The 71,186-nt window shown below is 39.7% G+C and overlaps 2 protein-coding genes and 1 pseudogene across 3 annotated transcripts; all 3 read right to left on the bottom strand.

The window, feature by feature from the left end:
* Window positions 1-24,795: 24,795 nt before the first annotated feature.
* LOC125220331 (putative RING-H2 finger protein ATL21B) lies at window positions 24,796-28,470 on the bottom strand. Of its 2 annotated transcripts, none has more exons than XM_089066739.1 (2): window positions 27,720-28,470; window positions 24,796-25,405 (listed from the first exon to the last, which is right to left on the bottom strand). In XM_089066739.1, the coding sequence occupies exons 1-2, from the start codon at window positions 28,432-28,434 to the stop codon at window positions 24,939-24,941; spliced, it is 1,182 nt and encodes a 393-aa protein (XP_088922865.1). In that variant the 5' UTR covers window positions 28,435-28,470; the 3' UTR covers window positions 24,796-24,938. The 2 variants fall into 2 exon arrangements, with proteins under 2 accessions (XP_088922865.1, XP_047978448.2); XM_048122491.2 differs by having other exon boundaries at window positions 24,796-25,402; window positions 27,720-28,465.
* An 8,269-nt stretch (window positions 28,471-36,739) lies between these two features.
* On the bottom strand, window positions 36,740-37,292 carry LOC125223955 (ubiquitin-ribosomal protein eL40 fusion protein pseudogene; annotated as a pseudogene).
* A 21,644-nt stretch (window positions 37,293-58,936) lies between these two features.
* Window positions 58,937-60,254, bottom strand: LOC125220333 (uncharacterized protein C594.04c-like). The gene is made up of 3 exons (XM_048122494.2): window positions 60,014-60,254; window positions 59,678-59,941; window positions 58,937-59,506 (listed from the first exon to the last, which is right to left on the bottom strand). Exons 1-3 carry the CDS (start codon window positions 60,233-60,235, stop codon window positions 59,039-59,041), a joined length of 954 nt encoding a protein of 317 aa, XP_047978451.1. The 5' UTR covers window positions 60,236-60,254; the 3' UTR covers window positions 58,937-59,038.
* Between the last annotated feature and the right edge of the window lie 10,932 nt (window positions 60,255-71,186).

Genomic DNA, 71,186 nt, shown 5'->3' with positions numbered 1-71,186 from the left:
GGGAGTATTATAATTATGACCAATTTTAACAAGTGATGGTGGATTATTTTATTCCCCTATGAGAGTGGAGCAGGAGTGGAGGAGGAAAAGTGGATAAAGATCCTTACTGGGATAGGCCCTAGATTAGGCCTGCTATCTAACTTATATCAATGCTTTGGTTGCCCTGATATACAACCCTACGAACCCGTTATATACTCCATGACCCGCTAGAAATTAAGATACTTACCACACAAATCTAGATGAGGCTACCTAGACTTTTTTCCCCGATAACTCAATATGTCATTCTTCCGGTTAGGGGACTTAGAGCACCATTGTCCATTACACCCCTCTCCTTCTTTCCCCTTTCATCGAAGTCAACTCCAATTGCATTCAAAGAGTGTTGACGGTCCTCAAAACCCACGGTCACCGTCGATTGTATGCCTAACAACTCCGCCGACGAATTTAGGTCCACCGATTTTGTCAGTACTTTGGTTGTATGATATTAGGTCGTTCAATTGAAATTCTTTAATTTGTTGCAGTGCGGATGACCTATCTGAAGCAATTATCGTCGGATAAGCTCGATTCTTATCGATTCTCCATGGCTGGTGAAGATGACATTCATAAGGTATGCATATTTCACCACTTATCCACATTGTTTTGTTTTAAATTTCATCGATTTGAAGGCAATTGCGAAAGTAGATTTAACTATTCTTGGGCATTAGCGGAATGGTTGGGTGTGGGTTTAATTATGGTGTTTTTAATATTCATAAGTTGAATTGTAATAATTTGTATTTGATCTCAAAAAATGAATGCTGATTTGATGTGAGGAATTTGTCCCCAGTTGGTTATTTCTAATTGTGTGCGACTAGTTTCAATTAATTGACATATTTTCAGTGGCTTTTGAATTCGAATGTAATTTGAGATTCAGTAATGAATAGATTGGCATTCAACCTTGATTATTTTTGAATTAGCTCTTGTCAATTTGCGTACAAGTTCTTGAGTTTATTGACATTTCTTACGTTCATTTGGATGTTATGCATGTGTTTGTTCCAAGAAGCATTTAGGGCACTGTTAAGTGAATGATCTGTCATTCACTTGCACATCTCTATGTAGATGCATAATGTAACTTCAGGGGCCATTGTAAATATGTTGTGTTAGAAAGTGTAGAAGTGCATGTGTTTATTAATATTTTTGTTGTTCAATTGGCTAATGTGTATGCGTTTCTGAATTTTATTATCTATCATTCCCTTGCAAATCACTATTCTCTGTGTTTTCTGTGTAGATGTATAATGCAAGAAATATTATCAATATGTTCCTTTCAGTATGTGTAGAAGTTTATGAGGTTTATTGATATTCCTTATGTTGCTGATGCACCACGCTATCGGAACAAGAAAGGTCAAATCACAATGAACACACTAGTTGTATGTGACCCACACCTTTGCTTCACTTACATCCTGCCCGACTGGAGGGGTCTGCAGGCGATTCAAGAATTTTACCCCATGCAGTAACTAGACTTCTAAGACTCAAAGTGCCTAAAGGTAATCAAGTTGTTTAATACTCCCTAAGATGCTTGTGGCGCGCAGTAACCAACCTTTTTTTTCCGTACTATTATGAAGTAGTTCTTCAATTGCTTTAATCCTGCCCATGACAGATTGCTACTACCTATGCGACAATGCGTACGCAAAAGCTGGAGGGTTTATGACGCATTTAAAGGAGTCCGCTATCATTTGAAGGAATGGGGCCTGGTAGGCAAGCACCGCAAACGCCGGAAGAGTTGTTCAACTTGAGACACACCAAGGCCAGAAATGTCATTGAATGTTTGTTTGTCGTGCTGAAGATGCGATGGGGTATACTCCAATCGGCAAGTTTCTATTCGATAGAGGTTCAAACCGGCCTGATTATCACATTTTTCTTATTGCACAACTACATACGAAGTGAAATGGCGGTGGATCCAGTCGAGGCGGAGTTGGGCAATGAAGACAACAATGAGGATGAAAGTGAGAATGAATCGGCAAATGGTGATCATATCAGCAGCGTTGAGCCTTCGGCATCGTGGACCAAGAAAAGGGATGATCTTGCAAGAGCTATGTGGGCGGAGAGAAATAATATGTAACCCCTGTATGTCGTGAGCTAGTTGTGTCCTTCTCAATTCACATTACACTTTTGGGTTGGATTTTATTCATTATGACCTCTGTTAGAAACATAATTGATAAATTGCACTTATTCATGTTGCTATCACTGGTTTCCTAATTGAAGTAGGTTATTCATTGATAGTTTATGTTGTATGATTTCTTTGGAAGTATTCTCCAAAATGTCCTTATATGCCGTGGTCTTGAGATTTTATAAGTTTGTTTGCAATTAGTGGAAGTACATGAGTGATAATATAGTTGAGATTGTAATTAGTAATTCTTCTGCACAGAAATTCAATATATGAGTGGAAATTAATTTTACATATATAGGATCCGTAATTACACCTCGGTCGGGAAAGTAATTACTAGATAAACTAATTAACATAGTCGCCCCTATACTTGATTGTTATGAATCACCACTATACTAGGGTACCATTTAAATAAAAATACGAATTACTAATTCATTATAATGATCTAATTGAGTGCTGGAGTATATGGCATAAAACAAATTAAAAATTACTCCCTCCGTCCCGCTTAAGATGACACGTTTTCCTTTTTAGTTTGTCCCAACTAAGATGACACATTTCCTTTTTTGGTAATTTTCTCTCTTCAATTAATACACTCAACCACTTTTTCTCACTCCTATTTAAATATCCATCCTTCTTTATCTCTCTACTTTAATACTTACATCCACCTTCTCTCTCTCCAATTAAACACTTTAACCAATAACCCCTAAAACCCCGTGCCGGCTAAGCAATGTGTCATCTTAGCCGGGACGGAGGGAGTAGTAAATATATAAAAATTAATTTCAATTGTATATATACATTAGCCCTATTTTTTAAACAGGCGTTTATTTATTTAGACCGTTGTTTTTTATTAAGTTATTTCTACTCTAATTTTCTCCTTTATTATGTATGTGTTCAAACAATACTAAATTACCATAATTATGTATGGTATGAAATTATAAATAACAATGACAAAAAAATTACCTAAATTTATTAAATTGAACACGTTTATTTTAAAAATTTCTAAAACTACCAAATATTGTCATTCTAAAGCGTACTGTTAAATTCCTGACATTTATTTATTTTGTAAATTTTATCATTTTTATTTAGTTTTATATAACAATCAATGTTTTATATAACAATTAATACATACAGTGATGAAGATATAATTTATCTTTTCCTAAAGTTATACTTGTAAAATTAATGTTATACTGAATGAATATTTAAGTGGAAATTGGTAATTTATTTAATTCATGTGGAGTATTATAACATCTACTAATATATCCTACATTGTTTAAACAACTGTTGTTGATTTATCAGTAGTCCAAAATAAATCCACATAAACACAATAGCAACGACTTTTATATGCATAGCTGCTTGCCTAATTTCCAAGGGATCTGACAACCAAAATGAGAGAGCTAACCGTAAAACAACACACATCAAACTATAATTCATAGCACTACATAACCATTAACGACTATCGTCGTCACAAACATCCAACTGATATACCTTGACCTAAACCATACCGACTGAAAATTTGGTTCACGCCATGCACAACAACAATAAAAACCCAGCTACGTACAACCAACAATACAAGACAACATAAGATAGTTGCTAAACGCATACGATGGCCCCCGACGAACTTAAGACCGATCAAACCACACATAAAATTGGACTTCATTAGTGTCAATTTTTTTAAAATTTAAATTCACCCCAGGGGTGGAGGGTTAAGGCGGACCCACACCTATGCATTACCAAAGACAGTAAAAACAAACACCGACTCGCCCAAAAGTGACGAGTCGCCAAGACCATTGAGAGTACAATGAGGGCTACTCTATCAACTAGAGTGGCCACCTATCTACTCTTAACGAACCCTATTACAGTTGGAATGATGCCGCCCGCATCACAAAACCAAGGTTTCCAGTGACCTCACAAATTGAGGTTGGTCGAACTTCCTCCTGGATCGATCACCTTAACATTGCCTATCCCAAAAGACACCGTCGCCATGTTGCTCCCCTTGTGGAGAGTCTCCAAATAGTTAGCTTTATGAGCACCCCCTTGTGGTTGGTGAAAGGTATATGTCGGTTTTCCTTTCCGTCGGTTTGACACCAATTGGAACCCATCTTCGTCAACTTGGATTTGCACCTTCATTGGTGCTTTAACTCTTGATGTCCCGTCCCCCCCCCCCCTTCTCTTTGCTTGTCCTCGGCTCGGTTGCCTCCCTGGACGAGGCCTCTCGGTCCGGGTTCGGGGTGTGGGCGTCGGACGAAGGCTTTTTTGGCCTCCAAGCCCGTCGGTTGGAATCTGACCTGAGGTTGGGACGGGTATGAGAGGGTCGACTAGGCTCCTTCGTGAGCTGCTCCGCCTTTTTCTTCCTCAATGTGAAGCATGCTTCCTTGACGTGCCCAACATGCTTGCATTCCACACAATACAAAGGGATACGCTCCCACACCACCTTGTACCTAGTGTCCTTGCCTAGGATGTTGAGGATGATCTCTTCCGGTGGAGGCATCGAGATATCAATCTCAATACAAATCCGGGCAAAGGTGAGTCGGTTTTGGTTCAGTGTTGCACGATCGGCTTGAATTGGCTTCCCCAAAAGCTTGCCAATCGCAATAAGGGCTGATTGGTCGTAGAGGTGGATTGGGAGACCAATCACCCTACACCACACCACGACAATCGGGGATTCAAAGAAAGTGTCAAAATCCGGTGTCCACTTGAACACCCGCATAGGATGTTACTCTATATACCACACCGGCGCTCCATTAGGGCCATTGAGCATCCGACATAGTCTCGGGCATCCCGGAATTGAATGAGGATGTGTTTGGCATTAACAAATTTCCACTTGAAGCCATCAATGAATTGGATGTGGGATAGGGATTTTTGGATTTGTTGTGGTGTCGGGATGGTGTGGGAGAACTTCCCGATGATGGCATGCCCAATCTTGTCCGCCAAAAGCTTTGTTTCGTCGTTTGAGAAAGTGAGCGATGGAACCCCCTCGCACCTCCCGGCTGTTCCCAGCTCCTTATCATGTCCGGCATCAAGAGTCACCGGGTCGGTATCGCTGCTCCTCCATTCTCTACCTCAGCACTTTGGTTCTCGAACTTGTCCCCAAGCGCCGGTTTGACACGGTGGTTCCAAGCCTTACCGAGTGGGTCATCATTGGAAACTATCGGCACCGTTGGACCCCCGAAGGGTGCAGCCGCGCTGCCTTCCTCAAATACCGGGTTTTCGGGTTGGGAATGACCATTATCATGCTGGGCCGTATTTTGCTCCGGCAAGGTTTCTGGCGCCGGCGCCGGCGGCTTCCCGTCAGCCTCAACCTCGCCATCCACCTTGGCTTCCTTGGGCAAGGTGGCTGTACTTGCATCAGATTTGAATTCAAAATTGCTTTCACTATGAGACAAGTCACATGTCTCACTATCTAGTGCACAACTAGACATTTACGGAAATGGTGCAGCAAGAATGGTTGACTCGGAAAGCATGTTGGCACCATCCCCGATCTGGATTTTGTCCTCATCCATTGTAGCTAGACTTGCAGCTACCTCCCCTTGTGCTGACCGAGACATGTCTAGTGCAACGGCACTATTCCCCTCCGGTCGGTCATCCTCCGACCGAGCTCCGGCCGCGCTCGTCTGGCCTGTTCCGGCAGCAACTTCCGACTGGCTCCAGACCGAGCCTTCCTTTCGGCCCATAGAGAAGCGCAGCTCCCTCGCGAGCAATGGGAGAGCTCCCGGCACCATTTCGGAAGCGCCATTGTTGGCCTCGAATGGACCAGGTCGCGCCTTCCTAATCCACCAGCCTCCCTTTCTATCACCGGTCGGTGAGCTCACCTTGACCTCTCCGGCAAGGGCATTAGTTCCACCATTACTTCCGGCAGCAAGCTCTTCGAGCTCAAACACAATCTTCTTCCTCACCCGCCCGGTCTCCATCAATGAGACAAGAGCATTTCGTTTTGTATTACCTTCAATTTTCCCGGGGTGAGGAGTGGCTGGCCTTTTCATTTTCCACCTCGCTTTGGGTGGCCGGAACTTCCATCTTGGCGAGGAGGACGAATTTGCGTCCTTGCCCTCTTTCGCCGGTGAGTCCCTTCCGGACTGAACCATGACCGGAGAGAACCGGTCACATATCCACCTCACCCAAGGTGAGGGAGGTGGACGCAATCTTAGAGAGATGTGAGAGGAAAAATTCTAGAGAGAGATTGTGTTGAATCCTTGTGAGATGTAAACTAATTCAATGACTTCATTAGTGTCAATGAGTTTGAAATGACGCCGATCCCCCACAACCAAATTATTGCCATATTTGAAACGACGCCATCCTCGCTTAACCCAAATTTTGGTCAAGCTATGACCGAGAGTGACTAACCATGTTTCGCCCATTGAAGTACACGGGCTCGTGAAGGGCCGCTATCCAAATGTAGCGTTGCCAAAATGGAAATGGTTTTTTGAGAGTGCGGTTCATGTTGGCCCGCGATAGGTTCACGATGAATGTCGGGCAACCGTCGTCATCTAACACACCTCGGTTCGGAAACATAGTCATCATCGTCTGAGGTATCAACTTCTGACTGCGAGGGCTCGTAATCGTCCGAGCTATCTACTTCAGGAGAGTAACTGTAACACCCCGAATTTCCGAACCCTAATTTTAGAGCCCTTTTAATTATTAGTGATGACGTGGAGTCGTGAATGCATTTATTGCATGTGATGCTATGGCCGAGTTGAGTCTAGGGTTTGCGTTGAAAGTTTGAAAAGTTAAACTTATTGATTTTATGATGTGGCATGTGATTTATTGAATTATGAGATTTATGTGATTAATTAATTTATAAGGTGAATTATTTGTTTAAGGGTGAGTGAGAATATTAGAGGAAATTCCCATAAATACTTGTCACCTAAATTTTTTGGTTTTGTAATTTTCGACCCCCTTGAATTTTTTGAAGAAAAAATTCTATTTTTTTTCCGGATTTAATTTAATTCTTGGGATATTTATCCAAATTAAATCCAAGACCCAATTATTCCTTATCTCTAGAGAAAATCGAAAAAAAACCCCCTTTTATTTAATAGTGATTTTCGAAAATCACCATGTTGGGAAGGAAATAATATTTTGCTTATTTTATTGATTCCTTATTTGATTTCCTTCCATACCTAGAATTTAATTATTCTACCAAATCTTTCCATACCTCAAGAGACCTTGTCATATCCTATTTTAGTTAATATTAAAAAAACCTCATTCCTTATTTAATAGGCTAATACACGCCTAGTTCCATTCTCCAAATTGGAGGAATTTTATTTGTTTATTTAATTTGCCCCGTGATATTTTATTCTACTCCGGAAAAATACCAAAAACAAAATCTTGGCTATTTGGAAGGCCTAATTTTCGAAAATCATGGATCCTTGCCTTATTCTATTTTTGTTAATTCTTCTTCCCTACTTCATAATATTATTTTATTGATTTAATTTGGGGAGAATGAGATCTTACCAAATATTCTATTCTAATTACCTAAAGATCTTGTTGAGCACTATAAATAAGAGAAACATCAACCCTAGCCCCCATAATTTTCGGCCCTCACCCTCCCATACACTCTCTCAAATTTTCTTCTTCTACTCTCCAATATTTTGCTATCTTTTGGAGAAGAATTGAAGTTTAATCCAAGAACTTTGAAGAATCAAGGCTAATACTTGTTTTCTACCGATCGTTTTCCTCAAAAAGGTATTATTGTTTAAGAGTTATGCTTGTTCTTCTTCCACTTCTTCTTTTTCTTCTTCTAACCGATTAATCGGTACTCTTGAACCCTCATGCATATTAATTAAGCGAGAGTGGGATAAAAAGGACATAGAAAATATGTATGCATGTGGTGTGTGTGTTATGTGTGTGTGTGTCGAATATGTGTGTGTGTTGTGTGTTGGTGAAATACTCATGCGCGATATATATTAATGCTAGATCTAGATTTATTATGCGAACGAATTATATATATATAGAACATGTTTATGTTTGACCATATTAAGTTAAGTCATTAGGAAAAAGGAAAAAAAAAACGTCGAGGCATGCATGAATTAGACTTTGAGTTGTGATTTTGATTTGTATGTGCCTATGTGTTTTTTTTTTTAAAAGGTGAAACCTCGGTTGCAAAGTCAGATAAAGGAAAAGAGAAACTTACTTGAAATCTAAGCAGTCGAGGTGGGCTTTATTCTTAAACTCTTTTACTTCTTGCAAAATATTGATTGGTGTTATAAGAGTGGTTTAACTGTTATGCCATACCAATGTTTGTTTTTAATGTGATATCTGATCTGCTTATACGAATTCGGGTCTGAGTATGGGCCGCAAGCCCTACCGGGCTGTGTACACGAGGGGATCGTGAGCCGTCCTTGCTAGTCGGCCGGTCTCGTGGGCGAAAAGTGTGGCCACACTTTCGTCGCACCATGGATATGATTGAGATTGTGGAATTTGATGAGAAAATGGGAGATATTTGATTGACCAATCTATGAAAATATTTTGTGATACTCGATGATATTTTTGTTTTGATAAAATGTAAAACTCGAGTACACTTGGTAAGGGTGGCATAACTTATAAAATGTTTTGGCAACGAGTTCACTGAGTATTTCAAAATACTCAGCCCTGCATGTGTTTTTCTTATGTGCAGGTTGAACGATGACGAGCGGTGGCGGGTGTTGAGCATGATAATTAATTAAGATGGATATTTGAAACATCAAGCGTAGTTGTGTCTTCATACATAGCTATTCTTTCTCTTGGTCGCTTTTCGCTGAGTTTTGATACACTTATGTTTATTTCGAATATGTTGCACTCTCCTTTCGAGTTAGGGGCTTTAGACTATCTTGTGGTTTTTATCTTGGAAAACTATGTCATACTCTTGACATTGTTGAACGTCATTTATTACACCTTCCTTTTCTTATTCGAGTTTCGAGGTTCAGTTATTGCTTTAAACACTCTGATAGTTCTTTCTAATCTTTTGGTCACCACTCTTTAATTGAAACCCTAGCCTTCGTTCATTTCTTTGAGTCCGTTTTGGTACCAGTCGCCGCATTTATTGTACCCTAGGAGGGCGGGCTGTTACAGTTGGTATCAGAGCCTCAGTTCTTTCCGCTCTGGGCCCAAGAGTCTTTGTTCAAAATATAGAAGTTTATCCTCGTACTCTTATACCAATGAACTAAATGTGAGAGGCTCAACACCGCACCTCGTCCCGTTCAACCATGAAGAAAGAGGTACAATGTATTACTATGACTTGTGATTTAAAACTTTATGCTTTTGAAAATTTTCAGTGGAAAATGTTATTTTTGGTGAAAAGCATGATATGTGGTGATCCCTAAGAGTTAGGAAATATTATGAGTTTGTGAAGCGATGCTTCCCGAATGGTGATCTGTCAAGTATTGTATGCGAGTTTGTGAAATTATGAAATGTGAAATGTGATTACTTGGAAGGCGAAAATTTTAATGCATATTTGGTTGAAAATATATGATTTTGAAAATTTGAAGGCGAAGTATGACGCATGTGTAGGTGCAATTATGTGATTGTGAAATAGATGGACATGAACTGCATGAAGTTGGAAATGCGATTTTGTGGATGATGCATTGACTAAGTGCTAATCTTTACATATATTAATATACGATGCTTGATATGCTATGGAACATCAAATGAATTATGTGGTGAAATATGCCATTCAAATAAACTTGTTAATTGTACAATATATGGATGAAGTTTGTGTGGTAATGGGGAACTTTTGAACTTTGTGCGAATGTGATTACGTGAGATTTATGTTGAAATATTGCGATGCTTAGATCTGGACTACTTGGAACCTAGCATGACTTAGTTATACGATCACAGCGCTTATATCAACAGTAGAAACGCGGGATGACTAGTATGAGACTCCAAGCTATGCTTGAAATTATAGAGTGCCTAAGAAGTAGGCCAGACTGAACGTGCTAGAACTTAGTTGTAGGTTGACAACTGCAGTATCACTTTCCAGAGTGATAGAACAAACGAAAATAAGTATACTTCGAGCCTTGGTGTACCCTTACAATGGCGAGATCATACCCAAGATCTAATAAAACTATGCAGTCTTGCATACCATGCCAAAATGGCGACGCGACACAAATACGACGACGTTTACGACACATTAGGACCACGTGTATAATGGCAATCGAAAAGACTATGTGACACGGCAAGAAGAAGACTTTGAAGATGCGACCATCAAATTTAGTTATTTTCGACGATACGATGAATCTCGACTTGGAATCCACGGTTTCATAGAACGACGTTACCATGATCAGGCTCGGGAGAGATGTGCGAGGGAGTGCGACCTTCGTAGTTAGAATGACCGATTTTTAAATCAACAGTACTTACTTGGATCCTAAGTTCTTTTCGGGACGTTTTGAATAACCATGAACCCTTACCTATTTAAACACCTCGTTTGACTCACAATTTGCAAGTGATACCCATTATTTCTTTTCCTATATCGAGTCCTGACACACTTGGCGTGAAATTTGTGTTTGCCCTAGTGACTTTGGATCTTTGGCTTGAGTAATATTCTTCAAATTCATAAGAACGATATTTGGTTTTGTGAGCTTCCGTCATTGAACTTCATTCCTAAAGTTGTCTGTAGTTATGACCTTCAGTATGATCACATCTCCAGACCTGTTTTTCTTCAAAGGATGGAATATTCTTCTTGGAACTTTGGTTCACCCCTTTATTTTGTAACCATGTTGTGGCAAGCTCTTTTTAGCAGAAGTGAAATTCTTTTTAGCTCGGTTCCACTACATATACTGTTTCACACTCAATGACTTTTCTTTCTTCGGCTCCAAGTTAAGACTATCATGTTCTCCTCTTCCATAACGGTTTTGAAAAGTTCCAATAACTTTGAGTTTCCCTCAACAAACCCGTTGAACCATTATTAGTGCTACTTCATGACATTTGTCTATATTTCTAAATTTTGACGCGACTGATCGTTTTAGGCCTTGACATGTTTTGATAAAAAACCGCTGTCCGAAATTTTTGCAAATTTTATCGGGCAGTCTGGTATGGGATTTAAGATTTCTAAAACTTTTATTCACCTTACCATTTTACTTTCGCATTTGCGTTACTCCTTTTCGTTCGTTGTACTGAGACCCCTTTGAGATCACATTTTTGAGATTTATGGGAATTCGCACCTTCCTATTATCTTATCTTGCAATGAGCCATTTCCACTCTTTACTATCTTATTCGTGAATGTACTTGCCCATTTTGTTTTCTCCAAGAACCTTTCATCTTGCTGTGCAACTGTCCCATGTCTTTTCTTGCGCAACTACCTTCTTCCAATATTACTGCGTGATCATTCCTTGAACCTTACTTATAGGGAGAATCATAATTTTTCCAGTACATCAGAATAGGTTTCACCCTGTTTTTCGTGACCCATCTCATGTTCTTTCGAGCTCTCATCAGAATTAAATTCTCAAGCTCTATGGGTCTTTCCTTGATACCTCTAAACTATTTAATTCTCAGAATGAACGAGTTATGTTCAATGGAACTTAGTCCTTGCCTTGTTTCAAACCAATTGTCAATGATGAGATTTGATAGTGTCAAGCTAGAAATGTTATTCTTGTTTCCTTAATAAAGTTTGGAGCCTTTCCGATGAAAGACATTTTGTGGTGCTTTCTCGAATTGAAATCGGTACATATCCAAGTTAAGACTGTTCGATTAAAAGTTGAGTTCTTAATACATACTCTGAGTTCTTGATACGACACGGCAAGGGAAGGCGAAAGCTTAAATCTTTTAAGATACACGTGGGAAATAAGTTCTACAGACAGACACGCGCTGAAATGATACACCAACAAGAGGTGCAGGCATGACCAATAGAACGAGACGAGAAATATTTCGCATTTACGAACTGCTTATATCGAGCTGCTAGGAAATCGAATGTCGTGTCATAGAATTTTCCCGAACTTGCTCGAACGTAGGAATCGTACTAGGAGAACCTAGGTTAGTTGCTCACGATCTGCGAGTTATGGCAATGAGAGATGCCGACGTAATCTTAGGAATGGACTGATTGACCGCTAACTTTGCGACGAATCGCTGTGACGAGAGGCGAATATCCCTACACGCCCCGAATATGGAACCCATCGTATACCACAGAATCTCGATGAACCGGCGAACCGCTATAATCTCTGCACTACAAGCCACCGCGATGATAAAGAAAGGACGCCCCGCCTACCTTGTCTATCTCAACGGAGAGGAGAAGGAGGAAAGAAGGATCGAAGACGTCGCTTCCGTACGAGATTCTTCCCGACATTTTCCCCGAAGCGTTACTAGGACCGCCGCCAGATCGACAACTGGAGTTCACGACCGATCTCGAACCAGGAGCCGCACCTGTGGCCTTTTGCGCCATTGAACAAATTAACCTTTAAGAAAAACTACCTACTGCCGAGGAAAGACGACCTGTTGATCAACTCCGAGGAGCCAGCGTGTTTTCAAAGATGGATTTAAAATCCAGATACCACCAGCTGAAGGTTCGCAAGGAGGAGATACCAAAGACCGCTTTTCGCACGAGATATGGTCACTATGAGTTCGTCGTGATGCCGTTTGGACTGACCAACGCCCCAGCCGTATTTATGGACCTGATGAACCGAGTTTTTGCACCCGTACCTAGATACGTTCGTCTTAGTATTCATAGATGACATCTTAGTCTACTCGAAGGACGAGAAGGAGCACGCGGAGCACCTACGAATCGCACTGGAGACGCTAAGGAAGGAAAAGCTGACCACCGCCGCAGTGTTAGCCGTGCCAGAGCTTGGAGTGAACTACGTAGCTTACACCGACGCCTCGAAGGTCGGATTAGGATGCGTATTGATGCAGAACGACAAGGTGATCGCCTACGCATCACGACAAGTAAAACCGCACGAGTTGAACTACCCCACCCACGATTTAGAGTTAGCCGCAGTAGTGCATGCCCTAAAGATTTGGAGGCACCATCTCTACGGAGTTAGGTGTGAAATCTTTACGGACTGTAAGAGGTTGAAGTACTTTTTCGAGCAGAAGGACCTGAACATGCGACAACGGAGATGGCTCGAGCTAGTGAAGGACTACGATTGTGGTACCAACTATCACCCTGGCAAGGCAAACGTAGTAGCAGATGCTTTAAGCCGTAGAGACCATTCGCAACTCGCCGTTTTTCTGACAGAAGAGGAAGGCTTAGTATGAGAGTTGAGTAAGTTGCGAATAGAAGTAGTTAGAACACCCGAAACCGTAGAAGACCGAATCGCCGCGTTAGTAGTAGAACCTGATCTAAGGACGAGGATCGTTGCAGCACAACGACTAGATGTGAGATTAGAGGAGATTCGAGTCGAAGTAAGAACCGGTGAATCCGGAAGTTTTAGCGAGGCTTCCGACAACGCTCTCACCTTTGAAGGGAGACTGTGCGTACCGAACGACGAGGGACTTAGGAACGAGATCATGAGCGAAGCCCACGAAACCCCATACACTGCTCACCCCGGGAGCACGAAGATGTACCAGGATCTGAAGAAGTCCTTTTGGTGGAACGACATGAAGAGAGATGTCGCAGCTTTCGTGGAGCGCTGCTTAGCCTGCCAACAGGTGAAAGCCTTACACCAACGACCGCACGGAAAGCTACAACCGCTTGAGATACCCGAGTGGAAGTGGGAGCACATCGCAACGGACTTTGTGACTGCGTTGCCGAAAACCCTTAAAGGGAACACCGTGATCTGGGTGATCATCGACCGACTTACCAAGAGTGCGCATTTCATACCAATCCCCGTAACCCATGGATCGGATAAGCTAGCTCGGATCTACATTCAAGAGATCGTGCGATTACATGGAGTCCCAGTGACGATTACGTTTGATCGTGACCCGAAGTTTACCTCGAAATTTTGGATTAGTCTACAACGCGAGCTAGGAACACGCTTAAACTTTAGCACGGCCCTTCACCCGCAATCCGATGAACAATCCGAGAGGACGATACTAACTCTCGAAGATATGTTAAGAGCCGTAGTACTCGACCGAGGCAGAAGTTGGGAGACCGCACTCCCTTTGATCGAGTTCGCTTACAACAACAGCTTTCAAGCAACGATCGGCATGGCACTGTATGAAGCACTTTACGGGAGAAAGTGTAGATCTCCACTTTACTGGGATGAAGTTGGCGAACGAAGGGTGCTTGGACTCGATGCAGTCGAAGAGATGGTCGAAATCGTTCGACAAATCCGTGCGCAAATGAAGGAAGCCCAGGACAGACAGAAGTCGTACGCCGACGTCCGACGGACGGACCTACAGTTCCATGCTGGCGATAAAGTTTCCCTCAAGGTATCCCCGTCGAAAGGGATAGCGCGTCTTGGAGTCAAGGGCAAACTGAAACCGCGTTTTATCGGGCCGTACGAAATTCTAGAAGGAGTATGACCCGTAGCTTATCGTTTAGCGTTGCCGCCCAGCCTTGGGAATGTGCACGACGTTTTTCATGTGTCGCAGTTGCGAAAATACGTGTTCGATCCGAAGCATGTGATTCGTTACGAGGATATTGCTGTAAACCCGGATCTGAGCTACGAGGAGCAACCCCAGTTAATCTTAGATCGAAAGGTCCAAACCTTGAGAAATAAAACCACTGCCTTGTGAAAATTCAATGGAGCCACGTGGGAGCTTGAGAATAAGATGATAGAACTATACCCGGAACACTTTCCATAAAGGTACCAAATTTCGGGATGAAATTTCTTTTAAGTGTGGTAGGATGTAACACCCCGAATTTCCGAACCCTAATTTTAGAGCCCTTTTAATTATTAGTGATGACGTGGAGTCGTGAATGCATTTATTGCATGTGATGCTATGGCCGAGTTGAGTCTAGGGTTTGCGTTGAAAGTTTGAAAAGTCAAACTTATTGATTTTATGATGTGGCATGTGATTTATTGAATTATGAGATTTATGTGATTAATTAATTTATAAGGTGAATTATTTGTTTAAGGGTGAGTGAGAATATTAGAGGAAATTCCCATAAATACTTGTCACCTAAATTTTTTGGTTTTGTAATTTTCGACCCCCTTGAATTTTTTGAAGAAAAAATTCTATTTTTTTTTCGGATTTAATTTAATTCTTGGGATATTTATCCAAATTAAATCCAAGACCCAATTATTCCTTATCTCTAGAGAAAATCGAAAAAAAACCCCCCCTTTTATTTAATAGTGATTTTCGAAAATCACCATGTTGGGAAGGAAATTATATTTTGCTTATTTTATTGATTCCTTATTTGATTTCCTTCCATACCTAGAATTTAATTATTCTAACAAATCTTTCCATACCTCAAGAGACCTTGTCATATCCTATTTTAGTTAATATTAAAAAAAACTCATTCCTTATTTAATAGGCTAATACACGCCTAGTTCCATTCTCCAAATTGGAGGAATTTTATTTGTTTATTTAATTTGCCCCGTGATATTTTATTCTACTCCGAAAAAATAACAAAAACAAAATCTTGGCTATTTGGAAGGCCTAATTTTCGAAAATCATGGATCCTTGCCTTATTCTATTTTTGTTAATTCTTCTTCCCTACTCCATAATATTATTTTATTGATTTAATTTGGGGAGAATGAGATCTTACCAAATATTCTATTCTAATTACCTAAAGATCTTGTTGAGCACTATAAATAAGAGAAACATCAAGCCTAGCCCCCATAATTTTGGAGAAGAATTGAAGTTTAATCCAAGAACTTTGAAGAATCAAGGCTAATACTTGTTTTCTACCGATCGTTTTCCTCAAAAAGGTATTATTGTTTAAGAGTTATGCTTGTTCTTCTTCCACTTCTTCTTTTTCTTCTTCTAACCGATTAATCGGTACTCTTGAACCCTCATGCATATTAATTAAGCGAGAGTGGGATAAAAAGGACATAGAAAATATGTATGCATGTGGTGTGTGTGTTATGTGTGTGTGTGTCGAATATGTGTGTGTGTCGAATATGTGTGTGTGTTGTGTGTTGGTGAAATACTCATGCGCGATATATATTAATGCTAGATCTAGATTTATTATGCGAACGAATTATATATATATAGAACATGTTTATGTTTGACCATATTAAGTTATGTCATTAGGAAAAAGGAAAAAAAAAACGTCGAGGCATGCATGAATTAGACTTTGAGTTGTGATTTTGATTTTTATGTGCCTATGTGTTTTTTTTTTTTTAAAAGGTAAAACCTCGGTTGCAAAGTCAGATAAAGGAAAAGAGAAACTTACTTGAAATCTAAGCAGTCGAGGTGGACTTTATTCTTAAACTCTTTTACTTCTTGCAAAATATTGATTGGTGTTATAAGGGTGGTTTAACTGTTATGCCATACCAATGTTTGTTTTTAATGTGATATCTGATCTGCTTATACGAATTCGGGTCTGAGTATGGGCCGCAAGCCCTACCGGGCTGTGTACACGAGGGGATCGTGAGCCGTCCTTGCTAGTCGGCCGGTCTCGTGGGCGAAAAGTGTGGCCACACTTTCGTCGCACCATGGATATGATTGAGATTGTGGAATTTGATGAGAAAATGGGAGATATTTGATTGGCCAATCTATGAAAATATTTTGTGATACTCGATGATATTTTTGTTTTGATAAAATGTAAAACTCGAGTACACTTGGTAAGGGTGGCATAACTTATAAAATGTTTTGGCAACGAGTTCACTGAGTATTTCAAAATACTCAGCCCTGCATGTGTTTTCCTTATGTGCAGGTTGAACGATGACGAGCGGTGGCGGGTGTTGAGCATGATAATTAATTAAGATGGATATTTGAAACATCAAGCGTAGTTGTGTCTTCGTACATAGCTATTCTTTCTCTTGGTCGTTTTCCGCTGAGTTTTGATACACTTATGTTTATTTCGAATATGTTGCACTCTCCTTTCGAGTTAGGGGCTTTAGACTATCTTGTGGTTTTTATCTTGGAAAACTATGTCATACTCTTGACATTGTTGAACGTCATTTATTACACCTTCCTTTTCTTATTCGAGTTTCGAGGTTCAGTTATTGCTTTAAACACTCTGATAGTTCTTTCTAATCTTTTGGTCAACACTCTTTAATTGAAACCCTAGCCTTCGTTCATTTCTTTGAGTCCGTTTTGGTACCAGTCGCCGCATTTATTGTACCCTAGGAGGGCGGACTGTTACAGTAACTGTTGTTGGAGAACTAATCTTCCGGCGCTAAACAAGTTTCAAATATGGCAAAAAATCAGTTTGACTCTAATTGCAACAACAACAAACATGATACTATTAAAATGACTTCACTGTATTTTATGCGTATACTTACGTTCTAAATCACTTCGAGGTGGGCACCCCCTACCCCCATTGTACATTTTCACATGGAAAATCCCCACATCCACCATAGTGAATGTTAGAAAGTCTCCATCGACAATGCGGTTCTGGATACGGAAGTTCTGCCACCCAGCGTGGAAGTGGCATCCACTAGCGATCCTAAGGAGGGGTACGGGCCGTTCCCTGCCCCTAGCCATCACAAGTCGGCAATCAAAAGGGAGATCCTCCCAAGTGCTCGCAATAAATTCGGGTGGAAGACGCTACACAACATGAGAATGACGGGAGGTGAATTACTACTTGAGACACAAAAGAAAAATGGAAAAAGTAAAGGCAATACCAACTGATCCATGCTTGTATCCTCAGAGAACCGTTTTAAAAAGGATGGGAGCCTAAGGTAATCCTACCATCACTCTACAAATTGTTGAAGGTGTTAAGTGTGAGAGTTGCTACTTCTGTGGACCTTGAACGAGGGTTTTATCTCTCAAAACTATCAACTTCGACTGTGCCTTTGAAAGGATGTGAGGTTGCCATCTCACTGCCATGTTATAAAGACGGTTGAATGGGTTGGTTTGTTGATTATAAATGCAGTCTTCTTACTTAAACTTCACACGCCACTCCTCTGCAATTTTCGGCACAACAATTGGGAATTCAAAGCGGATTTCAGGGAGTAGACTTTGGGAACATATTGGCATTTATTTAGGAATGGAGCGTCTAGGGTTTTTGTTAATGGTGCGCTTTGTTTGAGCTTCCAAAAGTATTATAATAGGTGGGGATTAATGCAGCCTAAAACTTTGCATAAATGGATACGTTATTGTTGATAAATTCTGCTTAAATGACTAATATGATATTACATTTGCAATATTGGCTTTTCCTAATTTGCGTGATTTTTTGGGGCCGTTATAAACTTGAATACTGGGTGGGGACTAATGCACCGCAATATTTAGCATAAATGGCTAATATTATTCAGTATCTTTTAGGATATTAGGTTTGCAATATTAGCTGCCAACTCCCTTATGTTCTATAAATATTATAAGTTTTTTCAATAACATCGAGAAATTTGATATGATATAATATCAACTACATCATGTTGTGCATAATACACATAAATAAGATACTATGTCAAAAACATATCTTTGTATAGTAAATAAATCAACTCAATAAATATCTCAAGCATAAAGTCGTCTCAGTCACCTCAAATAGTGTTCATTTTTTATATAATAATTTTAAGAGATATACTCGTTAGGGAATGTATCAATATTATCTAATTACCCATACTTAAAGGAATCACAATATTAAATTATTGACAACGAATATTTAATTACATATATTATAGCGACATAAATGTTCACTTATGATTAAATTTGTTGTAACTTATGATATAGGCCATCTGTCTTACACTGCCATACGCACTTATTCAAATACATTCCCACGTAATTACAATAATTTCTAATAATCCTACACGTGTTTTTACAAAAACTATTATGCATATGGTTTGAATACATCCAAATACAAGTCAATAAATAATAACATGCGTGTTTTTCCTTAACCAATTTTATTCATAAAATATAAAACTCATTTATCACAGACTATACAATTACCTTCCCTCAATTTCTCTACTGCATGCATGTATGTGAATCAATCACCTCCTCTCCACCTTTTTTGCTAAAACATGGTACCATACCGAGGTCGGCGTCTCCCTAGACTAGACATTTATCTACCACCAAATTAATTTCTCAACCACAATCCTTAAATGAAGATGAACAGAGTAGTTTAGCTGGTCTATATAAGGTTTTTATTTGGCTAACACAAGTATACTTTGAAGCCATCCTCTCCGAAATGAATTTCCCAATCCATCAACAAGCAGCGTTCTTCTACCGGGGGGAAATGCAATCGAGAGATGGATACTCTTCTTCTCTCGACTATGGTGAATATGAGGGAGGCCAGGAATGGGATGATGATTGCGGGTCAGATGAAGTGCTTCGCATTCTCCGTGGAATGATCAACCCTCCCTTCGGAGCTCAACTTTCTATCGAAGACATATCGATCGAGTGAAACTCTTGTAGGCCCGCTACATTACGTTCAAAAAAGTGGTTCGGACGGACGACGCGTAATGGAATATGAAAGACAAGATTGTGGTTGCCGACGAGTCGACATGGAAGCTGATTTTCCAGGTTCTTATACATCTTTAGTTCAATATTTTTGTTAAATTGAATAATGCATTTACTGTAACACGGTCGCACTTTGATGTTTAGAGGGATGCCTCGGCCGGCGCTTATTACAACCGTGACGAACCCGAATTTAGCCTTCTTGCGAGTTTGTTTGGCTTGTTCGATGTCAAAGAGGAGTTCCCACATGAGGTTATTACCCTCTCTGACAACACCGAGGTCATCGTGTTAAGTGATTCACTCGTACCCAACGCACCAATCCGGGGGATGCGATATGATTCCCCGACTGATTCTGCTGAGGTCACGTCGCCGATGCCAGGCCCATCCACACGAGTTTGTCGTAAGCTATTTGATGTGCATTGTGGAGCCCTTGCCCAATCTCTCGTAAAACAGTCCCGTAATGGGAAGGTTTAGGCTTGCCGAGGATCGCATCATCATGGTTATTGTGAGTTCTTGTTTTGTAGGTTTCTCGTTTTACTCTTATCGTTTCTCTGTGGAAATTAACTCTTCTTTTGGTTGTTGTAGTACTCCATGTTAGCAACGGTGTATGCTGTTTTGTAATCAATGTTAATGGTTTGGGATGTAGTGTTTATTGACAGCTAAGTATTAGCTTGTAGATCAGCAAAAAGCTTGGCTGTTTTTGTAATCCATGACTCTGTTTTGGAATGTGGTGTTAATTAATGGCTAAGCATTTATTTTGAAAAAGAATTATGGAATACCTTGCCTCTAATTTGTTATTTAAAAGTAATTGACATTCTTGACATAAGTTTATACTCAACAAATTAATATATATTGTTGGTTTTGCTAAACCTTAATATGGTCTGCAATGCTGATCTCTTAATTCTGCACTGCTAATTTTGCTATTTTCCTAGGTGATTATATTGCATTTATCAGCTTTTACCACCTGATGTAAAATTCAATAGGTGGCCTTGTGTTACCCATTCGTCGAAGAAGCCAAAAGGGTGGTTTAAAAATGACTCTGCTTCACAAGTTCAGGCTCAAGACATGCATAACTAATAACTGTGATGAATAAAATGCAAAACTATTACGCAGATGCAAAACTAAAAAGCTGGAATACGATGGTCATGAATTGATAGATACACATAATTCATAAAGAAACCAAATATGCGTGGGAGCATAGCCTACATAATCCCAGAATACATAATCTTTACACGGTTTTAACAAATTGGAAAGACAACTACAAAAGATTAGAGTTGTAGCGATTCATACACCACAGTTGGAAGTAAATGCATCGACAACGCAATACATTCTAACCCTACAAATTAGTTCCATCAATTCATATACATTGAGTTAAAACATCCCAAAACAAGACAACTTTTTCCACTTCTGATGCTTTAAGCACTTAAAGCATCCTGTCACCTTCCAAAAGGATAAACACAAAGGCTACCAGAGCAACCTCAGGCAACCCTCTGAACAGATCCATAAACTCAGGCTCCTTACGAGCTTCTTCAAAATATAGAATTGTTGTTTCAGAGTTATGTTTCAGAGTTAAGCCCGGAATACCTTTCAATTGATCAAACACTTCCGACCTCTTGGTACTAAGATCGAATTCGTACCCAATCCTTGTTGAAATCTCTTTAAGTCGCTCGTTTGTGTCAGTGTGGATTTGACTAATGAGATGAAGGACTCTGTCCATCTTGTCGTCTATTTTCCTTTTCTTTATAATTTTCTTTGCCCCCTTCACCCCAGCTCGAGACCCAGCCCCAACCCCAACCTCAGAACCAGCCCCTGCCCCTGCACCAGAAGCAAAGCCAGAGTCTGCCCCTGATCCAACCCCAGCACCCGCCCCAGCCACAACACATGCCCCCTTAGTAACGGACTGGCTCTCATCTATCATCTCCGAGAGAACGCCATCCGGGTAGACCTCGTCGGGAAATAGCTCTTCGAACGTCATGGGGTGATCCGTATCCTCTTCATCAAGCTGGTATTGTTTAGGGCCGTAGATTCTTCCAACTGCGTCCCGAGGTCCACCGTCTTTGCACCCTCCGCACAGTCCTTGCCGAAAATCTCTTTCCAATCTTCTATTTGAGGCCACGACTTGTTCCGCATGCGTGACTGTCTTTCTGTCCAAAGTAAGTGTCAACAACTTATCGGCATTAGCAAATGCAGATAGATAAGTATTTGTCTTTCAATATTAAAAACGCATAATGCAAATAGATAGATAAGACAATAACAAGTCATAGTCATTGTGTTCAAATATGCAGATACAAATATTAGTAGGATAATGTAAGGTTAAGGGATATAATGGTTGAATACACTAAATTATCACAAACCTTAACAAATTGAGCCCAGCTCTCATCATCACATTCTATTTTGTAATTACCATCCGAGTTGAAGCCAATACCACTGTGGTTAAGCATCATCATGAGCGACCCGTAGTTCATCTTCCAAGTTGTTATCTTCGAATAGATGTGGGGGTGAGGGAGGATATCAGTTTTGGGAAATTCATGCTTGATCGCCTCCTTGATACGTGTTAGATAGCCTGCCTGATAACCATTATCTCCTCCAACCGTTCGCTGCCAAGTCCTTCATCGTAGCCATGAGGATCTCCTCCACTGACCAAATGCGCCTGGACCTGTCGCTTTTCACATTTTTGTCTGCAACCGGATGGCAAGCCACAATGACACAATAATAACCAATCAATTAATTATGAAGTTTAAACGAACAAAATATAATGTAAAACAGCATTACCCTGTGGTATAGGGCTACCATCGTCCTCGCTAACCCCTATCTGTTGAGATGCCATTCGAAAATAAGATGGGAAAGGCTACCATCGTCCTCGCTAACCCCTATCTGCATCACCAAAATTTAATCAAGAATCATAAATTCAGCTTGCATAAACATTTTCCAGTTGCTCCCTTCAAGATCTAACCACTTCATCGTTCGGAGTTATGAATAAAGAATTTAAATAGATGATGAAACTATGGCAGTATACAACAAAAACCATTCTATAGTTGGGCGATATGAGAACTAACACAACATAAACACTGACAAGATAGCACAGATGATAAACACACACGAAATTAACCAAAATAATCCACCTATCCAAAATTGGTTTACTGCGGGACTTACCGGTGTAGAGTAACACAACATAAACACTGACAAGATAACACAGATGACAAACACACATGAAATTAACCAACATAATCCACCTATCCGAAATGAGGGCTGCAGGAACTTACCGGTGTAGATTAACACGGAGCGACGGTCGGAAATTCTCTGTGTGGTAATCGAAGGCCAGCAGCGGTGTCATGTGGTTTTTCAATTTGGGAGTGGCGCGCTATGGAATTTCTGGGCGGGTGTTTTAATAGGTATTAAATTGAATTAGGGTTGCTAAGGACAAAATGGACAATAAGTAATTGTTATGAGGACTTTTTTGTCCAAACATGTTGCTATCATGAGTTTGTATAAGTTGAATCAAAGAACGTATATACCTACATGGAGATTGCAATCAGGGCAACCAAACCTCCCATGAGATATGGGCTTCAAGCCACAATCATTAAAACCAGTATATGAATAACACTATCTCACCCAGCATATCATACCAATCAAACGAGGCCTTATAATCTACATATTTCTAAAAGAGTTAACTACGCAAATCCAAATAGTAAATTATGCGTTTCGCACCCAAACAGTCCTTGAACTTTAAAAATATCATGGATAGTCCCTGAACTAAGGTGTAATCACATTTATGGTACTTATTCACTATTCATCACAATTTTGAACCAAGAATGTCTCCAAGGCATGGAGGGAATTTTTAGACTTTCATATTTAGGTACATGATATGATGTTTTCTCTATCTCTCTCTTGAGTATTGGATATGATATTTTATTATAGTTTGATCACCGAAAATGATATTTTTCATTTCACTTTTTCAATCACTTTATGTCAGATCCTGTTTTTCTCTCTTTCTCTAAAACTTGTAGCTAAATTTAATTTTGATTGTGATTCAACTATTTTTTTAATAATAAAAATTAAGAATTTTAGATTAATTAGTTTTTAAAATTTGAAAATTTAAATTTAGGGCTAACTATAAAATTTGTATTTTTAATATTAAGAAATAATCAAAGAACAATCAAAATTAAATTTAGTTACAAATTATATTGATAATTAAATTTATAATTTTAATTTTTATAATTAAGATATTTAAGAATTTTTATAGTATTTTTAATTTTAATTTTTTACTTTATAATAATTTAAGAGAAAGAGAGAAGGAGGATTTGGTATAAAGTGAAGTGAAAAATATCATTTTAGATATTCAAATTATAAGTAAATATCATATCTAATATTACTATAGAGATAGAGAAAATATAATATTCAGTACCTAGATATGAATGTCCAAAAATGTTCTTCATGCCATGGAGGGCATTTTTTGGTGCAAAATTGAGATAAATAGTGAAAAAGTACCATAAATGTGATTACACCTTAGTTAAGGGACTACATGTGATATTTTTAAAGCTCAGGGGCCGTTTGAGTGTGAAACTCATAGTTCATGTACCATTTACGTAGTTCACTCTTTTTTAAAATTGAAACATCATACTTCTTCCTTCCTCTTATTTTATTCTCTCCCCCTAATTCATAAAATGATACTAATATAGTAAAATTTTGTGTCAAAACATATATGTTTCACTTAAAGTGGGACGGATGAAGTAATGAAATTTAGTTAGAATTAAATATGTTTATTCATTTATTGGTTAGAGAAAAAAACATATTAATGGAAGATATTATATTTTAAAAGGTAATACTTTAAATATGACCGATGCACTATTTTTTAGCATTACAACTACTTACAATTATACAAGACAGAGATAGTATAGCTAAGGGTAAGCACAAGGATATCGAACATAGAGAATGCTGTCACAAATTCTCTACCAAATACAAGGCTTTTTTCACTATTTGAAAACACGGTTGAGGTTGATTAACAACATATAAAGTGTAAAAAATGTTCCCCCCTGTGAATTTTAATGTGAAACTCATAAGGTATGAGAGAGAATGAGATAAAAGACAAGTAACAAGCTGGAACTAACTTTTCACTTTCAGTAAGAGATTAATTTCGATGGATAGAAAAAACTGAAAAGATGACACTACTTTTTGTTAATGCCAAACTAAACAACTTTGTGTAAAATGATTTTACTCTATATGAACCTACCAATTGTTGATGAACCTTAATATAGTGTAGATTAAACCATAATATTTCAACCTGAAAAAATATACTTATAAACATAAACTCAACTGAAAATCCAGATAATTAATGTAATTGTAATTGTAATTGGTATATCGTATATTCGTATATGCATGATACATCTAGGAAATGTAGATTTAATATGTGAAATTTATGAAATATGTAGATATGGTGACGATACTATATGGTTCATTGATGATCTAATGCAGGCAATGATGAAGTAGGAGTGGGTGTTGAACTTGAGGTATCGGGTGAGTTTCTACACAAAGGGCATGTGCCATTGAGCTTGAGCCACTCGTCTATGCAGTTGGCATGAAAATAATGATCACACTCCGGAATGCTTTTCAAAGTCTCTTGTGATTGATAATCAGACAAACAAATAGAACACATGTTGTCGACCGGATTGGGGAGCCGCCGACTTTGCCCTAGCACCGTCTTAGGGTATGACTCTATGGTGGATACGTCCAGTCCCATGTTCGCCCGAAATACTAATTGACGATTGAAAGTTGGTACTGCTAGCTCGCTGTCTATCCGGCGTAGCTGCCTAGCAAGTTTCATCCTTCTACAACCATAACATATTAGTCCAATCAGGCATAACAATCCTGGTACTCCGCCACCAATTATTACAGCATATTTCGCACCTCTTGGAAGCCCTGCTAACCAAAATTACAGATTTAATTATGTTTTCCGGCTAAATATGCATACATCAGGTGACAATCCTATACCTATAATTTAGAGATGGATTAAAAATATTTTTCGTCCCAGCTCAAGTGATTGGTTTCTTTTTTGCTGTTATTTTGTGAATATGATAATAAATACTTGAAGTGGAGAGAAAGTAAAGTAAGAGAGAGAATAATATAGAAGAGAGTCGTATCTATAATACTCTTACTTACCTTACTTTATTTCCACTTTGACTATTTATAATCATTTTCTCCAAATACATACCGAAAAATTGTCAATTAGTTGAGATAGGACGGATTACGCTTACAAGTTAAAACAGAACATTCCTAAAATGAGAACATTGCTTAATATACGCAAATTCGAGTCAACTATTAAGTACTCCCTCCGTCCCGCTTTAGCAGTCCCATTGACTTTTCTGCACTCATTTTGTAAAAATAATAATAAATAATTAAAGTGGAGAAATAATAAAGTAAAAAAGAGAATAATATAGAGAAGAGTCTTATCTACATTATTCTCTTTTTTATTTTATTATTTCTCCACTTTAACTATTTATTATTATTTTTACAAAACGAGTGCAGAAAAGTCAATGGGACTGCTAAAGCGGGACGGAGGGAGTATCTAATTAACCAAGAAAGTAAATAAACTCCAAAAATGATTTTCAATAGCATTTTTTATACAGACATATACAGAGTCATAATCCACTAAAATCACCGTTAATATGAGAACCATACCAGTTTGTTAATTCATTATTATTAGCTGGCATCACCAAATATATTATTCCCCTGTTCCATAGTAATTGATGCATTTTTTTTTACACGAAAAATAAGAAAAATTGTGTTAGGTGAGTTGAGTAAATGGAGAATAAAGTGAAAAATGAAAAAGGTTGAGAGATGAAGAGAGGAAATAAGTAAGAGAGTGTAAAGTAGGTGTGGAAAAATGTGTTGACTTTTACTAAAAAGGGAAATGACTCTATTACTATGGAACGTACCAAAATGACAAAATAACTCTGTTACTATAGAAGGGAAGGAATAGTTTGCTGATTTATGAACGGATTTTGTAATATTAAAAACAACTGATATATTTTGAAATGCTAATTAATAATAAATCAGAAAACTAATTGATTCTCGTAGTTCTGAATTGGTCACGACTTATTCGAATGATTTAATTGCGATACGATGTCAGTCTTCCTTGCATTAATTTTCAATTTTTTCATTTCATTTGTCACACTAATGACTTCCGTGTCGGCGCACCAACCACAACTACTCGATGATAATCGAGGACGCCTGGATGGCATTTTATTCACCAACCATAGTCAAATGCAAATATAACTAATCCCTAAATTTTGACACAGTTTACTATTTCGGTCCGTCCTTGAAAATTTGACACACTTCACTTTTTACCATTTTTGGTAGGACCTCATATTCCACTAACTCATTCATACTCACATTTTATTATAAAACTAATACTCCATCCATCCTTCAAAATTCGTCACCATTTGACCCGGCACAGGTTTTAAGAAATGTAATAGAATGTGGATTGAAAAATTTAGTGACACGTGGATCCTATTTTTATATATTAGTTTTATAATAAAATGTGAATAAAAATGAATTAGTGGAATGTGGGGTCCACTACCGAAAATGGTAAAGTTAAAGGTGACAAATTTTTAGGGACAGATGAAAATGGAAATAAGTGACAAATTTTCAGGGAAGAAGGGAGTATTTAAAAGTAGACTCACATCCCATCAACTTTTTCAACTCACTTTCCATTATATTTCTTAAAATCCGTGTCAAATCAAAGTGTGTCAAAATTTGAAAGGCGGAAACAGTATGTAATTGAACCTACACAGTTAATTGCAATCTCTGTGGAACATATTGCATGAAAGAGAAAGACACACGTAATTCAGATCTAACTCTAACTAAGAAAGGTGACAAACTACTCAACAATAAAATGGATATTGCATCACTCTGAGCCCACAAACTATTCTTGCTAGGAACTACTGCTTGACATCTGTATTGTAAAGATTAGCGCGTCTATTTTTTCTCCTCCTTTACTTTATTTTTTATATTTTATTTATAAAATAATAATAAATAAAAAATTATTTTTTCCCTTCTTCTACTTTATTCTCTATGCATTATTTATAAAATAATAATACATAAAATCATATGCTAAATTCATTTAGAATGGAACGGAGAGAATCGTATAAAATAGATCCTAAATCAATAATTCAACCAATAAACTAATGATGATTCACAACTCATTTAGTAAAGCGTTCGTAAGCAACAAACTTACCAGAAGGCCTGGTGCATCCAACTGCAAACCCCGAATCCCTCTTAAAGCCGCATCGGCCGCCCCGGCTCTCGCACCTCCCGCATGCTGGCCTACTCCACCGCAGCTCGAAAACCTCCTCCGGGCCTATCGGCCGCCAATAGAATTCCGAGAAGGTCCACGGCGGCACAGTCACGTTCCCGGCCCTCCGGCAACTCGGCGGCGCCATATCCGCCGGAAATTCCTCGGGCACCACCACCACCGTGTTATTTTCCGTGCTCACGCAAGGCAGCACCATGTAATAGCCCCCCGCCCCGGCGCTGTCCTCCAACCTCCCGGAGCAATTGAGGATGCCGAACCGGTTCAGGAAGGTCGCGTCGTACGGGGATCCCGAGACGCTGAAGTTCAGGGCCCGGCCCGGGAGGCAGAAGCCCGGGTCGCCAACGTAGAGGGCCGAGGATTTGTAGTCGATGTGTTGGACGATGAAGTCCCCCGAGCGAGGGAGGGTGAGGATCGTTTGGTTCCGGGCGTTGCATCGGAGGGTAAAGCCCGGGTAGCCGCACCGGACCGGCTGCTGTGCGAGCCGGAATGGGAACCGGATTGTGGGGCCGCGGGTCGGGTGGCATGAATCCGGTTTGCATGGACCGGCGGATTGGGCCGCGGCTTGATTTGTAAAGATAGAGATGATTATGGATATGAATATGATTGCGAGGAGGAGGAGTGGTGTTGCTTTTGCCATTTGGTTTTTGAGGTTTTGTGATTTTTGGGTTGGTTAATGGAGGAGTTGGGGTGGGCCCTGGGGTTGGAGGAATTTCTATTTGAATGAAATCGACATTCCATCTTACTTATTTGAACAAGATATAAAATATTTATTGGTCTTATGTTCAAATTGCAAGAGATAGGCATCCGAAGATTTATATAAACATGTCTAGTATTTGGGATTTCTTCAATAGCTTTACATGATGATCTTTCACCTCTACAAAGGGAAAGCAATATAAATTATATCAGTGTTGTGGTAATGTCTGGTTGATTGGAATACTTTGTATTATAACTATTATGTTTAATTACATGTATTAAGAATCTGCAATCGATACAAATGGTAAATTAATGAATATGAACTTGCAATCGATACAAATGGTAAATTAATGAATATGATAAGTTGTACCTTTCTTAAGTTGCTAACTCTGCTGACTCTATTAAACGCATTGTATTAAAAATGTCAACACATAATTTTGTTGACATATCAAAATACTGTGTTCACATTATGTGTTGATATTTTAATGTCATCGTGTTGACATTTTTAATACATTGCGTTAATGAGTTAGCAGAGTTAACAACTTAAAAAGTTAGCAATATTACGCATTTCTATTATAAAGTAAAACTTTTTTAACCTTAAATTTGGATATCTTATAACAAAATTATTATTATTATTATTATTATTATTATTATTATTATTATTATTATTATTATTATTATTATTATTATTATTATTATTCGTCCCAAAAAAATAAGGATATATGGGACGGCATGAAAATTAATGCATAATTGGTAAGTAAAAGATATAAGGTGACTGAAAGTTAAAATAGTGTAGTGGAGAGTAGAATTCATATTATTGTTAATGGTTAATTGTGAGCCCTAGTACTATAAGTTGTAAATAAATTGATGTCTATAAGTTATTAGTTTGAGAGAATAATTTTTCATAAATTGAATGAGATATTTTTTTGAAACAGATACAAGAAAGAGTGTTTTATTTTTATTGAATTGAGGAAGCTGTTATCTCCAAGACTCCGTTTCAGATTAGTTCTGAAATATACATATTGGTAAAATAAATATTTATTTTTAAAGACAAATCTTAAGATTTAACGTATGAGTTTTGTTAAATCTGCAATTTATACTATTCTTATAACTTGGAATTATATTTATTTCTGGTGGTCTGACTCTGTCAATAAACTATTATAATATGAGTTTTTATGTTGACAAATAATAAGAGTTGTTGAAATCAAAATTTGAGGAGCTTACACTTCCATTTTCTTTAAATTACGGTCGTATTCTTCTTTGATATTCAATTGTAGTAGTCACTGTAGTTGACTCTACTAACATATAGGTTTTTACACTACAAAAATTTCGAAGAATAGTGAGGATAAAAATCTGATACTATTACAAGCGGATCAGTAACAGAATGTCCGTTGCAAAGTTTAGTAGGGGAATTAGTAGCGGAATTTCAATAATTTTTGGCAGCATAAAAGCGTGCCATCAACTGCGGCGGAGTTAGTAACGGATTGTTTTCCGCTAGTAATTAGCAGAGAAACATCCAATACTAATAATTATTTCTTGATTAAAAAATGTAAATTATAAAATTAAATAAATATAGCGACGGATTTGTATCCGCTAGTAAATAGTAGCTGACATATTCGCTATTATTAATTATTTCTTTAATATAAAAATTGAAATTATAAATATGAACATATTTAGTAGGGGATTTGTATCCGTCAGTAGTAGTAGCAGCGAATGTCCACTACTATTCAGCCGCTAATGTTTTGAAACTAAAACAATAATTCTAGTAAATACCTTCGTAAATTATTATTTATTTAGATGCAAAATATATTAATACTATTATATTTTATATATTTTTATTTCATTTAATTATCTGATGTTTTTATTCATTTAAATATTTGAATTTTTGTTAGAGGTGCACATATCTTATTTTTTATATCATTTGTTAATAGAGCTGCACATGGATTTATTTTCCTGTAAATATAACTTTCAGATTTTTCTAATTTATTTTGATCTTTTATTATTTTAGTGTAAATACATGAAGTTTGAATTTTTCTAATTCTTTTCCCATAAAAAGTTCAGTCAAAAATTTCAGTCAAATCTACCATCTACGCGGCGAAATGTGGCAAATTAATAATGTAACATATTATTACCTTGTACAAACATGAACTTTCAAAATTTTCTAATTTTTCCCCAAACTTTCCTTCTATAATTTAAATATATGACCAATTTGATTTTCTATTTTTTTTTTAATGAATAATTTCAATCAAATGATAGTACTAATAGTATTACTATTTTTTCTGGGATATTGGTCCCTAAAATCATGAATTTTAGTCGAATTTCGGTATTTCTCAGGAACTTTAAAATTAGTCTAAAATATCACAAATTTTACATTTTGTATGTTATTTCCCATTACAACGCATATAAGATATACTTGGCAAAAATCTTATTATACGTTGGCAATCATGAAATATTTATGATATTTTAGTTTACTTTGTAAGTTCGTGACAAGTATGTAGAAAGCTACGTAGAAAATCACGTTGATTTAGTAGTCCCAAGTAGGATACAAAATGCATCGACGTGGGTTGGATATAATGATTGACCTGCCATTGGAGATAACAAATAAAATGTAAAGTTTGTGATATTTTAGACCAATTTTAAAATTCGTGGGAAATACCAAAATTTGACAAAGTTCATGGTTTTAGAGACCAATATTCCATTTTTTTTTAAAAATGGAGTAAAATTTAGTTGTTTTAGAAAATAAAAATTTTAAATTATATAATTGAATTATATAATGCCTTGAACTTACCAAATTGTTGTTAATTAAGATATTTGTGATTTTGTTTTTGTTTCAAAATGCATTTGGTTAGAATGATGATTGTTTTATTTTTATATACTAATGCTTTATTTTCGTGATTTAAATGATTACGAAAATTTTTCATATACTTATATTTTATTTTTATATGTTATTTTTATTTAAATTATGTGATTTTAAAAATGGCAATGAGAATATTGTTCAAAGAAATTTACTCTCCATAAATTTTAATAAAATATAAATTAATATTCATGCCTGAATTTTGAAGTATTAGAACATGATCATGATTTAGAAAAAATCCATAGTTAGAAAATAAATAAAAAAATTCCGAAGTATGGGAAAATTGTAAAAAAAATTTCAAAGTTCGGATGAAATTTTAGAAAACCTCAAAAAATCGTATATTTTTCAGCTTAAATACCCGCAACTTTATGCCACGTTGGTACTTCCAACGTACACATAAAAAATTTTCGGAGAAAAATTAGAAAAACTAAAAGTTCATGTATTTAAATTTAAAAATACAACTTCAGGAAAAAAATTAGAAAATATTGAAAATTCTTATTTAAAGGCAAACAATTCTTAATTATTTGATGTTTTTGATAGAGCTGCACATAAATTAATTTTTATGTGATTTATTGATATGTTATCAATGTAATAAAAAGATGGGTGCAAATTATTTTTGTAGTTGCCGCACATCATTAGATTATTAAGTAATTAAGTAATATTACTAATACTATAAGGGAATGTTAGTGAAAAAATAATGGAATATGAGACCTCTGTTTATATTTCCTCCATCTCATAAAAATATATGCACTTTTCATTTTCGTTCATCCCATGAAAATATATGCATTCCATTTTTCAAAAGTTATCCTAATTTATAGGACGGACAGTTCAAATTATTTTTATAGGACGGACAGTTCAAATTGAAAACTGATATGAACTACATATAATATATACTCCATTAGGAGTCGCTTTGACTTTTTTGCACTCTTTTTATAAAAATTATAATAAATAGTTAAAATGAAGAATTAGTAAAGTAAGGGAGAGAATAATATAGAGAAGTGATAATATATAGTCTTCTCTATATAATCTTGTCTATATTATTCTCTCTCTTACTTTCAAAGCGACTCCTAATATGCGACAAAGAGAGTATTACCATATGAAATGTAAAGAGATAATTTTTCTAATTGTTTGCATATAAATACATGTATGTTGACGTTTTCTTATATTCTCTATTAATTTTCTCATAAAATATTTTTTTAATAGTTTTAATTTAGATCTTTTCTTTTACTGTATTGGTTTAGTTTCTTGTAGACAACAATTTTTTTTATAAATTATATTGTGCATTTCAATATTTGTAATTAACATCTCCATTAAATTGTATTTGATTCGATATTTTTACTATTCACTATAGAAAATCATGATTTGTGATAATTGACGGATACAAGGCTATATGGTAAAGGGGCTTAAGCCCTTGCTATGTTTATAATATACTCTCTATGTTTCAAGGTAGACACTTAGTGACATGAGATTTTAAGAAATAATATTTTATGTATTAAATGAAAGAGAAAATATATTTCTATAGGGATGTATTCAGATTAATGAACAAAAAACTATTAAAAAGGAAAACTAATTTCATCCATTGATTAGGTGTGATCTGATGGTTGATATGGAAGCCACTTGGAATTTTAAAAATTAATAAAATAATCGAAAAGTGTAAAAATGATAAAGCATAATTGTACACGACTTCGCTACATGATGTAGTTATATTTGTACATTATGTTCTATTAGTACATTATTCAGTCATATGCATACATTAACATCTCTCCAAGGATTACCTTATCCATAGGGCTATAGTATAGCATCCACAAATTCTAGTGTCGGAAAGTAATGTATGATATACCCATGATAATGTATACATTATTCAGTCACGTACGTACATTAATGTGTGAGACTCGTACATTAAAATACCATTTTCATACATTAACATCTCTCCAAGGATTACCTTATCCATAGGGCTATAAAATAGCATCCACAAATTCGCGAGTCGGAAAGTAATGTACGATATGAAGGAACTGGCAGCGGAAGCGTTGCGACGGATTAACATAATTTAACAATTATTAATCGCACAAATAAATCACATAATAATAAGATCTATTTAGCAGATTATTTAGACAAAATCTATTCGCGTAATTCTCACATGTATCATGCTCATAACTTGAATTAATCATGCTTTAAGAGTATTGAAACCTAAAACATGCTTTTCTACGGAGCAGAAATAATAACTAATTAATTCTCCAAAGAATTGAAGATGGCTAGCAGCTTCTCCACGTGACGCTTTGAATACTAGACCACAGATCTTCTCTCTGGTTCCCGAACTGTACTTCGATATCAGTGTGGGCTGATCTCACCAGAATACTAGGACTTAAAAAAAGAAGGCAGAAGAAATCCTTTTTGGAATAGGAGAAATTTCGAGCTCCTCTTAGACAGAGGGGGACGAAAATTATAGTATATAAAATTATGATTTCTGTCTCCTTTGTTCTCCTATTTATATTAAGTTCCTTTTGGTCCCAGACAGGGATCTATGGAAGGTTTTGGATATGAGCTCATCCAATTTGCTTTTTACTAATTAAATTGAACCCACAATTTAATATAAGCTATAATTGAAATATTACGAGCAGCCACTACAGAAGTAATATTGAACTCTCCCCATCCAAATCCGAAATTATAAGTAATCCGGGTTTCCGTTTTAACTTTCATTTCCCGCGCTTAAGATAAAAATGTCCCTAATTAATTAATGTCTGCTATGAACTTAATTAATTAACTTCTTATTAATTCCAAGAGTGGACTTAGCATGAAACGCTTATTTATTATTCATAGAGTAATCAAACTCCAACTAGCTAGGTTCCGATAATAAAACCTTGTTTCGCGCTACTCTTGAGGACATTATCAAACGAGACTCACCTCGCGCACGATTCAATATAATAGCAATCCTAGCACCGCTAGATATTAATCACCACTACCCAATATATCAGGATCATTGGGTTACGAATAACCCGCACCATTTGATAAGTCAAAGTAATGCATAATCAATATCGTATGCTCAATGCTAACCTACATTGATTAAGAAACAAATATTTATCAAGACCTCGCCTTTCAGTAGATAGCCTAAGGACAAGTCTTGGTGAAAAACTCTACTTACCTGAAATAGAGCTTGAGACAAATCGGTGTTTCGCAAAATGAGTCAAATCTGCTAGCTTCTTCGTTTCTGCCCCCGAGAAGTAAATAGATGGGATTCCGTCATAGAGGCTTGCGTATCCGATGTTGTCAATCTTTTCCGGTTCAAATGGTTGGGGACCGTTTGCATTTGCTTTCTCCCTCACCATGTCTGCCATGGTTTTATGCTGTTCCTTTGACTGGGCATTCGCAGGTCTCGTGGGTGGACGATCATTAGGCAACGAAGATTAAGAACAGGGGAGGGATGGACCGCCTTCTCCGCCCGGCCTTGACGTCAGAACAGGGGAGATGTCCTCTATTTGTTTCTTCCGAGCCCAAGGAGGTGCGGGCTTAGAGGTCGATCCTGTTTCAAAATTGTTGCAGAGCTTCCTCGTTCGCCCTCTTTCCAGAGGGGGAAAATGTTCTAACAGTGCATTTGTCGTGTCATTGAAGGCAGGTACATTCCACACTCTATTATTGCTCCCATTAGTATTTTCAGTTTCAAATCCAATCTGTGAGGTGGTAGAAATGTTCATTACCTTTTGGTTGCAGGTAAGTAGGGGCTGCGCCGTCGAGCAGTCTAGTAGCTCCACCATGTCGGCAGCAGCTAGATGCAAAAAGGAATCTCCTTTTGGCTTGTTCTGAGACTCTCCCTCTGGTTTCTCACGTGACTCCTTAGATTGGAAGAGGACCAACTGACTTTCCTCAACGAGGTTTGGAACGTATCCTATTTCCGGAATGTTGACCAAACCTGCTGCAGAATCTCTTTTGTCTTGTAAGGCCTCTTGGCTGTCAACCATAGGAGTTCCCCAATCCGTACCAGTCCTTTCAACGGTCAGATTCTTGCTAGAGGATTGAGAATCCGATAACTTTTCCGGCGGGGGGTTGGGTTTATCCCCATCTCGTTGCAAATTGGAGTTAGGCAAATCCATCTCAACTTCACTGGGGTTGCTAAAGCCACCTGGGCCTTTTTCAGCAGAGCACAGTAGCTTCTCCGATCCCTTCTTACACTTTGGGGCCACTCCCATCCCCTCCGTCGACATCCCGAAATCTATCTTCTTCCGCGTTTGTTTATCCTCCGACTCTGGCGATAATATGTAGCGTTTTCTACCAGAACCTTTGGTTGGCGGCGCTGGAGTGCACTTCCTTGTCCTTAGACGTGGATTCACGTTTCTGGCTTTTACTCTTTGGATTGGTTCCTCCGGTGTGGGGTTGTTTTGTTGCGCCCTGAATACCATTTGATGGTCGGTCAGCTCCGGACCCTCTCGTACAATCTGGTCCCTGGTGTGGTTTGTAGGAGCCATTGGCGGTGGCCCGCCGGGGTCTGTGGGTTGGGCCACAACTGTTGATGAAGGCCGGGGAAAAGTAACGGGGTTGAGAGCCTCGGAAGACCGTTGGACGAAGACCGGCTGGACGTTCACCGAAAATGTTTTCAAAATGTCCGCCTCTGCTCTCATTTAAAAAATAGAAGAAACTTCATCTCATACTTTACTCATTTTTTCCCTTCTCTATCTTACTTTACAAATTCTTCACTAAAACTCGTACCGTCCACAAATGACACTATTTTCCGTGGACGAGGGAGTATATTGATTTTTATTTTATTCCCTTTATCTATAATAAGTTACTTCATTTGTCCGTGAATAGGAGTCCCGGTTCATAATTACCATAAATGGTAAAAAGGTCTTACATTCCACCAACTATTTCCACTCACATATCATTTACAACTAATATATATAAGTGGGGCCCATATTCCACTAACTTTTCTTAACATTTCTTAAAACCCGTGCCGGAAAGCAATGAGACTCCTATTCGCGGACGTAGGGAGTATCTAAGTTTGTCATTTTTATAATTTCTAAACTTCAAATTTCATTTATATTTATAATTATCTCATCTGACCGCCTCTTGCACAAATTTGTGGCCGCTTAAGTACGCCCCCCATACCGTGGGCAATTCTTCTATTGCCAATACATGCAGTCAATGCTGCCATGCATTACGAAAAAGTCATGGTATTGTTCGTGAAGATGAAATAAATGTTGGTAATCGTAGGTGGTGGGTCACTGAAGGTATTCCGCACTGAAGGCTTCACGAATGGTCCTTTTCAACCATTTGCGTCTAATGGTTTCCACAACTATAAGTACTCGTTGAATATATTTGATGTTTTCCTTGTAGAGAGTTGCCGGTTTGCGGACGTACACTTTTTGCAGTGTCGTAGGACTCTTTTTTTTTTTTATGAAAAATCAAATTCATTCAACAATATAAAACTGCAAATCAATGAAGTGCAGTGAGTCATAAAGCTCCAATGTCTAACATCAAAACTCTTTAGTTTCATTGTGAATAACTAAAGTAGAGGGGACAAATTGGAACAAGATAAACGGCGAATCCAGTAGTCTACTTGATCTTCTTCTTCGGCCTCAACTGATTGTTGTGTCCACACTTCTTCTTGCGGCAGTTCACAGCACGAGGGTGCAGACGAGCATAGCATTTGCGGCAGATCATCTTATCTTGATTGTATTTCCTGGCCAACGCCATAAGCGACGGCTCAATGATACCTCCCCTCAGCCTCAGAACCAAATGCAGAGTCGATTCTTTCTGGATGTTGTAGTCAGCGAGGGTTCGGCCATCTTCAAGCTGCTTTTCGGCGAAAATCAAACGCTGCTGATCCGGTGGGATTCCTTCCTTGTCCTGGATCTTGGCCTTGACATTGTCGATGGTGTCGCTCGATTCGACCTCGAGCGTGATGGTTTTGCCGGTGAGCGTTTTGACGAAGATCTGCATTTTGCCGCCGCTCACTACACGAAATTGTGTCGTGTCGTAGGACTCTGACGACAATCAGTCGTTAGTGTCGTAGGACTCTGACGACTGATTGTGTCAACTCGTTCTTGGAAGAACTCATCACAGGCCAACAATGTATTTTCGATGCGCATAAATAAGTCTCGGTGTATGTGGAAGCAGTACCGGTATTCTCTCCCCACGGTGGTTGCTCAGGAAAATAATCTACAACCAGCCATTGGGCGGCTTCCTCCTGATCACAATGGACGTAGTGTCAAGTTCTCGTTGGTGGGATAGTGGCGGCAAGGTTGTCGTAATATTGTTGGTAATACTTTTGTTGTTCTCGCTCTGCATGCTGAATCAACACAGAAATTTCCTTCGTATTAGCCATATAGAATTCAAGTGCAAGTGAACATTTGTTAGATAATATAGATTGAAGATGAACCCTTCCCGATCTACATTTCTATTGTTTATGGCAGACACACGAGAGAGACGAGACATGAGCTCTGGGAAAAGCTTGGAGACATCTCCCTGGCCGTGGAAGGGAGACCGTGGCTAGTGGGAGGAGACTTCAACATCTTCCTTACTAATGAAGAGAGGCAGGGAAGTGATACAGACAGACACAGAGATATGATGGAGTTTGCAGATGCTATAGCAAACTGCCAGTTGATAGATCCGGGATTTGATGGGCCGATGTTTACATGGTACAGGACAGGGCTTTGGGAGAGGTTGGATAGGATCTTGATCGGGGAGCATTGGACATCGGTGTTTGCGATGACCAGAGTGACCCACTTAGCGAGATTCAGCTCTGACCATGATCCCTTACTTGTGCGGTGTCAATTCTCCGTTCAAACCACGAGACCGACTTTCAAATTTCAGAACATGTGGGTGAGGCATGAGACCTTCAAGACCGAGATTGTGAGAGTTTGGGAGGCAGGAACAGGTTACAATGACATGATGAACCTCCAGCTCAAGCTTATCAGAGTTAAGAAGTTTCTTAAGGTGTGGAACAGAGCGGCGTTTGGTAACATCCACCAAAACCTAAGGGCGGCCGAGGAAGCAGTTCTACAGGCTCAGATCTTATATGACAGCATGCCTACGCCAACACACAGGGCTAATTTGAACAAGGCCTCAGCGGAACTCATAATTGTGACCAAGATGGAAGAGGAGTTCTGGAGGCAGAAGGCGGCCATTAGATGGGCAGCGGATGGAGAGAGGAATTCTAAGTTTTTTCATGGCTGGGTCAAGCAGAAGAGAGTTAAGTCGAGGATACACAGTATTGAGGCAGAAGGGCAGACCTTGACAGAGGAGACGGTGATTAAGGACTCTGTGGCAACCTTCTTCCAGCAGCTCTTGACGTTTGATGTTGGAGACCTTGAGCACCCAGATTTGACACTTATTCACAGCCTTCCAGAATCAGTGGACCAAGAGGCATTATGCTTGGCACCGCAGGAAAAGGAAGTTCGGGAGGCAGTCTTTGGGATTAGTGGTGATAGTGTGTCAAGACCGGATGGGTTTTCTTCTTTGTTCTTCCAGCATTGTTGGGACATTGTAGGGGGCGATGTGATTGCAGCTGTTGGGGACTTTTTCAGTGGAGCTTTCATGCCTCGGAGCTTCACGGCGACTATGATTGTTCTCATACCAAAGAAGCCGGATCCAGTTACGTGGGGAGATTACAGGCCTATAAGTCTCTGTAATGTCACAAATAAGATCATAACAAAGATCTTAACATCGAGACTTGCACCTTTACTACCCCTTGTCATTGCACCAAATCAGAGTGGTTTTATTAAGGGGCGGTTACTTAGTGATAATGCCTTGCTTGCCTAGGAGCTGATACACGACTTGGGGAAGGAGCTTAACAGTAGAGGTAGGTCGCCTAATCTGGCCCTAAAGCTAGATATGGCAAAGGCATATGATAGAATGCAGTGGCCTTTTTTGCTGAAGATAATTGAGAAGATGGGGTTCTCGCCGGCTTGGGTGGGAATGATTAGCAGATGTATTTCGTCCTTCTGGTTTTCGGTCATGGTAAATGGTGGTCCGGCAGGTTTCTTTCAGTCCTCTAGGGGGTTGAGGCAGGGGGACCCGTTATCACCTTCCCTTTTTGTGCTCGCAGCTGACTACCTCTCGAGATGTCTTGATAGGCTGATCGAGAGGGATAAGGAAATGGTCTATAGATGTCGCAAGAAGGCACCAGTAATCACTCATCTTTCATATGCTGATGACATAATCATCTTTACCAGAGCTCATAGGGAGGCAATGGAGAAGCTGGTGGGGTGCCTGAATCACTATATTGCTGTGTCCGGTCAGATGGTGAATAATGGAAAGACACATTTCTATTTGGTGGAGGAGCATATGGAATTTGCTGACATAGTGGAGGAGGTTGGTGGCTTTCAGCGAGGAGAGATGCCCTTTACTTACCTGGGAGTGCCGATATTTAGAGGGGCGAGGAGAGCAGATCATCTTTTGCCACTCAGGCAACGGATGTTGGACAGGATACACACTTGGTCCCATCGTCACCTCGCATTTGGGGGAAGACTTGCTCTGATTAAGAGCACACTGGCAGCTATCCCGCTACGTATATTATAGGTTATGAGTCCGTTGGTTGGGTTCCTTGATGAGTTGGAGCAGATTCTCGCCAGATATTTTTGGGGTACAGTGGGGGAGAAGAGAAAGTTGCATTGGATCTCATGGAAACAGATTTGCCTACCTGTGACGGAGGGGGGTCTGGGTATCCGCCGGTTTCGTGAGGTAGCAGTGGCTTTTGGGTTCAAGCTGTGGTGGAGGCTACTTGCGCAGGATTCTCTCTGGGCCCAGTTCATGACCTAGAAGTACAGTATCCTTCCTTGTCATTTGCATACATCTGCATGTTGGTCACATGATAGTCCTACTTGGCGTCGTCTGCGTAGTATTTGGTCATTCATGCATGATTATATTCGCTGGTCCTTGGGTGAGGGGAAGATCAGCTTTTGGGATGACTTCTGGCTTGGAGCTAGCTCCATTCGGAGTTTGTGCGTCCCGGGATATGATCCTCCTCAATCTCAGGCCGTTGCATCATACTGGCATGAGCATGCATGGGATGAGATATGCTGCATGACTTATATTTCAGGTTTGGCGTACCTCTCGACACGATCGATCAGATCAGAGCCACGCCGATTGAGGTGGGGGCGAAGGATGTGAGGCGTTGGAGTCTGACTTGCCATGGTCACTCATCATCTTCATACGTTCGTGTTGGCCGGCAAGATTACCCCGTTACACTGGAGGGGTTCTCGACGTCGGTGGATTTCATGCCTTCTTCTCCCAGACAACGTGTTCTGTGATCACTCATGGTCCTTTGGCATCCCCCCGATGCCCCATGGGTGAAGCTGAATACAGATGGTGCCTTCTCATCAGCAACTTTGGAGGCGGGAGAGGGAGGACTGGTTCGTGGTACTGATGGAGGACTTCTGTGGGCCTTCTGTTCTCCGGTGGATGCATCTTCGAGCTTTGAGGCGGAGCTTATGGCTCTCATTCGAGGTTTGGAGATGGCCATGGAGTTTTCTATACACATTTGGGTAGAGCTTGATTCAGCGGCTCTGGTTACTTTACTCACATCTGGACGGCCTGGTTCTGCCGATCTTAGACATCATATGGCTTTGATCCGGAGGATGACATCTCAGCGGCAGGTTCGATTCTCACACATCTACAGAGAAGGAAACCGTGCTGTCGACTTTCTTGCAGGTAGGGGGGTTCAGACCCCTACTATGGTATATTATGATTCTGTCTCTGCGCTTCAATACCTGAAGGCGCTTGTTAGGATGGACCAGCTGGGATATCCTAACTTCCGTTTCCGATGCAGAGATGTGGACTGATTACGACTGTTTGATAGTTCTTCTTTGTTTATTTGTTCCTTTTGTTCATTTGGCTACTAGTTTAGTATTGATATCTTGGAGCATCATGACTTGTGGGAGCTCCAACTTATTTCTCTCCTTCATGTTCTAGTTTTAGATACTAGTCACTTTTGGGCTAGGATCATGTTTTGGAACGTTATATTTTGATTTATTTACGGGTTGGGGGTTTGCCTAAACCCCCGCCCACTATGGGCGTTTTCTATATATATAAAAAAAAGATAATATAGATTGAAATAGAGATTTTTTTTTATGTGAAGAATGGGAGATGATGGGGTATTTATAGGTGATTTTGGATTAATTAAAAGTTACGAATCTGACCAAATAAAAAAGCAGATAAAACGGTAATCTTTGGGGAAATAGGAAAATTTTATTATTTTTGGATTTTTTTCACATTTTTTGATGATTTTTTAAAAATATATGTAATATATAAATTCAACGGTCATAATCAACACCCGCATGCGGGCCATGCGATTGGGCGTTACCGCCGAACTAGAAGGTGCCACGTGGGCGTGAACATGTGTCCCGCTAGAAGTGGCTCAGCCAATCACAGACCTACACATGTGAGTGGGGTCCCATGGCTCCCTAGCAATTGGAAGAGCATGTATATATTTATTATACTCCATATGTTAATAGTTTGTTACTCCCTCCGTCCCAAGGAAGATGAACCCTTCCTTGGGAGCACGATATTTTATGCAACTTTATTTTGTGTGCTAAGTGGAAAAAGTAAAGTAAGAGAGATGAACTAAAGTAGAGATAAAGATATTTCCACTTTTGGTAATGAGTCATCTTGGTTGGGACAACCCATAAAGGAAAGTGAGTCATCTTAATGGGACGGAGGGAGTACTACACAATTCCAGTAGCGTAGTTGATTTCCTTAGCATATACTACCTCTTGTTGGAATCAGATTCAAACCTTACTTTTTTTCTTTTTTTCTTTTCAAACCTTACTTACAACAACTATCATTACATTTTTAGTTAATTAAGATTATGAGTTCGATACTTTTTTTTTTAAGATAAGAGGAAATTGTATCTCCAAAGGAAGATAGTTATTACACCGTACTTCAAGTATCAAAACACTAAATATTAATAACATGTACTGTGCTTCCATTTTAACTGCAATTTAGAGGCAGAGACCAAGCTCTTCCGCATCATCAGTAACTCCATCATTTTCGAATGGAGTGCTTGCCAGGGAGGAGGACCTCACGGCGTTCTCATCTGTCATCACCCGCCAGCTGATCGCCGGCGACATCGCAGAGAATTTCACCGCACTCGGCAGCCTCTAATATAACAAAATAATTTCATAGACTGGCTAGTCAAACATTTCCTCCCATTTTCTCAACAATCAACAATTCCATAGTGCGACGAAAGATAGGCCACACTATTCGCCTGCGAGACCGGCCGACTAGCAAGGACGGCTCCCGATCCCATCTGTGTACACTAGCCTGATAGGGATTGCGGCCCTACTCAGACCCGAATTCATTTTTATAGCCCTATAGCCTAATGGAGCGGACTCACAAACTAGGCACCAAACACACAACATAATCAAAACAATCACAGGCATGACATAACATTTTAATCCACCCTGATAACACCATAATCAATATTTTGGTAATAAAAGAGTTTAGTGAATAAAGCCCACCTCGATTCCTTAGATCACAAGTACGTTCTTCCTTTTGCTATCACACCGAGAGCGCGAGTTATCACCTTTAATTTATGTGTATCACAAGTAAGTCTCAATCATCTACTCAAAATCATGCATGTTCCTAGCGTTTCCCTTTTTCCCATCGATTCGTTTTATATTACCACTCCAAAAATCAAGGCATGGTTATCATAACACTTTCTATTCGCACCACAACTCCAGATCCATCATCAAAACATGTCACGCATGAGTGTTTTACAACACACATCACACGCGCACACATACCCACATGCATCCCATATTCATCAATTGTTTCCCCTTTCACTCAATCAATATGCATGAGGGTTTAAGAACACCGATTAATCGATTAGATGAAGAAAGATTAATATAAAAATACATTTTCTTGATAGAACGAACGGTAGAAACAAAGTAATAGCCTTGATTCTTCAAAGATTCTTGAGTTTCAACTTCAATTCTTCTCAAAAGATGAAGAAATATTGGAGAAAAGTAGAAGAAAAATTGAGAGAGAGTGGGAGAGTGGAAACGGCGTGAGGGAGAGAGAGAGGGTCGATTTTTTTGATTTAGGTTTAGGGTTTCACTCCTATTTATAGAGTGCAAGATATAATCCCATAATTAAATAAATAAAAAGATTTGAGGAGATATGGGAAGGAGTAGTTGGCGTTAATTTTGAGAGAAAATAGGGTAGGTTCGAATTTTTATGCTATTTATTAGCATATGATTTAATTTGGATATTTCACGGAGTAGAATAAAATATCACGGAGCAGAATAAAAATAAGAATCCTTCCAAATAAATAGGGAAAGTGGCGTTAATATTGATTCCTCCATAAGGAATCAATTTCAAATATTAATTAAAATAAGATATGGCAAGATCTCCTTAGATATGGTAAGATATGCTAGGATATTTGAATTTATTCATGGAAGAGAATAAATAAGGGATCAATTAATATAATATAATAATTCCTTCTTCCATAAATCGGAGATTTTCGAAAACCTCCTTGGAATAAGCATAGGGGTTGAAAATTCTATGGAGAAATTAAGGAATAATCGGACTTTGGATTTAATTTGGATAATTATCCCAATCAATAATTAAATCCAAGAAAAATAGAATTCCTCTCCAATAAATAGAAGTGGTTGAAAATTCTAATTAAATAATGATGCTCCTATTTAATCTCACTCATCCCTTAGGAATAATTCACCACAATATTATTTCGCCCCGCATCAAAATATTCACATAATTACGTCACAAAATCCACCATTTTTAATTCCACTCCATCTTCACAACACATTGACCTTTCAACGGTCACATCATATTTTCCAAAATATTGACTATTCAATAGCCACGTCATATAATCAACAAGTTTGACTATTGAACTCAAACTCAACTCCAAAACGCAATTAGGTCACAAAGAATCGGGCAATAAATCACTCATCATTTAATGCAAAAATTTTATGTCTCAAAAATTAGGGTTCGAAAAAGTGGGGTGTTACATTCTATCACTCTTAAAAGAAATTTCATCCCGAAATTTGGAACCTTCATGGAAAGAGTTCCGGGTACAGTTCCATCATCTTATCCTCGAGCTCCCACGTGGCTTTCTCGTATTCGTGGTTTCTCCAAAGTACTTTTACGGTGGCAATAGATTTGTTCCTCAAGATTTGAACCTTACGGTCCAAGATCATCTGGGGTCGCTCCTCGTAGCTCAAATCGGATTCATGGCAACTTCCTCGTTGTGAATCACGTGCTTCGGGTCAAACACGTATTTCCGCAACTGCGACACATGAAAGACGTTGTGCACGTTTCCAAGGCTCGGCGGTAGCGCCAATCGATAAGCTACGGGTCCTACTTCTTCAAGAATTTCATAAGGTCCGATAAAATGCGGTTTCAACTATCCTTTAAGACCAAAATGCGTTATCCCTTTCGACGGGGATACATTGGGAAAAACCTTATCGCTGGCTTGAAATTGTAAGTCGGTCCGTCGGACATCAGCGTAAGACTTTTGTCTGTCCTGGGCTTCCTTCATTCTCACACGAATTCGTCGAACAATTTCAATCATCTCCTCGACTGCATCGGGTCCGAGTACCCTTCTTTTTTTGGGTGAAACGCCTTCCTGGCGGAGGGTTAGGCGGACCCTCAACCCGTTCATTTGATGCGAGAAAATTACAAGGAGCCTAAAAGTGGCGGGAAATTACATTTTTCAAACTACATAACTGAGAGGGGACCTAAGAGTACAAAGGGGACCACCTCTAGGACGCGGTAGTCACCCATGTACTCTTAATTTGGAGTAAATTGGCATCATGGAGGATGAAACCGGAATGATGGGAGTCCCAGCTGATCCATGCGTACCAGAGCTTTGATTATAGGGGGAGCGGAATGCTTGTTAAAATTATTACTAAGCTGCTCTTAACATCCAAGTGCGGCTAATTTATCTGCCACCTTATTTCCTTCCCTATGGATATGGGAGATCTTCCAATTCTGTTCTCTGAGGGAATTCCTGATCCTTGCCATGACATGACAATGCGCTGCAGCTCCGAGGTGCCCTTCCCGAATGTTATCTACCACGATCTTAGCGTCCATTTCAATCCAGATATTCCCTCACACTTCTATCGCCAGTTCCAAGCCTTTGGCTAGAGCAAGCAGTTCGGCTTCAATGCTCGAGTCTGCTGTCAGCGGCTGGTAAAAGCCCGTGATGATATCGCCATATTCGTCTCTGATAATTCCACCTCCTCCTGATTTTTCGGCAGCGGGAGTGAAGGTACCATCTGTGTTGAGCTTGCACCAGGAAGGTTGCGGTCGTTTCCAAAGCACCGGTCTCGGTCTCTCAATCGGTTGCAGGCCGGCCATATTCAGCAGGGGCGAGGCAGAAGGAGAGCAGCCCACCCACTGTTTCTTCGTCAAGATCCCTGCCCTCGTGGCGTTCTGTAGATGTAGCACCACCCTTTGTTCCACCTGAACAATACTAAAAGGGGTATTGTTGTGGATGTGGTTGTTTCTTTCAATCCACATGAACCACATGATAAGGCAGGGGATGATGATGCTAACATGGTCAGCGGGGGGCTGATGTAAAGCCTGGTGCCACGACTTGATCCTCCGTTCGAAATCATTGCTTCCGAAATCGAGATCAGGTGTGTTGGGGAATCATAAGGAAAATTTTTTCCAGATTTTTCTAACTTCTTCGCCATTGAGGAAGAGATGCTGCCTTGTTTCGGTTTGAGGGTTCCTGCAGCATCGGCACTTCGATGCTAGAGAGATGCTCCTCCATTGTAGTTTTTCATCAACTGGGATCCTATTTGCGATCAGTCGCCAGAGGAATATTGACATGGAGGGAAGCAGATATTTATTCCATATTAGGCCAAAGATCGGGGTGTGAGGATGTCTCGTTCTGCAGATATCCCAGGCTGAGGTGACTGAGAAGTTACCATGTGGAGTCAGACTCCATCTCAGGATATCTTTTTTGCCTATTTCAATTGGGATTTCTTGGATTGCTTCGATTATCTCGTGGGGGACTCCAAGTGGTCCCAGGATACCATGGAGCATGCCCAAATCCCATCGGTTGTCTAGCCAAAATTCATTCACCTTCATCGATGGGAGCAATGCGAATGGGTTACAATGGTTACTGAGGGGCTGATCTCCAAACCAAATGTCCTCCCATGCATTTATTTCCCCGTCACCGATTGACCATTTAATAAGACGGTGGGCTGTCGAGCCTGCCTTGAGGATCCGCCTCCAAGTGGGGCTGTTTTTGCTCGTATATCTTGCCTTGGATGGGGTCACCTTTGAGCAGTATTTTAGCATCATGAATTTTGCCCAAAGTGAGATTTGTTCCCGTAACCTCCACCATAACTTCATCGAGAAGGCATCCACCATGTCTTGAAGCTTTCGAATACCGAGACCGCCTTCGTCGTATGGGTGGCAGATTTGGTTCCAATTAATCCAGTGTGTCTTCCTCCCTTCACCTCAGGAACCCCAAAAAAATCGCGCCAGCAAACTCTCTAACCTTTTGATCACCTCTTTCGTTGGCTCAAGGACTTGAAAAATATGCAGCGGGATAGCACCAAGTGTACTTTTGATTAGGGTGAGCCTCCCCCCGAAAGACAAAAATCTGTGGGACCACGAGTGTATTCTCTCTGAAATTTTATTCCAAAGGAACAAGAACATATCGGTCTTCTTTATTCCTTTAAAACCGGAACTCCCAGATAGATAAAAGGAACTTTCCCTTGTTGGAAGCCTCCAGCTCTAGTGATCATCGGCCCCCACGACTCATGTTTCTCATCAACGAAGAAGTGGCTTTTTTGCAAGTTAATCTTCTGTCCCGATATCTTTTCATAGTTGTGTAGGACATTCAGCAGTTGTCGTAGGGAGGATTCTTTGGCTTGTGTAAATACGATCAAATCATCTGCATACGCGAGGTGAGAGATTTCTGGGGCATGCCTAGTGGTAATAAAGGACATTTCTCGGCGTCCAATGATGAGCCTATCTAGACTTCGAGACAGATATTCTGCGGCTAGGATGAAGAGAGCTGGGGATAGGGGATCACCTTGCCAGAGTCCTCTTTATGATTTGAAGAAACCTGTGGGAACACCATTGATTAGTACCGAGAACCAACAATTATTAATACACCTTTCCACCATGGTAATCCATCCTGGAGGAAAGCCCATTTTGTCGAGAATTTTTAGTAGGAAACTCCATTGAACCCGATCGTATGCTTTAGTCATGTCAAGCTTAAGGGCCAGGTTCGGCGTTGGGGAGCAGTTTCCCAAATCATGGATGAGTTCTTGAGCCAAGAGAACATTGTCACTGAGGAGTCACCCTTTGATGAATCCACTTTGTTCGTGATGTTACAAAGGCTGATCGGCCGAAAATCTGACCATGACAATGGTCTCTCCTTTTTAGGAATAAGCACGATCATTGTGGAGGTAAAGCTCCTTGGCATAGGTTCTCCACTGAAAAATTCTTGCATAGCTTCTGTGACGTCTTTGCCTATGATGTCCCAGCATACTTGAAAGAACAGAGAGGAGAATCCATCTGGTCCGGGGGTTCCATCAGCTGGAATGTCGAAGACCGCCTTTTTAACCTCTGATTCTAAAGGTATTTGTTGTAGGCTCTCGGTGCCGCAGTTCGGAGGTAAGGGCTGAATTATTTCCAGGCAAGGATCCTCCTCCGGTAAACCCTCGGAGGTGAGGAGCTGGTTGAAATAGCAAGCTGCTGATCTTCGCAGGTTTTCTCCCCTGTGATCTGTCTATTGTTCTCTGAAATCTCATGGATTTTAGCTTGGACTCTCCTCTGTTTCACCCTCCCTTGGAAGTACCTAGTGTTCCTTTCCCCTTCAACAATCCACTTGATCTCCGCTTTTTGTCTCCAGTAGTCCTCCTCCATTTTGAGTGTGAGGAGATATTCAGCTCCTCTTTGGTTGTTCTCGCTTCTATTTTCTGGCGTTGGGTCATTTTCAAAAGCGGACTGTGCATGAGAGGCCCTTTCCCCTGCTTCTCTGACCTTATCAAAAATATTACCGAAAATTACCTTGTTCCAAACTTTGAGAGCTCCTTTAACCATAGCAACCTTTAGTTGAAGTTTTCTCATTCCACGTGCATTAACATCCAGCCCCCAGATTATCGCAATCTCCGGCCTGAATAGGTGGTGCCGCACCCACATGTTTTGGAAACGGAATGGGGGTCTGGAAGTTGGAGGGGGGGTGGAGCATCTGACCGGGAGGGGGCCGTGATCTGACATTATACTCGGGAGGGTTGTGACTCGCGTAGTGGGAAAGATAGAGTTCCACCCTTCAGCCAGCAACACTCTATCAATCCTCTCGAATGTCTCTCCTCTTGCCCATGTGAACTCAGGGCCATCACTTACTGGGTCCCAAAGTTGACAATCCGTGATGGCATTCGCAAAATCCATCATTTCCCTTTCTTTCTCGCTGTTGCATTCAAGTCCACCTTGCTTTTCCTGTTCCGAGATGAATATATTGAAATATCCACCTACTATCCAGGGAGTGTCATCCATGCTGCCCGAGATGTGCCGTAAGGCATCCCAAAGCGGATATCGGTTTCTTCTCGAGTGTTTCCCGTAGATTGCGGAGACATGGAAGGGGATTGGGATAGAGGCTGTAGAGACTTTCATGTGGAGAACCTGATCTGAATCCAAGATCGGTTCCACCTTCCACTCTTGTTTAGCCAGAATCCAAATTTTTACCATTTTTATTCGAACCTTTGAAGTCCAAATGTAGCTTCCGGAGGATGTCCGGTCGGGGCTTAGTGAGGGGTTTGATCAGAGTAACAAAAGAAATTTTGTAGAGTTTAATCAGCTGGTTTAGGACGCATTGGGTGCTTGTGTTAGCAATTCCCCTAGCGTTCCAAAACAGAAAGTTGTGTGACATATCGAGGTTATGTTTCCCCGGAGGCGGAAAGCCTCTGCTCGTCCTGCATTATTGCCAACATTTCCTCATTTTGGAGGATATGAGGATCCTTGATTGTTATAACCGGACCACTCAAGGTGGTTGGGAGAACCTTGTTGGAGGAGTTGTTACTATCCACTTGCATTAGATTTTCTTCGTCCGAACCCTCTGTTTCGAAGGTTCCATTCTCGAGCTGTTTGAAATAAGATGGCTTTCCAAACTGGTCTAAGAAACTGCTCGAGCCCTGACTCATGTATCCACCCCTTCCACGTCCCTAAAAACTGCCCCTACCATTTCGCATACCTCTGGCCTCTCTCGGAGGGGACAGGGACGAGGTATTTCTAGCAGGATGAAGATTCGATGGTCCACCTCCATCAGGTTCGATATCTGATCCTGCTCGAGATTGCTTCCCCCTGGCCTCATGCTGATGTGTGTTTCTCCCCCTTCTTCTCCTGCCCTGTTTCTAGAAGTCCCCTGTTTCTTGGTTTCCCGGAAGGCCCCCTGTTTCTCTCGAGGATCCCTCATCACTTTTATTTTTCTTTGTTCCGACGGGGTTAGCCGGCTGGGGTTGGGGCGACGGTTGACTCCCTCTGTGGTGTTCTTTGCTGAGTTGTTCTGAGTGGTGCTTCGAGGTTGGGGGCTGGTATCTGGCTCCCTGTTGGTTGAAGTTCCGTTTCTTCGGCATTTCTCTTTTCCCAAAAGCATAACAATTAGAGCTAGTATGGCCCACATGTCGGCAATCTCTGCAGTAGGGAGGAATTTTATCCCAAATGACCTTCTGTTTATGTTCCCTCTCCAAAATGTCCAGTACAAATTCCTCCGGTTGCGGCCTCGAGATGTCTATTTCAATACACATTCTTGCAAACGATAGTCTTGATTTCGTTGCCGTCGCGTGATCAATATGGATTGGCTTGCCGAAGAGTTCTCCGATAGCATAGAGCGCTGATCGCTCAAATAGATGTATTGGGAGGGCAATAAGGTTGCACCACACTGCAGCGATCGATGAATCGAAGAACGGGTCAAATTCCGGTGTCCATTTGAAGACTCTCATGGGGTGTCGATCAATGTACCATACCGGCATGCCATTCGGGCCACTCAACAATTTAGCATAGTCCGCAATATCATCCAGATGAATAGTAATGTGTTTTGCGTTAATATCATCCAGATGAATAGCAACGGGTCCGAGTACCCTTCGCTCGCCAACTTCATCCCACTAGAGCGGAGATCTACATTTTCTTCCATATAGTGCTTCATACGGCGCCATGTTGATCGTTGCTTGGAAGTTGTTGTTGTTAGCAAACTCAATCAGCGGTAGTGCGGTCTCCCAACTTCCGCCTCAGTCGAGCACCACGGCTCTTAGCATATCCTTGAGAGTTTGTATCGTCCTCTCGGATTGCCCATCGGACTACGGGTGAAACGCCATGCTAAAATTCAATCGTGTTCCAAGCTCGCGCTGTAGACTAATCCAAAATTTTGAAGTGAACTTCGGGTCACGATCAGACGTAATCGTCACTGGGACTCCATGCAATCGCACGATTTCTTTTATGTAGATTCGAGCCAGTCTGTCCGATCCATGGGTTATAGGAATCGGTATGAAGTGCGCACACTTGGTAAGTCGATCTACAATCACCCAAATGGCAGTGTTTCCTTTTAGGGTCTTTGGCAAGGCCGTCACGAAATCCATGGTGATGTGCTCCCATTTCCACTCGGGTATCTCTAGTGGTTGTAACATCCCATGTGGTCGCTGATGTAAGGCTTTCACTTGTTGGCAGGCTAAGCAACGCTCCACAAATGCCGCGATATCCATCTTCATGCCCTTCCACCAAAAGGACTTCTTCAAGTCTTGGTATATCTTCGTGCTTCTAGGGTGAGCAGTGTATGGAGTCTTATGAGCTTCACTCATGATCTCGTTCTTGAGTTCCTCGTCGTTGGGCACGCACAGTCTTCCTACAAAGATGAGGGCATTGTCGGACTCCTCACTAAAACTTCCCAACTTGCCAGTGCTCACTTCCATTCGAATCTCTTCGAGTTTCGCATCCATCCGTTGTGCTGCAACGATGCTTGTTTTCAGATCTGGTTCAACCACCAGGTGTCAATTCTTCCTTCCACTGTTTCAGGTGCCGTTACCACTTCCAATCGCAATTTACTAAACTCTCGTATCAAACTTTCCTCTTCTGTCAGAAAAGTAGCTAGATGCGAATGGTCCCTCCGGCTCAAAGCATCTGCCACTACGTTTGCTTTGCCGGGGTGGTAGTTGATGCCACAATCGTAGTCCTTCACTAGTTCGAGCCATCTTCGTTGTCGCATGTTCAAGTCCTTCTGCTCGATGAAATATTTCAAGCTCTTGTGGTCCGTAAAGATTTCGCATCGAACTCCGTAGAGATGATGCCTCCACATCTTTAGGGCATGTACTACTGCTACTAACTCCAAATCGTGGGTTGGGTAGTTCAACTCGTGTGGTTTCAATTGTCGTGACGTGTAGGCGATCACCTTGTTGTTTTGCATCAACACGCATCCTAGTCCAACCTTCGAAGCTTCGGTCTAGACTACGTAGTTTACTCCAGGCTCTGGCACAACTAACACTGGTGTGGTGGTCAATTTCTCCTTTAAGAGTTGAAAGCTTGCTTCACACTCCGGGGTCCAATACACCTTGATTCCCTTCTTAAGTTGTTGGGTCATTGGTCTCGCTATCTTGGAGAACCCTTCTATGAACCTTCAGTAGTATCCTGCCAAGCCTAGGAAACTCTGAATCTCGTTTGGTGTCGATTGTGACTTTCATTGTTGCACGGCTTCAACTTTGGTGGGGTCCACTCTGATTTCTTCTGCCGATACGATGTGTCCAAGAAAATTTACTTCTTTCAGCCAAAATTCACACTTGCTGAATTTGGCGTATAGCTCCTCGGTCCTCAAGGTCTCCAAAGCGATTCTTAGATGCTCCTTGTGCTCCTTCTCGTTCTTCGAGTAGACTAGAACGTCATCTATGATGACTAAAACGAATTTATCCAAGAACGGATGGAATACTCGATTCATCAGGTCCATGAATACTGCAGGTGCATTGGTTAGTCCGAACGGCATCACAACGAACTCGTAGTGTCCATATCTTGTTCAAAACGCAGTCTTCGGTATGTCCTCCCTTCGAACTCTTAGTTGGTGATATCCGGACCTCAAGTCCATCTTTGAGAACACGCCGGCTCCTCGAATTTGATCAAACAAGTCATCTATCCCTGGCAGTGGATATTTTTTCTTGAGGGTCAATTTGTTCAACTCTCTATAGTCGATACACATCCTCATTGATCCATCCTTCTTCTTGACGAAAAGCACTGGTGCGCCCCACGGCAAGACACTAGGCCTAACGAAACCTAGGTCCATGAGCTCTTGAAGTTGTATCTTGAGTTCCTCCAATTCCTTAGGCGTCGTTCGATACGGTGCCTTAGACACAGGTGCGGCTTCAGGTTCGAGGTCAATTGTGAACTCCAATTGTCGATCTAGCGGCGGTCCAGGTAACACTTCGGGAAAAATGTCTGGAAATTCTCGCACGATAACGACGTCTTCCATCTTCTTTTCTTCCTTCTTCTCTCCATGGAGATAGACGAGATATGCGGGACGCCCCTTCCTCATCATCGTGGTAGCTTGGAGCGCGGAGATTTTGGCGATTCGCCGGTTCCTCGAGATTCCATGGTACACGGTGGGTTCCTTTCCCAGAGCTTGTAAGGATATTTGTCTCTCCTTACAACGAATCGTCGCAAAGTTCGCGGTCAACCAATCCATTCCTAGGATTACATCGATATCTCCCATCGCCATTACTTGCAGGTCGTGAGCGACTAATTTAAGATCTCCTAATAGAATTTCTACGTTCGAGCATGTTCGAGAGATTTCTATCGTCCCATCCACTGGTGAAGACACCATCCATCATCTTATCGATAAACAATTATTACATTAATAGTCATGCATACTTCAAAATAAGCAAGTAACAAAATAACATTTCGCATCTTCTTTCAACCATTTTCTTCAAACTCACACTTTTTCCTCAAAGTTTCCATATCGCCTCTTATAACGGTTTTGATCTCGAGTCTGGTGCTAACAAGAAACTATTCCATCATCTTTTCTCTAAGCATTCGATTATAACAAATATCTAAATTCTCCGCTTCGTTATTCATGCATTGATCATCAGCTATTCGTAAGCATATTTCCTTTCTCAAGAGTTTATTGCTTAAGTTCGATCTTCTAGCAGCTTGTGGCAGGTAGTTCGTTGTTGCAGAATATCTAACGTCTCGTTTATTGGTTATGTCGACACTTTTAGTTGGTGTATAAATTTCCACGTGTAATTGGCCATAGGAACTTATTTCTCGTGTGTATCCGAAAAGCACAACTCTAACATTTCCTTGAGTCTAGTATCAATAATTTGAAAATTGATCAAACAACCTTACTTGGATAGAAACTGATTTCAACTCGAAGAAGCACAATTAAGAGTATCTTTAATCGGAAAGGCTCCAAACTTAATCAAGGAAACAAGAACAAAATTTCTAGCCCGACACTTTCAAATCTCATCATTGACAATTAGTTTGAAATAAAGCAAGGACTAAGTTCCACTGAACTTAACCCGTCCATTTTGAGGATTAAATGGTTTACATGTATCAAATAAAACCCATAGAGCTTGAGAATTTACTTCTGACGAGAGCTCGAAGAACATGAGATAGGTCATGAAAACAGGATGAAACTACAATAAATCTCAAATTCCATAGCAGACTGCCTCGTTCAAACATGTCGAGGCCTAAAATAATCAGTCGTGGCAGGATTTAGAAACATAGACATAATGTCATGAAGTAGCACCTAAATGGTTCAACGACATCATGTTATTGAAAAAATAGAATTACATCAATGGATTCGCGGTTTGTTAAAGGCAACTCAAAGTGAATGGAACTTTTCAGAAATTTAATACGATCAAACCCGTTAACGAAGAAGAGAACATCATAGCCTCAACTTGGTGTTGCCGAAAGAAAAATCACTGTGCTAAAAAGAATTTCACTTCTGCAAGAAAGAACTGGCGAAATAAAGAGGTGAACAAAAATTCCAAGAAGAATATTTCATCATTTGAAGAAAACAGGTCTGGAGATGTGATCATACTGAAGGTCATAACTGCAAACAACTTAAGGATCAAAGTTCAATGACGGAAGCTCATAAAATCAAAATATCGTCCTTATGATGAATCAAAGGAGACTACTCAATCAAGATATCCAAAGTTATCAAGGCAAACACCAACTTTCGAGACAAGTGACTCATGACTCGATATAAGAAAAGAAATAATGGGTATTACATGCAAATTGTGAGTCCAACAAGGTCTTAGATAAACAAGGGCTCACTGTTAATCGAGAAGTTCCGAAATTTTTTCTAAGGATCCAAGTAAGTACTGTTGACTAAAAAGAATCGTTCTTTCCAGCTACGAAGGTCGCACTCCCTCGCACATTTTTCCCGAGCCTGAACATGGCAACATCGTTCTATGATACCGTGGATTTCAAGTTGAGATTCATCGTATCATCGAAATTAATTACTATTTTTGATGGTCGCATCTTCAAAGTCTTCTTCTTGCCATGTCACATAGTCATTTTCGATTGCCATTATACACGTGGTCTTAATGTGTCATAAACGTCGTCGTATTTGAGTCGCGTCGCCACTTTGGCATGGTATGCAAGACTGCATAGTTTTATTAGATCTTAGGTATGATCTCACCATCGTAAGGATACACCAAGTTCAACATATATATATTTTTTTCGTTGGTTCTATCACTCAGGAAAGTGATATTGCGGTTGTCCTCTTACAACTAAGTTCTAGCCTACTTGTTAGGCACTTGATAATTTCAAGCATAGCTTGAAGTCTCATACTTCAACACATATTCGATCATTACTTGAATGTTATTCAAGCTTCATAGGGCTTCTACGTTCGCAACAAAGTTCACAAATTTCACATTTCACTCCCATAGTGATTCTATACGATACCTTGTACTTCATTGGTCATAGATTATCACCACGTGAAACTTCATTCATTCATAACCCCATAAGTCATATGACGTTCCATAGCATAACATCCATCGTATATTAATATATGTAAAGATTAACACTTAGTCAATGCATCATCCACAAAATCGCATTTCCAACTTCATGCAGTTCATGTCCATCTATTTCACAATCACATAATTGCAACTACACATGCGTCATACTTCGCCTTCACATTTTCAAAATCATATAATTTCAACCAAATATGCATTATAATTTTCGCCTTCCAAGTAATCAACATGTACGTCCTTCAAGTTAACTTTGCAGTTTGAACATGTAATAACAAATCTCAACATCAAGCAACACGTGTTCACAATCATACTTCAATATGTGATACATCATGCCTCATTATTAAACAAAAGCAATTACACATTTGCATAGTGTCTCCTGTTTCATAACTTCACCACATTTTACAAAAGCTATAGTATTTACTTCACATTTCCCATAGGAGTTGCTTCGTAGCAGCCAAGTAATCACAATCATGCTTCACGTTTCACAATAATTATGCATTCCCGATCATACAGAATTATATCTATCCAAACTCATAGCAGTTCAACATATATTTGCATAAATTCTCTATCGAGCACAACTACAAATTTTAGTGCACAACAATATTCATTATATTCGGCATAGTCGCATTAAGCACTTTCACATTCATGTATATTCGTCATTTCATACTCTAAGAAAATCTCCAAATGTCACAACAATTTCCATTCATTTCAATTTCCAACATTTCATAATTCAAATCAGTATTCATCAAGATACTTGTTACCTCATTCATCGTGGTTGAGCGGAGACGAGTCGTGGTGTTGAGCCTTCGATGATTATCACTTAATCAATTTACACATTTTTAGACTTCAATTCGAAAAGACTCTTGGGTCCAGAGCGGAAAGAACTGAGGCTCTGATACCAACTGTAACAGCCCGACATTTTAGGGTATAATAAATACGGCGATCGCTACCCAGACGGACTTAAAAGCAACGAGAACATAGGCTAGGGTTTCATTTAAAGGGATTTGATCAAGGTATTTAATGAACTATTAGAGCAATAAGTCAACGGCTTAATCAAGAAAAAATAAATGAATAGATATCGTAAATTATGCTCAAAAGACAATGGCTTAATAAAATTCCAAAGCGCATCATGTCCCGATATTCTAAACAATAATGAAATAATTCAATTCAAACAAACGGAAAGAAGTTCATGTTTCCAGCGGAAGCTACAAAGAGAAAAGCGAAGTCATGTATGATGACACAACCCCACTCAATGTTTCAAAACGATCATATTATCATTCAGTTTATTTGCTCAACACCGCCAACCGTTCGTCGCTGCTCAACCTACACATAGGGAAATCACATGAGGGGCTGAGTATTTTAAACATACTCAGTGAACTCATGCCAAAATCTTTTAATAGATATGCCATCCTTACCATAGTGAACTCGAATTTGCATTTATCAAAAGAATATCATTGAGTATCACAAAATAATTTCATAGACTGGCCAGTCAAACATTTCCTCCCATTTTCTCAACAATCAACAATTCCATAGTGCGACGAAAGTGTGGCCACACTATTCGCCCACGAGACCGGCCGACTAGCAAGGACGGCTCCCGATCCCATCTGTGTACACTAGCATGATAGGGTTTGCGGCCCTACTCAGACTCGAATTCGTTTTTATAGCCCTATAGCCTAATGGAGCGGACTCACAAACTAGGCATCAGACACACAACATAATCAAAACAGTCACAGGCATGGCATAACATTTTAATCCACCCTTATAACACCATAATCAATATTTTGGTAATAAAAGAGTTTAGTGAATAAAGCCCACCTCGATTCCTTAGATCACAAGTACGTTCTTCCTCTTGCTATCACACCGAGAGCGCGAGTTATCACCTTTAGTTTATGTGTATCACAAGTAAGTCTCAATCATCTACTCAAAATCATGCATGTTCCTAGCGTTTCCCTTTTTCCCATCGATTCGTTTTATATTACCACTCCAAAAATCAAGGCATGGTTATCATAACACTTTCTATTCGCACCACAACTTCAGATCCATCATCAAAACATGTCACGCATGAGTGTTTTACAACACACATCAAACGCGCACCGAGGCACGCACACACATACACACATGCATCCCATATTCATCAATTGTTTCCCCTTTCACTCAATCAATATGCATGAGGGTTTAAGAACACCGATTAATCGATTAGATGAAGAAAGATTAATATAAAAGTACATTTTCTTGATAGAACGAACGGTAGAAACAAAGTAATAGCCTTGATTCTTCAAAGATTCTTGAGTTTCAACTTCAATTCTTCTCAAAAGATGAAGAAATATTGGAGAAAAGTAGAAGAAAAATTAAGAGAGAGTGGGAGAGTGGAAACGGCGTGAGGGAGAGAGAGAGGGTCGATTTTTTTGATTTAGGTTTAGGGTTTCACTCCTATTTATAGAGTGCAAGATATAATCCCATAATTAAATAAATAAAAAGATTTGAGGAGATATGGGAAGGAGTAGTTGGCGTTAATTTTGAGAGAAAATAGGGTAGGTTCGAATTTTTATGCTATTTATTAGCATATGATTTAATTTGGATATTTCACGGAGTAGAATAAAATATCACGGAGCAGAATAAAAATAATAATCCTCCCAAATAAATAGGGAAAGTGGCGTTAATATTGATTCCTCCATAAGGAATCAATTTCAAATATTAATTAAAATAAGATATGGCAAGATCTCCTTAGATATGGTAAGATATGCTAGGATATTTGAATTTATTCATGGAAGAGAATAAATAAGGGATCAATTAATATAATATAATAATTCCTTCTCCCATAAATAGGAGATTTTCGAAAATCTCCTTGGAATAAGCATAGGGGTCGAAAATTCTATGGAGAAAATAAGGAATAATCGGACTTTGGATTTAATTTGGATAATTATCCCAAGCAATAATTAAATCCAAGAAAAATAGAATTCCTCTCCAATAAATAGAAGTGGTCGAAAATTCCAATTAAATAATGATGGAATAATTCACCACAATATTATTTCGCCCCGCATCAAAATATTCACATAATTACGTCACAAAATCCACCATTTTTAATTCCACTCCATCTTCACAACACATTGACCTTTCAACGGTCACATCATATTTTCCAAAATATTGACTATTCAATAGTCACGTCATATAATCAACAAGTTTGACTATTCAACTCAAACTCAACTCCAAAATGCAATTAGGTCATAAAGAATCGGGCAATAAATCACTCATCATTTAATCCACATACTTCATAGCATTAAAAGCATTTAATGCAAAAAGTTTATGTCTCAAAAATTAGGGTTCGAAAAAGTGGGGTGTTACAAGATATCTCTCAAATACGAATGTTTAGCATTAACAGAATTCGATTATGAGTTCAATACTTCTATTCACTATATTTTTATTAACGTTTCTTAAAACTAATATATTTGTTCATAAAAAATAGTCCATACTATCATGAAAACTGATTTAGGCACTACCATCAAAATCCTATACCCGCTTGGGGTGACCTGACGTCATCCTGTAGTCACGGCATCACTTCGGGCCAACCGTTGTGGATGCTCTAATACACATTTGTTTTACGAAAAAAGTAATTTATTGAATATATAAGAAAATTGACCTTGTAAATAAATGCTCAACCACTATATATGACATTCTGAAACAACAGAAAATAGTTTTTGTTGCATTGAATAGTTTGGATAACATGAAAGTTAGATGAGAAGATTGAGCTTAGTGTGCAAATCAAGGTGATTTTACTATGTTTCCTTATGTTTGGGTAGTCTGAAGCAGGGCAGCCAAAGTGACGTCGTTTTCTGATAGTTCCGGTACGCCTCGGCCCTAAACTCCTCCTTCAACATCCGCTGCTCCACCAGCAAAGTGACAATTCCCAAGCACACCCCATTCGCCATCGGCCCCACAAACCACCAATCGTACTCCACATTCCAACCAAAAATGGCAATTCCGCACCACCATAACTGCTCGCCCGCGTAGTTCGGGTGTCGGGAATACCTCCATAACCCTTGTTCAAGAATCGCCACCCTCTCTTTTCCCTCCTTCTGCAACTCCTCATTTCTTCTTACAAAACGATGCATCTGCGTGTCTGCAAAGTAAGCAATTGTCAACCCGGCTAAGCACACCAACGCAGCCACCACGTCCCAAATATTCACCCCTTTCACGTTCCGATGGATCGCGTACAACGGCATGCATATCGCCATCAGAAAAACCTGCCCACCTCTCAACAGTTAGATCATTTTATTTCATAATCCCTCCATCCCAATTTTTATTAATACCACTACGAGTATTAGTATTTCTTTTAATTAATAGAGACTCTACTACTTTATATTTTCCTAACTCAACACACAAAGGATCATTTTTCCTAATCCATGGATATTGACCTGCTGAGAGAGATAGATGGCGAAGAAAGAGATCCACCACCAGTTGTGGCCGTAGTGTCTCCGCATGTCGGTGAATCTCCAGTCTTCTCGAGCGCCCCATTGCCACTTCTCGCGGCGGAAGTAGCAGTGGGTGAGCCTTAGCGACCACGCCCACGTTAGTGACACGACGAGCCTCGATCTCCACTTGTCAAATTCAGCTAATGGGTGAGTCGCAAAGTAATGGAGCAGCAGTATAGGTATCACTATCCAATACAAATCTATCATCTGCAACAACAAATTAAAATTAATCAGCTATGGTTTAGTTAATTAATTAGCTATATATATATATAAATGTACCCAATGGCTGGATTGTAGGAGGCCGACAAGCCAGAAATGTAAGTCAACGTTGAGGAAGAAGAGGATGTTGGCTAGCAGGAGAGGGTGGTGGTGGCACCATGCCCACAGATAAGAGAGAGACCCGTCATCGGAGTGACAGTTGAGGAAGGTCAGATAAAAGAGGATGGAAGGGAGAGGAGAGAGAAGAGCCACCGTTGCATTGCCGAGATTTTTGTTGCCCATTGCGCTCGATGCTGGTGACTCGCAACCAGGTCTGATTATGTAGGCGGAGAATTGTCCTTTTTCGACCACGATGGCATCATTGTGTTGTTTATTAATGATTGATTGTGGGGGTCCGTTTATTCCATTACTTTACAATAACCTTTTGAATTTTCTTTTCTTTAGAATAAACTTTTAAATTTTGAAACTAGAAAATTTTTTCCCCTTCCTCAATTGGCGCCTTCTATAGTTTAAAGTTGGGTTAATTTTGAAATAGAAGGTGTGGCATGAAATTTATTATGATTACACTTATCTATATTACATTATTGTGTGGGGTGCATAGAGAGTTGATTTATGTTCAGTTGTGTAGAGTTTATATTAGATATATTACTATGTTTTTACTAAAAAGTTATAAATCTTTACCAAGCACATACTACTGATCACTTTTTGTGTTGAAAATATCGAGCACTTTGCGAGCATCGATAAAATTTTAAAAATATTTTCGAGCACATTGTCGCTCGAAATTGTTTTAAGTTTATTTGCCAGTACTAAATTGCTCGGTATTTTACACTATTATTTAGATAATTTATTTGACCGCCTTTCCACCCAAATTTTGGCGCAAAGATATCTAATGTTTTTCATTATTCTCAATACTCTTTTAACTCCTTTGTTTCCTATAACTACACATTGTTGCGTTAGTGTCCCGTCACCATACTGCCACCCTTCTCATCTGCTCGTTGCCTTCCACCATGAAAAACCGTCCATCACCACCACTTGCTGCTTAAGATGCAGATTTTTAGTTTCATCCATGATTACTTGAAACTAGACCGCCGCCGTTGAATTTTCGGGGATTTTAGAGTTCATAATATGAGGATTTTTGGTATAAATTAAACCGTCGCCATCGAATTTTTGGGTGAGATTGTGCGCTTTAGTTTGGGGTGATGGAAGAATTGTTGAACAAAAAGACATTTGTTAGCATTGGTATGTTGAAAAACATATTTCGAGCATGTTGCACGGATAAAATTGCTTGTATACAACAAGATCTATAATTTACTTTTAACTAATTTTATCACATTGGTGTTTTATTATGAATGTCTAAAATGTTTCTCAAACATCTAAATGTACTAGAAGCAAACAAGTCTAATTCTTTTGCATAATAGACTGATCGTAAACGACGTTCACAAAATGTGACGTAGTCGGTTCTTTGTAGAAGAGAAATAGAATTTCATAACCTAGATAGACTTTGACTACCTATCGTGAAAGGTTGTAGTGTCAGTCAGCATGTTTCCTTACCTAAGAAAATAAATGACACTTGTGTGGTAGAGCACTAAAGGATCTAACAGTTGAGATAAGTCTTTCTAGCTATTTACTCAAAGATGAGATCTCGGCGATTGTTATTTCTTAACCATTGTTGACGTAACATTGAGCATACGATATTGACTATGCCCTACTTTGATTTATCAAATGGTGTGGATTTTTTGTAATCAAAGAATCTTGGTATCTTGAGTAGTGGTGATCAATGTCTAAAGGTGATAGCATTGTTATTGCAGTGTGTTAGGTGAGTCCAGTTTGATAATATCATAAAGAGGTGTTCGAAAAATATTCTATTATTTAGAAACCCGCCAAGTTGGAATTTATTCAAGAATAGTAAATAAAAGATTTCAAACTGGATCACTCTTGAAAAAATTACTACTCACTTTTCCCAAGATAAGTGAGTCATATTCCTTTTTAGGATATCCTACTATAAGTTAGTCATTTCTATATTTAGCAAAAAATCCTCTTTGTTCCTTTATTCTCCGCCTACTTTATTCTCTCTTTACTTCTTTACTTTTCTCTCCCTCATAATTTCCTCTTTCTACTTTAACTCTTTAAATATCAATTCCTTAAACCTCGTGCCTAAAAAAAATGCTTCCCTTATCTTGGGACGGAGCCAAATGATAAACTTAAATTAAATAATGGATGTTTATATCTTAAACAAAAGAAATATTCCCTCCGTCCCAACAAAGTTGGGTCACTTCTTTGGAAATGAATGTTCTTAATTTTATTGGGTTGGGTAATTTGTGATTTGGATGCAGGGATGTAGTCTTTTTAAATCATTGCGGTTGCTAATGTACCCCTCTATCCCAGCTAAAATGACACATTTCTTTAATCGGCACGAGATTTTAGGAGTTGTAAGTTAATTGGTGTAAGTATTGAATGGAAAGAGAAAGAGAGTTGGATATTTGAATTTGAGAGAGAAAAAAGTGGTGTAAGCTCTTCACCTTATTAAATGAAGTATTTCTAATAAGAGAAATGTGTCATCTTATTTGGTGTGCGTCATCTGGGACCGGGGAATACAACCTTTCGCAAATTTTGTGCATCATATAGCTTCGTACATGTGAAATTATTTTATGAAACAACAATAGAAATAAGGCGAAGAGCTTTAAAGTTACACATGTCTCCATGTTATGCATCAATTAGTGTTAATGTTAAAGTTGTGGTTAAAGTTGTGTTTTGTAACTGAGACGTTTTGACGTGTTCCTTTTTACTCCCTTTGTTCGTGAAAAATAGTTGCACTTTGTCATTTTAATATATCCACAAAAAATAGCCTCATTTCTGAAAATGGAAAGTTTCTCTCTTATATACTTTACTCACTTTTCTTTTTTTTCTCTCTCATACTTTACCCATTTTTCTCCTTCTCTATTTCTTTACCAGTTTTTAATTTAAACTTGTGCCATCCACAAATTAGATTATTTTTCTCCTTCTCTCTCATGATGGAAACAAACAAATTGACAGGGTCAAATTTCACGGAGGGCAAATAGACTGCCCAAAACTCAAGGCACAAGGTGCAATAGTGGGAGCTCAGCTATGTTTGTCATTGAGATAAATATGTCTATGAATAACTCACAATCCTAGGTGTTGGATACCGCTTGTGGTTCACACATTTGTAATAATGTGCAAGGTCTAATAGACAGCAAGGAAGTGAGGCTTGGGGAAGTATACCTACGTGTTGGAAATGGAGCAAGAGTTGTTGCCAAACGTGTGGGAACTTATTGATTAGATCTTCCCTCGGGACATAGACTAGATTTACAAAATTGTTATTTTGTTCCGGTTATTTCAAAGAATATTATTTCCATTCCAATGTTGGACATTGAGGGTTTCTCCTTCCATTTTGAAAATAGCATATGCTCGTTTTCTTATAATGGATTATTTTATGGAAATGTATCTTTAGAGAATGTTAAACAATTAATCAGATAAGGATCTATTTGACCGATTATGCAATTAATCAATTCACATGTTAAACAGATAATTGCATGCTAGAACACAAATAATTCATGTTTAAAGAAATATAAATTCTAAACATGACTTCTACGGTTTAGGGTTACCGATTTGATTCTCCAAAGAATCGACGATTGCTCGCGCCTTCTCCACGTGATGATCTTCAATACGAGACCACAGATCTTCTCTCTGGTTCCCGAACTGTATCTTGATATCAGGGTGGGCTGATCTTATCAAAATACTAGGGCTCGAATAAAGAAGACAGAAAATTCCTCACGGAGGAGGAGCTGAAATTCTCACGGAGGAGAAAATAAGAAAAATATTGTCCCTACTCTAGAGAGAGATGGACGAAATTTTTCATAATGAATTAATGAATTATTCTGTCTCCTTTATTCTCCTATTTATATTGAGTTCCTTTTGGGCCCAGACAGGGATCTATGGAAGGTTTTGGACATGGGCTCCCCCAATTAGCTTTTTACTAATTAAATTGAACCCACAATTTAATACAAGCTTATATTGGAATATTACGAGCAGCCACTACAGAAGTAATATTGAACTCTCCTCATCCAAATCCGAAACTACAAGTAATCCGGGTTTCCGTAATTTATATTATTATTTCCCGCGCTTAAGATATAAATGTCCATTAATTAATTAATGTCTGCTATGGACTTAATTAATTAACATCTTATTAATTCCAAGAGTGGATTTATCAAGAAAAATTTATTTATTATTCATAGAGCGATAAAACTCCAACTGGCCTGTTTTCTGAATAATAAAACCTTGTTCGAGCTCCTCTTGAGGACATTATCAAACGAGACTCACCTCGCGCGCGATTCAACATAATAGCAATCCTAGCACCGCTAAATATTAATCACCACTCCCCATTATATCAGGATTATTGGGTTACGATAAACCCGCACCATTTGATAAGTCAAAGTAATGCATAATCAATATCGTATGCTCAATGCTAACCTACATTGATTAAGAAACAAATATTTATCAAGACCTCGCCTTTCAGTAGATAGCCTAAGGACTAGTCTTGGTGAGAAACTCTACTTACCTAAAATAGTGCTTCAGACAAATCGGTGTTTCGCAAAATGAGTCAAATTCGGGAGACCATTTAAAGACCCTCATCGGGTGGCGATCAACATACCAGACTAGTGTGCCTTTGGGGCCACTAAGAATTCGGGCATAGTCCGACAGATCATCTAGTTGGATCAAGATATGTTTCGCATTGATGTACCTCCATGAGAATCCTCGAGTGAGCTTGATGTTGTCGAGGGCCTTTTGAATTTGATGTGACGCCGGGATGGAGTGTGAGAATTTTCCGACAATGGCGTGGCCCATGCAATCTGCTAGCTTCTTCGTTTCTGCCCCCGAGAAGTAAATAGATGGGATTCCGTCATGGAGGCTTGCGTATCCGATGTTGTCAATCTTTTCCGGTTCAAATGGTTGGGGACTGTTTGCATTTGCTTTCTCCCTCACCATGTCTGCCATGGTTTTATGCCGTTCCTTTGACTGGGCATTCGCAGGTCTCGTGGGTGGACGATCATTAGGCAACGGAGATTAAGAAATAGTATTTTATCAAGACCTAGTCTTTCAGTAGATAGCATAAAGACACGTCTTGCTGTTAGATCCGTTCAGTGCTATACCACACCAATGTCATCTTATTTCAGTAAGGCTTAGAAATATGCGGACTGACATTGCAACCTTTCACGATAGGTAGTCTAAGCCTATCTAGGTTGTGAAATTCTTCTTTTTCTTTTGCAAAGCATTGCATAGATCTGACCGTGTTACCTTAAAGTGGACGACGCCCACAACCGGTCTACTAAGCAAAATACTTAGACTTTGTTTGCTTCTTATACATTTAAATGTTTATAAAACATCTAATAAATGCACAAGCAAACACAATGTAATAATATACTGATTCTATTCGTGACGGCTCGAATAATACTGAATCGGGTTAAAAATGGATTGTAGAGTTTCTCGTATACAAGCAAGATTCTATTCGCTCGAAACTGCTCGAAACATGCTTTTCAGTATACCAAACCTAACAGAGTGCTAAGTTTGATGTGGTAGAAATTGATCACTTTTGCTATGATTGGGTTTAGTCACTTTTTAGCCAAATTTTCCTCACCTACCAAAGAGCCTACATTACAACAAAAAATAACGACCTTTCGGACTTTTGATGCTTAATCACATCTAGTAGATGAGGGATTAGACTTTGAGCAAGCCTATGGAAAACTTTGCATGATGCATGATTTGAGTGCTATACATTTAACCCTTATACACTTTGAGAGTGACAGAAAGAACACTTCCCATATTTGGAAGTTTGCCACATGTGAGTGCATAAATTCAAGGTGTTCCACAAATTAGTAATGAAAGTGCACTAATAAGCCTTGCTTGATTTGATTGCGTTAATACATGTTTAATCTGCTCTTTCATATTTTGAGGCAATTATGACGTCTAGTCCTTATGCAATCCGGGCTTCTAAACTTGTGTCTTTATTGTTTTGTTTGAGGACAAACAAATATTCAAATTTGGGGGAGTTGATACGCTCGGATTTTGCACTATTTTAGGGCCCTTATTTGGCCTGTTTTTAGTGTCGTAATCGCAATTCATGTCCATATTTCACATATTTTATCTATTTTGGTATTTTGACATGTTTTTTGAGAATTGTGCATATTTGAGTAAAAAAAGATAGGAAAAAGTCGAAGATGAAATTTTGGAGCGTTCAAGACGCCCAGCGGCCGCTGTGTGTGTCGCAGCGACCGCTGGCCCACAGCGACCGCTACGCCTGAAGCGGTCCCCTCCGGAAAAGTTGTGTTGAAAAGTCTGAAGACGCCCATCGACCGCTGGGACATGTGTAGCGACCACTCGAGAGATCCCGTAGCCACTGGACTAATCCACAGCGACCGCTGCAGGACATGCAGCGACCGCTATCCAAATCCGCAGAGGCTTGGGACAATACACAGCGACCGCTGGCCAAGGTGCAGCGGTTCTCTGCGAAAAGGCGGTGCACGAATTTACTTAGATTTTCTCCAGATTTTACCTAAATTAGCCAACCTTTTCCTTCCATCCATAGGATTCGACCTACTCCCTATATATACCCACTTAAACCTCTTCATTCAAAAAACACACTTTTTACACTCTTTGCCTCACAATTCTAGAGCAAAATATTTGAGAGTTCTTCGTTGTGCAAAAGGTTGAAGACGAAGTCCAGTGAAGATCAAGGCTGCAGGATTCTGCCTTTGGGTTTTATCGCTATAGTTCTTATTTTAACATTGTTTTCCCTTCAAACTATGTTTTTAAATTATTCTATCATGCGTAACTAAATTCATAGGATTCTAGGGATGTGAAACTACGTCTTTTTGTGTGTTACGTGTGCGCACAGAAGGAAATAAATAGGTTCCCTCGGTCCAGCAAATCCACTAGATCACGCGGTCTAGGAACTCGTTGGTTGTAGGAAATCCTGGTCGTCGGACACACAGAGCACTTCTTTCAAAAATCCTCAACCACTTTACTAAACCTAGTATAGGGAAGTAGAGATCGATCCCACAGAGAAGGATGCATAATAATCATGCTCAAGGATTTGGACTTGTTTTTGGTGTTGGCTGCTGCCACGCATTTTCTTGGGTTGAGGAAAACAAATTAAACTTGACATTGGGAATCTTAAAACTCCTACGCTAATAACTAGACCTAGGCGAAATAACAAGAGAACGTTGCAAGAAAATTAACTGCTCAATCGCTAGATCTAAGAAAACTACTCTAATTACCTAGACCGAGGAAACAAACTGACTGTGGGGACCATGACTGAAAAAGCAGTGTACGGACGAAAAGCTGGCAGAATAACTAACTCGAGTACTAACTAACAGCGGCATCATCTTCTTCAACCAAATTACGTAAAAACTCATAAGAAAATTAACATGAACGAAATCAGAGCAGAGCAAATCAAATCTAAATCAAATTGATGCATATCAACGAAGAACTAAACAGATCTACAGAAGCTAGACGAAGTAAAACAGGAAACAAGCAGAAAACTCAAATCCATCTAACCACTTCCTTTTCTCACTTCGGATCCAACCTCAGACGCTAAATCCACTTCGGATCCAAGCATCCGACACAAACTCCAACAAACAGAAACACTTCATCACTTCAGATTTGAACAACAACCTCCAATCAGTCAATAAACCACAGATCTATCACCGAATCCTCAGATCGAGCACCACAACATCAAAATAAAACAGAGATCGACATAATACTTGATAAAATAAACTTTCAGCAGCGAGATCTACGTAAATCAACTCAAAATATCACAACTAAATGCAAATCAACATAAACGAAAAGATAACGAGTATCATCAACAGCCAAGTCGACTCCCAAAAGTGAAGTTCGACCGCAGAAGTGCAAAACAACTGAAGTTAAAAGAGATTGTATCTTCATCCACACGCGGACGGTGTTGCAACTGAGAACTTCTAAAGAATTGAACCCTTCGTAACCCGAACTACCCCAGATCTCCCATTCCCAAGTGTGTGTTATGTGTGTGAGCTAAAAAAAGTGAAAAGTGATGCGATGTGCGTTGCATGCTCTTCTATATATAGGCGTTGGAGTGGGGCCCAGCGAGGTATAGATAGACTTTGTTGCCCTCAGCTACTGACACCCTCCGTCACACCTTCTTTTCTTTTAAATTCTGCTCACTTCACTTCATTCCTTTGCTAGACCATCTCCTTCAGCATTTCCTCGATCTAGCGATTTTTTTCACACACCTGGCTTAGGAAACGTGTTAGACCCAACAAATTATAACGCTTTTCACCATATAACCGATGCATGAAATTAGCCTTATCAAACTGCTCACACTTAAACCATACTTGTCCTCAAGTATAAAGACAAGAAAAGAAAAGGAATAAGGCGAATTTCAAGCAAGGTTATCTCCTGACCGACTCCTAGACCTAGACACAATTAAAAACTTAAAAAGTTTAAGAAAAACATACAAAACACATAAACACATATACATGAGCTAGCTTCAACTTTTAGGCATCCGTCCCCACAAGATTAAAGTCAATTCAATAGGTTGCACTCCTCCAAATAGGTTGCACTCCTCCAAATAGGCCATTTACTTAACCGATTGTTGGATTCACTCGATCACTCATTCCTCACCAGGGATGTTATGATCGATGCTCTCTTAAGTTAATGCTACACCACTGAAGCGTCGGGTTATGAGAGTTCCTCCTTCTAGACAACTTCCCTCTGGACTTCGTCCAGCTTATTCCTCCTCTTTTATATATTTTTCCCCCTTTTTTATATATTTTTTTCATTTTTTTTTTCCTGGACTTCGTCTAGCTTATTCCTCCATTCCTCCTCTCTTCTGGACTTCGTCCAGCTTATAATACCTTACCCTGGACTTCGTCCAGCTTATACCTTCATAACCCAATTTCCCATTTTTTTCTCCTTCATAGCTCTTCTCCCTAAGCATTCAGTGGCGGCCCTTAAACATGTGTTAGCTTGAAGTTATTTAAGGCTTATAACTCACTATTATAGTAGGGCTTCACAACTAAGTAAGTAGAGGCATCCTCCATCGTTCTCGCTTCACTCAGATTAACTAGGCTTATTACAGGAAAAAGCTTCTAAGTTGAAATGCCTCCTATCTTCAATTCTTTCACTAAGGGAATCATGCCGTATTATATTCACTGGCTCATGCGACACAACTTAGACTTACAGACTCTTGACATGCATACAAAGTAATGCATTGACTCCTCTCCCCCTCCCACTTCCTCAAGCTTGTCCCCAAGCCATCGTCGTGAAGGGGGGAACAGAGAGATCAATGCAAAACAACAAAACAGGTTACAATAAATAGAAACTTCTCACACTTAGACCAAGCATTGGGCTAAGTGGGAGAAAAACACAATAAAACAGAAAACACAAATTTCTCACACTTAGCCCAATCTTGGTCTAAGTGTGAGAAAAGCACAATAAAACAGAAAATACAAACTTCTCACACTTAGACCACGCAGTGGGCTAAGTGGGAGAAGACACAAACAATTATAAAACACACATAGGTAACAGAAATAATAAAAAAAACTAAACGAATGAAAATTAAAAGTTACTTGGTCATGGATTGGTGATTCACTTCTGGGGCTGGCTCCCTCGAGAGCCAGACTGGGGTGGGATTCCGGGTCGGGTCATTCTTACTTTCTTCTTTGCTCCAGCTCTTCCTCCTCCTGTTCTGGTTGTTCAAGTACTGGTTTCCTCACTATAGACTTTGGTTTAGATGGGGCTGGAACTTGTTTGGGAACGGCCGGGGGGATCAACTGCTTGAGCGATTGCTGCGATTGCCTGACGGAGGGACTGCTCTGAATGGGCTGCTTGACTTCACTGCTGGACCCAGGAGTTGCCTTCACTTTAACATTTTCATTGAAAGCTCCACCGCTTCCATTATTCGCTCATTCTGTTTGGCGCACTTCACCGCCAAATCTGCAATGTTTCCCCTCAGGGTCTTCACTTCCTCCCGATTCCCATTCAACTCCTTCCTGATCCCACCAAGTTCTTTAATCATTTCCCTCCTCATTGACTGCATTTCCTTCCTCACGTCCTGGACTTCCTTGCGTAGCTCTTCAATCTCTTCACTTGGCTGGCTTCCTCGGCTTCCTCCGGCTCTGCTTTCACCTTATCTCCCAACGAGTAGAAGAGAGTCTTGGTGCCGTGAATCTGTAGCAACCCCTTGTTGAAGAAATAATCAACACTGAACACTTCTGGGGGTTCGCACATGACTACCAACGGAGCGGTCTTGGCAATTTTCATTTCTATGTTCCGCTAGAGGTAAGCGCCGATGAGGTGGCAGGTGTACATATGACGCGCAGGGTTGCTCGTCATTTGGTGGCATGCCTGCGCCAGCCAATATCCTAGGTGCACCTTTACACCTTTCGCCATGCACCATGTGAAATAGAGGTCGGTCGGTAGTTGTGAGAGCTGAATTAGCGGTACCCATCAAGTTGTAACTGACAAACGTCTGAGCAAAACGGAGAATTCGGTCTTCAATGTAGGAGGCCTTGGAGTAGCTGGACTTAAACGTCCCTGCCTTGGGGTGCGTGATCAGTTCCCATGCCGTTTGCACCTTGAAACCGGGTGTGTTCTCCGGCACTCCAACCATCCTATCATTCCACGCCCCCTCTTCATCCTCGGCTTGGGTAAACAACCCCATCCGCATAGACCATTCCCGAATGCTCATCTCATACTCTTCATTAAAAAGCCTGAACGTTATAGAATCCGCATCGAGATCAGTGGTGTTCTTCAAACGAAAGGTGGAGAAAAACTCCCTTGCTAGATCCACTGGCACCCTCTCCTGGCTGTGCTGTAATAACCACTCAAATCCTATTGATTGGATACAAGCACGGAATTCCTTATCACATGCAATCATTTTAAGCTCCCTCGAGCTGTACTGCTTCCCTGACTTGGCCATCTTCCCGGCGCTACATCTTTCTTTGTACACTGTGATCCTCTTTTGGTCGTCTAACTGTCTCATCTCTTCTAACAACACTTTAGTCAGCCAGACTTCCAGACGTCCTGGAATTGGCTCTTCTTCAGAGTCATAGATGGGTTCAGGGATGGGCTCATCTTGTTCCTCGACAGAGGGTTCCTCGGTTACAGGGGAAAGGGTCTCCTCGACCTCCTGGACGGAGGGAGCTTTCCTAGACCGGGTAGATGAGGTCGCCACCGCCTT

This window comes from Salvia hispanica, chromosome 1 (assembly GCF_029641045.1).
Source record: "Salvia hispanica isolate PSC_SH4W2 chromosome 1, Shi_PSC_v1, whole genome shotgun sequence".
NCBI lineage: Eukaryota > Viridiplantae > Streptophyta > Magnoliopsida > Lamiales > Lamiaceae > Salvia > Salvia hispanica.
The sequence above is the reverse complement of the archived record's forward strand: the minus strand, read 5'-3'. Positions and strand labels throughout refer to the sequence as shown.

Bases quoted from the DNA above. Each gene is read 5' to 3' on its own strand.
- LOC125220331 (XM_089066739.1), bottom strand. From the start codon at position 28,434: ATGGCAAAAGCAACACCACTCCTCCTCCTCGCAATCATATTCATATCC. The intron at 25,406-27,719 runs GTAAGTTTGTTG...AATTTTGGTTAG, and splicing joins TGGATGCACCAGGCCTTCTG to CAGGGCTTCCAAGAGGTGCG.
- LOC125220333 (XM_048122494.2), bottom strand. From the start codon at position 60,235: ATGGGCAACAAAAATCTCGGCAATGCAACGGTGGCTCTTCTCTCTCCT. The intron at 59,942-60,013 runs GTACATTTATAT...TTGTTGTTGCAG, and splicing joins TCCTACAATCCAGCCATTGG to ATGATAGATTTGTATTGGAT. The intron at 59,507-59,677 runs GTCAATATCCAT...AGAGGTGGGCAG, and splicing joins CCATCTATCTCTCTCAGCAG to GTTTTTCTGATGGCGATATG.